General features: G+C 45.4%; 2 protein-coding genes and 1 long non-coding RNA gene across 4 annotated transcripts; 2 read left to right on the top strand and 1 right to left on the bottom strand.

Annotated features, from left to right (window-relative positions):
- The first annotated feature begins 8,358 nt into the window (after nucleotides 1-8,358).
- On the top strand, nucleotides 8,359-8,930 carry LOC112896269. The gene is made up of 2 exons (XM_025964190.1): nucleotides 8,359-8,571; nucleotides 8,667-8,930. The coding sequence occupies exons 1-2, from the start codon at nucleotides 8,374-8,376 to the stop codon at nucleotides 8,913-8,915; spliced, it is 447 nt and encodes a 148-aa protein (XP_025819975.1). The 5' UTR covers nucleotides 8,359-8,373; the 3' UTR covers nucleotides 8,916-8,930.
- A 4,137-nt stretch (nucleotides 8,931-13,067) lies between these two features.
- Nucleotides 13,068-19,713, bottom strand: LOC112896344 (protein phosphatase 1 regulatory inhibitor subunit PPP1R8 homolog). 2 transcript variants are annotated; one of them, XR_003229429.1, is made up of 4 exons: nucleotides 19,355-19,713; nucleotides 18,469-19,021; nucleotides 15,322-16,235; nucleotides 13,068-13,477 (listed from the first exon to the last, which is right to left on the bottom strand). XR_003229429.1 is itself a non-coding variant. In XM_025964286.1 (3 exons), exons 2-3 carry the CDS (start codon nucleotides 18,933-18,935, stop codon nucleotides 15,437-15,439), a joined length of 1,266 nt encoding a protein of 421 aa, XP_025820071.1. In that variant the 5' UTR covers nucleotides 18,936-19,021; nucleotides 19,355-19,713; the 3' UTR covers nucleotides 13,068-15,436. The 2 variants fall into 2 exon arrangements, 1 of the variants encoding a protein (XP_025820071.1); XM_025964286.1 differs by having other exon boundaries at nucleotides 13,068-16,235.
- A 218-nt stretch (nucleotides 19,714-19,931) lies between these two features.
- Nucleotides 19,932-22,441, top strand: LOC112896345. The gene is made up of 3 exons (XR_003229430.1): nucleotides 19,932-20,260; nucleotides 20,348-20,504; nucleotides 22,234-22,441. It is a non-coding gene; the product is annotated as an uncharacterized LOC112896345 (long non-coding RNA).
- Nucleotides 22,442-65,739: the final 43,298 nt, after the last annotated feature.

Raw genomic sequence — 65,739 nt, 5'->3', positions numbered from 1 at the left:
GGTGTAGAGCACGGCCGCCGTCGTGCTGCCTCTGGGCGGAGCCGGGTCCCCCTCTCCCCAGGTGACGGCGCTGGACAGTTCAGGAGACTGCTGTGGCGGCGACGGGCGACGACGGCGCATGTCCAAGTGGGGTAGCTCGGCTACTCAATCGAGGGGCAGTGGAGCGTCCAGGATGGTTGAGCGCCATTTGGAGCCAAGCTCGATGTGGGAGCTGCAGCCATATCCTCTTGGTAAGGAGACTGGACTCCCCTTGATCCCATGCCCTGACTGTGGGATGGCGAGGGTGATAGAGAGGCGTCAGGGAAGGACACGACCGAGAACTACCTGCGGTGTGTTCTTCAAATGTCCACGGAACTCAGTGAGCATCCACTTGTATGATTTGAGCTGAGAAGTTCTTCATCCCTGTTTATCCAGCTATGGTTAACGAAATTGTTTTGTTATTGTTGTAGTTTCCTAAGCTTTGCGGGTTCTATAATTTCTAAAGGCAGTATTTGGATAAGCTGGAGGAGATGGCATTGTCGCAATCCACAAATTCCCCCTGGCAGTGGACATTGGTGATGAAGCTGAAGAGGTAGCTGATGCATCATCTGGGAGAATGGTCATGAATATGCGGGCTGGTGAACTACAGATTGAGGCCAAGGTGGACAATCTTGCATGCAAGTTCAACCTTTTGATGTCTGTTTTAGTAGTTGGTCTTGGCTGTGTGTTGATGTATGTTGCAGGCAGGCAGTGAAGTCAAGTTTACTGCATAATGTATTTAGTCTTTGTAGGTGATGGTTGCAGTGTAGTATGAACAATGCAATCTGGTGCAGTTGGTCTTCGCTTTTGTAATGTAAGAACAAGGTGGTGCATTTTCTAGCATTGCAATCTGGTCGATGGTCAAGCAATGCAAACTGGTTCTTTTTTCAAGCAATGCATTTTATTCATGTGTGAAACATTATGTGCCAATATTGGATGGGCTTGCATTCAGGCAAGCAAGAAATGAAAAGGAAGGAAATGGAATAGTGTATTTAGCAAATTTGTGCGTGATGAAATATTGGCAGAATGTATGTTACTTCCGGCCAATACATTTTGTGACAAATTATGTACATTCCATGACATGGCCTTGGGGTCATAAAAACCCAGAAATCCATTTTATGACAGATTCTGGGCATGACACATGAAGTCCCCATATATATACACACACATCATGTGAATGAAATCTGGACACTCTACTGTAACTTGCATCACACATGAAGTATACACTAAAAACAGAAACATTGCATATAAGGTCTTGCAATCTCATAATTCAGATACAAATGTAGTAGCATAATTGAAATACAACAAAGTCAATAACAGAAAAGTTCATGCATGGTTCACATATGTCTAGAAATGCAAAGGTCAATCAACATCACTGTCTTCTCCTGAAGTATTGCCTTCTTCTGGGCTATGGTACTCAAGGTAGGTTTCATCTTCATCTTCGCGGTCTGCTTCATCACCTTGAGCAATATGTTTTTGTCGACGGATGCTCTCGACGAGGTCTCTACTAATAGGGCTGCCTGGTTCATTATCCATGTGCAACAAATCCATATCTGGAGGAATGTCTCTCACTGCACCATCTCTAGATGAAATATGCTCCTCTTGGTATGCCTCTTGAGATCTCATTTGTACTTGTTCATGGATTGGTTGGTTTGTGTCGGACTCTTCGACATCAAATATATGTCGGTGGCCAAATTCTTGTAGCACTCGCCAACATGGCCCTAATTTTGTGTCTTCCAAGAAAAATACTTGTGTAGCATCTGTGGCCATAATGAAAGGATCATCCTTATACCATCGGCCTGTGATGTTTATGCTCTTGAAGTAACCATCATCTTTCATCTGGTATGTCCTTCCCCAAGATGGTACCATTCACATCGTAATAAGATAACAGTTCTACTCCCTTTGCTGTTCTTACTGTAACTCAGCTCAATAATGTCTACGATTGTCCCATAGAAGTTCATTGTGTCATCACCGTGAGTACCTGGGCACTTGATGGTGGAGTTCTATGTCTTCCTATGTTCATCACGAGCCGTAGTGTGGTACCGTACCCCATTGATTATACAGGCTGTGTACGAACGCACTCGCGGATCCGGCCCACATGCTAGTGAGTACAAGTCTTCATCAACAAGTGTTGTGCCTTCATATTTCAATTTGGTAATCTACCGGTAAAAAACATACAGAATTAGTGAATTTGAAAATGTATTGGATCATAAATGATGAAGTCATGCTGTAGAAAGTAGAACACACATGATTCTCCAACCATGCAGCGAATTGTGTTGACATATTTTTTTCCAACATTGTTGACCTCTTCTAGTTCTAATTGTGCCCTATACATGCTGCAAAGGAAGAAGGTAGTTAGTTATTTTGTGACACTAATATTGAATAAAGATGGCTGCAATAGCAGGAATTACTCACTCTTTGTATTCGTCAACTTCTTCGCAGTTATTTAGAACAAACCAAACCATGGAGTCTATGTCTTTGTCTTGGTAATGAAGATTTGAAGCACCCAACAGGTTAATACCATGATCAAAAATAGAGTAACCATTGAGTGAGATGTTCTCTTGTCCATCTAAGTTTCTTTCAGGCCTAGTGAACCTACTAATGATGTCACTGAAATATGTTGAGCACTGGGTCATACACTCATAGGCAGTGTATGCCTCCGCAATAGATCCTTCTGGTCTTGCTTGATTGCGAACGAAACGCTTAAAGGTGCCCAACCTTCTCTCAATGGGATACATCCATCCATACTGCACCGGTCCCCTAAGGAGTGCCTCATCAGGTAAGTGTACTGCTAGGTGAACCATAACATCGAAAAATGCTGGAGGATAGATTTTCTCTAGCTTGCAAATGATAAGCACAATATCTTCCTTCATCTGGTGTAGTGCATCAACCTTTATAGTTTTGGAGCAAAGTTGTCTAAAAAACCTACCCAATTCAGCAATTACTTCATATACATCTTTGCGCATCAAACCACGAAGGCCAGCTGGTAAAATATGCTGCAGCATTATATGACAGTCATGTGTTTTCAGCCCATGGATTGATCCTCCTCCCTCCATATTGACACATCTTGATATATTGGAGGCATAGCCATCTGGAGACTTAACATTGCTCAAAAATTGCAAGAACTTCTTCTTGTCTTCTGGTTTTAGAACGTAACAAGCTCTTGGCTTTGATGATGAACTACCACTGTCATCTAGCAAATGAAGCTCTTTTCTTATACCTCTATCCTCCAAATCTAGTCTAGTAGCGATGGTGTCCTTTGTCTTATTTGGGATATTAAGCAGAGTTGACAAAATGGCTTCACATATGTTTTTCTCTATGTGCATAACATCAAGGTTGTGCTGTAGCTTCAATTTTGACCAGTATGGTAAATCATACAAGCTAACCTTCAGATGCCATACTGGTTCATCTACATTACGGCATCGTTTTCTTGGTTTTGGCTTATCTGGATTCTTTCCTGGAACATAGCAAACTGAATCCAACCTTGCCATAACCTCATCTTTAGTAAATTTCCTTGGCTGCTCTCTTTTTCATGCTTGCCATTGAAAGATTTGTTTGTCCTCCAAGCATGGTCGTTAGGGAGGAAACATCTATGGTTTATGAAACCAATTTTGTTTCTAAGATATTCGGAGCATGGATTCTCATCACAGTATACACATGCAAAGTAACCCTTAGTGGTTCTGCCTGACATGGTGCCCAATGCAGGGTAGTCATGGATTCCAAACAGAATCGCTGCACGCAGGCTAAAGTCTTTGCCTTCAACTGCATCATAAGTTTTTACACCCTTCCAAAGCTCCATCAGGTCTGCTATCAAAGGCTGCATAAACACATGGAAATCTTTGCCTGGTGATTTTTTGCCTGGAATTAGTAAAGCAAGCATATAATTGGATTGGTCCATGCACATCCAGGGTGGAAAATTGTATGGTACCACTAACACTGGCCATATGCTATATGAATTGCTCATCTGACCAAATGGGTTAAATCCATCAGTAGCAATGGCTAACCTCAAATTGCGGGGATCATCTACAAAAGACTTGAAAGTCTCATCAAAATCTTTCCAAGCTTCCCCATCAGCAGGATGTCTCATTTCATTTTCAACGGGTACCCTCTTTTCCTTGTGCCATCTTGCATATTGTGCCCGCTGCTTTGACATGAAAAGCCTTTGAAGGCGTGGAATTATTGGAAAGTAACGGAGGACCTTGTGAGGAACTTTCTTTCTGCCCTCCTTGTTCACTTTCCATCTTGTGAAGCCACAAACTGGGCAATGATCATCGCCTTCATGGTCCTTCCAAAACAAGGCACAATCATACTTGCACGCATCAATAGAAACATAACCAAAACCAAGCTTCCGAAGCACAGCTTTCATCTCGTTATATGACTTAGGAATTCCGGGCACATTCTTCAAAGTTGAAGAAAGCAACTCAAGGAATGCATCGAACCCAGATGTTGTTATCCGATTGTACACTTTTATATGCAGCAGTTTAATCATGAAAGATAGCCTACTCTCCTCGGTGCAACCTGGATAAAGTTCACGCTTTGCCTCTTCCATGAGTTGTTTATATAAGTTACCACCGAGGCCATGGCTTGCTGCGTCGCGCAAATCTTGAATCAACCCCTGAACTCCCCTTGCACCATCATCTATGACATCTTCAGCTTGTCCTTCCTCATCAAGTGGTGCCTGGCCTTGGTCAGTTCCATCACATGACATATCTTCAGGTACAACAGCGAGTTCTCCATCATCATCTTGTCCAACATCATCTTCTTCCTCTCCATGATGAGCCCACCTAATATAGCACCTAGACATACCATTGAGCTCGATATCCTCGTGTACATCATCTAGGCTTTTCTCTTTCTGGTTCAAGCATTTTCGGCATGGGCACTTGATTTTCTCATCTGCACTACTACATCTAGCTCTGACATATTCCATGAAGTGTTGAACACCAGACAAAAAGGCTGGCGAAAATGGTGCACTTGTATAAATCCAACTTCTATCCATCTCGACCTGGATAAATTAGGTGCAAAGAGTAACAAATCCATCTTAAATCCCTGGACTAAAGTTAAAACAGTACAAGAAAAAATGGTAAATTGACAGAGGTACACATCACTGAACTCACCTTGTGGGGGTGGTTGCCGCGCGTGGATTCTGGTGGGGGTGGAGCAGCTCGTTTTGCTGGTGAAGATCCACCGTGGGTTGGACCCCTGGGCTCCACGTACCACAGTGCAGGTGAGGGGACGGCCGGTGGCTGCTGGAGCTGAGGGGGTGGGCGCCAGATGCACGTGAGAGGAGGGCGGCGGCTGCTGGAGGTGAGGGGGTGGGCACCAGATGCAGCTGAGGGGAGGGGCGGCGGCTGCTGGAGCTGAGGGGGTGGGCGCCAGATGCAGGTGAGGGGACGGGCGGCGGCTGCTGGAGGTGAGGGGCGGCGAGGCCGGTGAGTGCAGGTGCTGGTCGCCGGCAAGCCTGCAGGGTGAGGGGAGGGGCGGCAAGGCAGCAGGCCAGTTGGGCCGGCCTGATGCCTACAGGCAGTGGCCAAGCGGCAACACAATGAGCAGTGGCCAAGCGGGCACACAGTGGCCAGGTTGTCCAACGTATCAATGACATGTGGGCCCAGATGTTCATGTCTAAATCTTGTAACAAAATTTTCTCCTACATACCATCTCGAAATCTGATGCTTTTTTTTCTAAAAATTTGTAAAATCATGATCATTCAAATTTTTTTGTTGATTTTGATCATATTTTCATGTTCCAAAGTTTGAACGATTTACAAGTCGAGGGAACAATCTTTCATATAGGCTCATGAAACTATTAGTGAGACATGTAATTTTTATGAACAAACTTACTGCCACTTTCTCGAATGAACTAACTACCAAAACAAAAAGTGTTCATTTTGATGAGATGTGCAATCTTTGTGTTCATCACTTTTTATTTTGAAAGTATTTAGTACACCAATTTTTAGTCTATAGACCGTCAAATTTGAAATTCAAATTTGAAACTGTCAAAAAAGTTCAAATGAAAAAATAGCCAAAACCAAAAATGTAGAACTGGACGAGTTGAACATTTTTGTTTTATACGTTCATTTCATTTTCAATTGTTTACTAGGCCTAAAAATCGGTTTGAAATCCTAATAGAACTCAAAGGGTCACTGACAATCCGGGCCCACCCGCCAGGGCCAAATTTTCGCTGCCGCACCTGGCTCTCTCCCGCGCTATCCCGCTCGCCGACACACGGGACCCACCCCACCTCCCGCTCAAGCCATCCAAATCCCCCCTCGCCTTATCCTCTTGCCCGGCTAGGGATAGGGGAAAAATCCCCAATCCTTGGTCCCCTCTCCTCGCCGACACACCACCCCCGCCGTCCCTCCAGCCTCGGCCCGCTGCCGCGCCGACCCACCACCCCCGTTGTCCCTCAAGCCCCTGCTGCCGCGCCGACCCACCACCCCCGCTGTCCCTCAAGCCCCTGCTACCGCGCCGACCCATCACCCCCGCTGCCGCGCCGACCCACCACCCCCGGCCCGCTGTCACTCAACCCCGCAACATCAACGAGCATGGCCTCCTCCTACCTCCCCGCCACTTAGCGGCGCCCAGCGCGGACGACATCCACGTCAACGCCAGAGGCCGGAGAGCCCCGTCGACATCCTGAACTTTGCTCGGACAGAGGCGCACCGAAGGCATCCACGTGCACTCCTCAACACCGGCTATAGTCTGCTTCCTCCTCCTCCAAAGGTAGTCTGCTTCCCCCTTCTCCTCCATTGCTTGGTAATTGCAGGTCTAGAAATGTTCAGAAAAGTTACAGTCTGAATACTGAAGCTGTTGCCTGCAAATGAGTTAATGAATCATGAAGGCAGGTTCTGCCAAGGACCTGGTTTTGTCTTACATTCTGTTAATTGTTATTTTTTCTTCTTCCTAACATTTTAAAGAATACTGATTTGTTAGTTCTTTTGCATTTCTTTTACAGAAACTGAATCCAGTTTCTTCTCTCTGTGCGTTTCATGAAACTAAGTAAGAAATGAAAAAAACTCAGTACGAGCTGGAAAGGGATGAAAGGGTAAGGGAGGTCCAGGAAATTTTTGCGTCTCTGGGTATTCCAATACTAGCTCAGGATGTTAGAGATGTTTTTTCGAAAAAGGAAAAGTGCATGGGGAAGACACTAGAGTCTAACAATGAATATGACCCATCCTCTGACATTGATAACCAATGTGACAGTGATGATGACTATGATGATGACCTAAATAATGAGGATAATACTGAGGTGAGATGCATTACTAGGCCAATTAACAAGTATGTAGTTAGTCTTTTTCAATCATGTACTTCATTGTAGTCATTTAATGTACATCACTCATTATCCTTAATCGATAAGATGCATGTTTCTCTTGGTAGGTACGAGCGATGGTTCCAGGAACTCGCACTAAGAAGCAAAAGACGGCACAAATGGCGGCTGCAAACCAGCTGCCACCGTGCTCGCCTACCAAATTTACTAGGAAACAGGCAGCCAGGCCTACTCGAGGCCGTCCACCACCTAGGGATGCAAACCAGCTGCCACCGTGCACGCCTACCAGATTGACTAGGCAACAGGCAGCCATGGCATTGCCTGCAGGCCGTCCACCACCTAGGGATGCAAACCAGCTGCCACCGTGCACGCCTACCAGATTGACTAGGCAACAGGCAGCCATGGCATTGCCTGTAGGCCGTCCACCACCTAGGGATGCAAACCAGCTACCACCGTGCATGCCTACCAGATTGACTAGGCAACAGGCAGCCATGGCATCGCCTGGAGGCCGTCCACCACCTAAGGATGCAAACCAGCTACCACCGTGCACGCCTACCAGATTGACTAGGCAACAGGCAGCCATGGCATCGCTAGGAGGCCGTCCACCACCTAGGGAAAGATTGCGCTTGCCTGCTAAGACTGCTTCGAAAGCCAACCCTAAAACTAATCCCATTTCTAGTGCTTCTAGATTACCCAGCACCAGTCCACCCATATCTACGCCTAGTGGAAACACTGAGCATAGTACTCCTACTCCTACACCCATCCTTGCCGTGTTTCCACAAGTTACTCCCACGACTAGTGTTAACCAATCAGTTCCTATAGAAACCTCGCCAGGTGTACAGAGCTCTAGGCAAAGCAATGACATCAATGACGCAAATGACCAAGTTGATGCCGATTCAGAGGGTCATACAATTGAAGGAGAACCAGTTGGTGACTTTGTTCCTGGTAATCAATATGTGTTTCCAACCACTATTATCTACATTCAATATCTACATTTGTGGCTGCTATAATAACCCATTTTGCATGTTATTTGCCAATGCAGCGCCCTGAAAGGAAGTCCGCAAGAAAACCATAGGGCTTGGCTTAGAGAAGATGATAAAGAGAGGAAACAAGCTGCCTATCCAAGTGGCTGAAGGGAAGAAAATACCTGATGTCCCACTTCAAGCAGCGAAGCTGGCATCAGAAACTGGTGTAGCTCTTAGAGACAAGCTGCCTATCTACACATCTTGGAAGCTTTATGAAAAAGATGGGGGGCCAGTAGAAGTACAAAAAGTGCTTGATAAAGTGGCGGTGAGACACCTAATTCACTTCAACTACTTTCTTTCATTACTAGCTCTACTCCCATGTAAGAAATTTTGTCAAATAAATGATTTGTGTGACTGCAGAATAGGTTGGATGTGGATGTTAAGAATGATGGACCAAGCAAATCTGCATGCACTGATATCATTAAGAAGGGAGTAAAGCAGCAGAGGTATCACCTAAAAAGGAAGTACTTCGACGAGTCCCTCACAATGGAACAGCTGTTGGCCAAAGAACCTCCACCTAAAATGAAGACAGAGGAGTGGATCGAGCTCGTAAAGTACTGGTGTGACCCAAAGAATCAGGTCCATGGCCTGCATCACTGCTTTTGTTAACATGCAATCAAACTATGCCTGTCAATTAGAAGTTTGTATTGCATTTGTGGTGCAGGAGAAATCTGCGAAGAATAAAATAAACCGATCCAAGGTGCAGCTTCACCAAAAAACTGGTTCTAGGTCCTACATAGCCTATCGATACAGCCTGGTAATACTATTGCTTTCACTTTGGGGCACTTTTGGGGTGCTTTTCGGTTGTATGTTCAACATCTTTAAGCTCCTGTTATGTTGCAAAGAAAAATGTAGTTCATGGCTATTTGTAGTGTTTTTCCTCTATTGAATAGCTATTTGTAGTGTTTTTCCTTTTGGAATTTATTTGCACAGGGAAACTGAGAAAGATGGATGAAAAGGGCAAGGCTCTTTCTGATACTAAACATTTTGCTTCTTGTATTGTATGTGATTATTTTGTTCTGTATGCACACTGATTGCCTGGTTTTCGGCTGGATCCTTTTGTTACTATGCAATGCAAACTGAAATGTGTGCTTCAAAGTCATCCACGGCTTTTACATGCTGCAGAGGCCTAAGTACAACAACAGCGATCCAGATGCTGTAGAGTTCTTTGGGGAATGTATGAAAAGTTCCAAAAATGGTCGCACTCCTCTTGCCAATGAAATATATGTAAGTTCCAAAATGATTTGATACATCTATTGTACTCAAGTACGTGCCTGGCCTTGTTATTAACTGCATTCTCTTTATGTAGGAACGGATGGTGGCAGAGAAGGATAGAGAGCCAGAAGAAGGAGAAGAAAAAAAATCTCCCACCAAGATTGTTGATGAAACTCTTAGCGAGATCAGCCGCTCATCCACATTTCTTCCTAACATTGGTGCCCCTCGACCATCAAAGAATGCTCAGTCCTCATCGATAGCAGCACAAGCACGCATCCAAGCTGAGTTTGAGGCAAGCCTCCAAGCTGAAAGAGAGGAAGCTGCTAGGAAGCGGGAAGAGTTGCAGGCACAACTTCAAGCTCAACAGGACGCACTTGAAGAAAACCAAAATTTGCTGCGGCAGACCCAAGAGGAAGTGAGGGGGATGACTAGCAGGTTTGAGGAGACTAATGCGCTGTTGCGAGCTGTCCTGAGACTTCAGAAAGATTGAGGTATGACTGCAGTTTCTGAGGATGAGGCCTTTGTCTAAGCTTTTGCTACATTGCTTTAACTTAGTCTGTGCTGCGAACTTTGTGGTTGGAACATGTGTGGTTGAACCTGGAACTATGTGGTTGAACAAGTATGCTGCAAGTTTGTGGTTGGAACATGTGTATCCATGATGGCTTCAGTGAATTGTGTTGACCTGTGAATTCTGAATGATTTGAGAATTGTGGTGTCAATCCTGTGGATGATGGCTGATATATGTGTATTAATTATGCTTTTGTATGCTGTGATGAAAGACCAGTGGGGCGACACCGTCATGAATGGAATGCCAATTTGTGACGCCACAGACTCGTCTGCAAATGTGTGTAAATAGCATACGAACCAGTACAAAACATGACAAAATATAAGTGTCACATAATCTACAAAAACTGTACATGACGACATTGCGATGTCACAAAAAACCATCGAAACTTGTTCTTCGTCTTAGCATTTGTGACGACTCATACATAATGTGATGCGTTGACTAGCTAATATATGACAGAAGTACTCGTCATAAAAGGAAACAATATGTGACGCTACAAACCCTCCGTCACAAAAGATACAGACATTTTGTGACCGTGGACCATAAAACCGTCACGAGGTACTTTATGTGACGGTCGTTTTGTGACGACACTGTGACGCGGGGATTTTGGTCATAACTTACTTTTTATGACCAATTTCGTACTTTACATGACAGATTCGATTTGTCATAAAAGCTAAGATTTCTTGTAGTGCACTGAACAACCTTGCTCTGATTACCAACTGATGTGAACCCGTTAGGGTTTATTCCCGATCTTTCAGTGAGAGGGGATGGATAACTCGATTGGTGGATGGAGACGACGTTCACGGCCCGACTACAGCCTTCCAAGGATGCTGCGCCTTAGCAATCGATACACCACCTCCAATGGCTGCTACGATCTTGTGGAGCGCAACACCCGGCCACTAGGGCACTCGTCCTGCAAGCAATCGAAGAACAAGTAAGAACAAGTAGAACAAGTAACTCAATTGCAAATATGGAGATAAGAGCCAATCTGAAATCATAAAGGTGGGGTTCTGAATCGAGTAGAACAGATGGTCTAGCCAACACATGCGTCTACAAGCAAGTAGCAATGGCTAAACTTTCAACAAAACAAAACTCAATCTGTTTGTGGTGGCTATGGAGGTATATGAAAGGGTAGAGGATGATCAGGACGTGGTGGAGGTCGTCCCTAAACCCTAGGACGCGCCCCTGTTGGGCCCTACTTCATACACACCCCATCGGGCCAAAATTAGGTGACGCAGCACCGTGGACAGAAAAGATCTTTGTAGTAAATCAACGATTGCAGCCGCCTCGGAGAAGATATGGACATGAGTCTAGATCCATATGAAAGTAGACTTTATAAGCTTTCCGTAAAGTCCAAGAACTCCCGAATCGGAGCCCGTATGAAGTCGTGGCAGCTGTTACAACTTGGTTCTGTCCTGCAGTCTGAATCCAACATCCAAAGGCAGTCCGAATCCAACATCCAAAACGTGTTGGATTTGGACTCTTCCTTTCCTCGCACCAAAAGTGATGTGGTGGCCTGGTGGACAACATTGGGAAGACTTGGCTCGGTCCCCAATCTATTTCTTTGGTCCTCCATATTTTTCATGTAATTTCCACACACGGCTTTATCCAGTCAAGTAATTCTAAAAACGAGAATGCACAGAAATCATAGTGCAGCATTAATTGTTCAAATATGGAGATGGAGTTGATTCACCTTTGGACAAGAAGGCACTAATATGATCGTATCCATGCTAGTGATGTCCTCATCATTAAAGGAGGATATGGAGGCGGTTTTCCAAAGATTTTGCATCGTCCGTCATAATTACCGTCTTGCCATGAGTTGAGAAAAGCTCATGGACAACTGACCAAAATTGCTTTGTTGGATTTATGACTTTGTGTGCTAAGATACTTAAGGGGGCAATCATCTTAGCCACTACTGACTCCACTTGGACCAGTGGCCCAACAAATTGTTGCTCTATCATAGCTATTGCATTCTTCTTGGATCCTCAACTCTTGCATGTAAGTCCAAGAAGCAAGCAATTGTACCTCATTCTAGTACAGAAGCAGAACTTTGAGCAATTGCTATTAGTACTTTAGAGCTTGTATGGCTTCGACGATTGTTGGCTGATTTTGGTATTTCTTGTGATGCCCCACACCTTTCCTTTGTGATAATACAAGAGCCATACATATTGCCAATGATCCTGCCAAGCATGAACTTACAAAGCATTTCAGTGTTGATGCCTTCTTTACTTCTTATTGTTATTGAATTGCACTTTAACTAACTGCAGGTGGCAAATGTTTTCACTAAAGTAAAAAATCAAAGCAGCATCGATGCTCAAATCTTAAGTGCTTTAGATCGTTTTTTAACTTCTACCTTGAGTTTGAAGACGGAGGGGAGGTTTTAAGTGTGACAAAGTTCATATACCATAGGCCCATATGGTCCTTGAGGTTCTCGATATATTGTTATCTCCAATACTGGAGCCATCATCTCATCGAATACCGATGGTTAGTAACACCCTCCAGCGTTCTGCAAGTCGGTGCCAAAGCCAGCACAACATGATGCCACAGTACAGACACAACGGTACGCGAGCTAGTGTTGTGGCTACAATACCGATCATGCTGGGGTTCCTGGTGAGGACATGGATCATGAGCTTAACATGCCACTTACATGTCCAAGTCATATTAAAATGGAGCCTTGGGCTTCTAGACATGAAGTAGGGGCACTGGCGGCAGTAGCAGCCAGGAAGAAGAGGAGGTAGCGGCAGCAGCCATCACCACCCTTGCACCAGCCCCCCACCAGTTTCGGATGGAAGGGATTCAGATTCAAGTACTACTCTCAACAAATTCGCCATCACCGTGCCCCTCATCCAAACACCCATCAACATATTGGGCAACCAAGGTGAGATCCATTTTATGTATAGCATAAATATCATCAGCTAGCATATGTGCATTAGCATATTGTAAGAGCAGCCTTCTGCAGCATTATCACTGCAAGCAGGATATACCACTAAGCAGCGATTAATCGGACATTCAATTGCATTGAACAAATACAGCTTCTGCACATATTTGTCATGTGCTAATTCAGACAGACTAAAGCTACAAAATATTTCTTGCTACATTTTCCCAGACGAGCATGCATGAACTTCCAGTAATTTTGGAGCTAAGAACTATAGAAGGGTTAGCTTATATCCTACAAAATCTCATGCTCGGTACCTAAGCAAGTTTACCCAAAAATATTTTAAACTATTTCCGTCACATTGCAAAATACTGTTGCACATTTCAAGGGAATTTTACATAATTCAGCAACCATAAGAACTCTGTTTCTTGTTCTCAATCTTGTTACAAAAAGATCAGCAGGCATTCTTGCAAGAAAAAACAAACTCTGACTGCAGGGGGGAAGGATTTCAGATACCTGGAAAGGATTCAAGAATATAGTTTAGAATGGAACAAGATGTTTGGGACGCATCAGAGAGCTATGAAATGTCCAGGTAACGTAACAACAAAGAAAATGCCAGATATTTAAAACTAAACTACAGATGTATGTTCATTCACAGAGCTAAATGGCCCATTAAGAATATCCACAATTTTTACTAAGACTTGATAACAGTAAATCTACTTCCAGACACATTTGTAGTTCGAAATGCTCTTCCATGATCCCCTATAATAATAGTGCCATCTAGATAAATAATTACATTTATATTTTATAATAACCGAAAAGCACATACATAAAAAAAACATTCTGTCAAGTAAATTTAATAATCACATTATGAAAATTGCTAGTGTTAAACCACAATTTTGATAGCAAACTACAATCAGCAACCTCTTTCTATCCAGGGCATATTTTTCTAACCAGCACAGGACTAGAGCAGCTTTATGGCTTAAGCTCTAGTCTTTGCTATACCTGTGATAACCCAAGGAACAAATATGATAAAGGGAATTGTGCATGTTCAAGATGCTTTTACTTTTGAGTGTACTATGCTTCAAGATATGTTCTTTATTTGGAATGAGTAAACATGGAGTGGCACTGCAGGTTACAGTTTGCAAGGTTCATTGTTTACATTTCCGAACGTGAATGATTATATGGAAAACATGAGTCCTATTTTTTGTAGCACCCAATCATATCAGAAATTTAAGTAACCAAGTAATAGTCTCAAATGATTCATTATTTTTTGGAAAAATTCCTCACATGCCATTGGTTAAACTCAAAATCCCTTATATGCCGCGGTCGGTGACAGTGGGGGGACCCACATGTCATAGACACAACGATGGCATATGAAGGACTATGAGTTTTCTCGGTCCATAAAGGCTTCAGTTAATCCGCATGTTGTCAGATCAATGCTTCCTAGTCCACCAGTGATGCATTATTTATTCTTGGTTTTTGAAATGCACTCATCAGATATCCACACTCATATTAATATCAGAATAATTGTTTTTACAAGTTCTTCAATGAGCCTGTCGTAAGGCAGAATATAGCTTTTCCATTCTTACCATTCTTATTTGTTCTTTTCCAAAAAAAATTCTTATTTGTTCTGTTTTACATTTAAAATTATAGGCTCGCTAACTATCACTATGATAATTTCCTCCTGAACTACCTGTATAACATGCTTACAAAATTTTGGTCCAAGCAAACTAGAAAAGTAAAATTTCACCTTATTTTGTATTTTCACGACCTGGATCTGATCATAAAATAAAATTAATCTTACAGAATGAAGCAACCACATGCAGCAAGGGAATTACTTTGCATAAAGATAGGACACTACTAATCAACATGTTTTCCAACCACAAGCCATCACCCAAAGCAAAAAGCATCATAAAATAGAAGGAATGGTTGGGTTGCCATGAAATTTATTATCTAACTGATGGGAATCAGGATCAACGCGAACATGGTCTAACAATGCAGAAATTCTTTCCCCCTCGATGGCTTACAATGCAGGAGAGTTGCATGTCGTATATTAAGAAGAAACAACACAGAAAATCTCCAGGATGCAAACACAAAGCCCCATCTTTTCATTTCCAACTTTAAATTCGTGAAAACCCAAGGAGATCATCACAAGGCAGCGCATTAGAACATTTCAACAAGTAAAATATCATGAACAAGAAAAGGTCTTATAACAGCAGGTTGAGTAAAAGAAACAAGGGAGGTCAAACGTCACCAAGGTGATTAAGAAAATAAAAAGGTAAACAAGGTTAAACTCACCATGAGCATCACCATAAGAAGCATGTCCTAAGCTCCTAACATTAAGCAAAAGAACATACCTTGATTTGCAGCAGGGTATAACCATGTCGAACTGAGAAAAATACCCCTGATAAACAAAACAACTCCTCCATGAATTTCTGAAAATCCATCTGGTTGTTTGTTGAAAATGCTGGATCATGAGTCACCAAACAAGTCATCACTATCATCAGCTGAGTTCATGTTCAAATTCGAGCTATGTGTCTTCTCAACAGCTTTGTCTTTATCTGACTGATGATCTGATTTGTATGCCCAAGAAGAGCCCACTTTTGCTTGAATAGAATCCCCATAAAGGTCATCATAAATTCCACTTCTTGTTGTGCTCTTAACTTTTTTAAGAACCTCTTGTAGCTTATCCGTTACCCCACTTGGGGAGGTACTTCCTTTTGGTGAAATTTGCTCCTTTCCTTTCGGTATGACAGTAACCTTTACAAGAGATTCATACTTCCCAACAAGGGTACCTTCCTTCACACCTATAGGGCCTGGTTCAGTTTCAACATCTGCACCATCTGAAATGCCGACCACTTGGATAAGTTCTCCTCCAACCTGATCTCTAAAGGATACTCTCAACTTTTTACTTCTCTTTAAGGGCCTTTCAACTGTATGGTTATCATCATTTGCACCAGAGGCACCTCCTGATGAATCTTTGGAACTGGACGATAGGTCAGATTTACTACTACCATATCGGTTAAGTATTGTATTGTATGCCACAACAGCATCTTCATCGTTGGGGTCTGGAGGAGATGGTAAACTGACATCTGATGGAAGGCTAGGAGTTGGGAATAGTGCAGCTGTGTTCTTTCGCAGTATATAGATTCTGGTTGATGCAGCAAAGCGAAGTGACTGTCCAACTTCAAGTTCAACAGGATTGTCTTTCGTTAATCTCTCATTTGCAACAAATGTGCCATGAACTGATCCTAAGTCGATAACATAGATGCTGAAATAGAAAAGCACAGATGAGTAGTTAGTAATAAACCTAAAGGCTAGCATAATGGTACAGCAAACAGAAAGTACTTTCCAATTTGAAGGGGTTGTTTCTCTGACAAAATAAATCAGAAAAGTGTTCCTTATGGGTCCATTGGGAGTTCATTTCAAATTTTCAGCCTCTACGTGCATCGAAGGAAATGATTTTTACATTGATGACAAATGGACTTTAAACTTCATTGGATACAGAACAGCAAAGATCATGTGCATATTGGAACAACATAGCTCATTACAGATCGCAGTTAAGAGTCTAGAACATCATATTCTTTCTGTTAGTTAAATTTCTGGGAATGGGTATTGGCTAAAGAAAGCTGATAAAGTGATGTACAAACAAATAATAACTGGAAACAATGTTTCACATAAATGGAAGTATAGAGTAGCCAATAACTATACAGCTAAGAAGGGATGCAGATTGGATTGGATCGGCCCAGCAACCATCACAACTATCACCCACTGATTTGTGGTGTCAAATTGGGTATGACGCTATGGGTCTTTGGGTTACCCTCTAGGTTTTGTATCATCCCCATACGCGTGCCGCTGACCTCAGCTTGTTGCTCTGCCAGAATCCTTATCGTTCTCCTTCCTCCTTCCTGCCTCCTCATTGTCGTGCCCTTAAGGGCCGCTCTCCATCGAGTTCATGCTTTGCGTCCTGTGCTTTGCCCACCTCACCATTGTCTCCACAGATGCAGCCTCCATGGTGAGTCACTGCTGTTCTAGAACTCTAGTGCCCAGGAACCGCTCCATGCTGCACACTCTACCTTGAAATGTAGGTGCCCAGTCCCAGATCTGACCAGAAGGCACTACCGCCTTGGTCGCGAGGCATTCAATCCTTGATTCCTTCCCACACCATGCAAAGTCACGTTTGTGGAGAAGTTGAAACTCACAACTTGATGGGTCCACGGCTGCGATTCCGACCAAGATTCATTCATCACTGCATGCCCCTGCCTCATACATCGGCCTTGGCTCCTGCCTCCTATCGTATTCATTGTCCATGCACTCTTGATTCAGACATGACAATATCTTTCTTCTCCAAGTTGGATTTCGCTCAATTTGCATTGTTGTCCTTGATTGGACAAAATTCTACTAATGCTTCTTGATCCTTGAGCATTGCAAGTTCATCTTCGGTAGCGCAGTGATAGGCTGAGAGCATGCAGCTCTTGCTCATCTCTTCGATGGCATCTATTTCGCTCCAGTAGCTCAATACTGGAGACTAGAGTTTCATCATCATACGCGCTTCCAATATGTCCAGGAATTTCTGCTCTGATTCCAAGTATGGCTGCGTTAGAGAGGGTGGCAGCAGGATGCCCCTGAGGCGGTCAGTTGCTGAGAGGCTAGCAGAGAAGCGGATGGCCAGCGCGACGGCAGTGACAGACAAGACGAGCCACGGCTTGTTAGTGCTTTTGTTCGACCCACAGGGTCCAACCCAAAACCCCAAGCAGGCTTAGTGGATACTCCCTCCATTTCAAATTTTAGTTCACTTTAGTTTTGTCCTAAGTCAAACTGCTCTATGCTCTAACTTCGACCAAGTTTTTAGAAAAAATATGTTAACATCCTTAGTACCAAATAAATACAATCCCAACACATATTTCCTGGTGGATTTAGTGAAACTAATTGGATGTTGTAAATGTTAGGGTGTTTCCCCACAAACTTGGTCAAAGTTAGAGAAGTTTGACTTAGGAAAAAGCCAAAGTGAACTATGTGGAACAGGAGTAGCATGGATTTTGGGACAACCTGTTCCTGACCTATCCTTACATACAAGGCGCAATGGTAAAGGAAAAACAACAGAAGCCATCTTCCAGCTTGACATGCATTTCTTTTGCAGAAAGGTTCTAAAGGGAGCATGCCACTATGCCAGCATGCCTAGGTCTATGAAATAGCTGAAAGAAAGAGAACACAGATACTGACTGTTAAGATGCATTTCAAAATTTTCCATATATGCATTTAGTGGTAGATGATCTTGCCTATGATAACATTGTTGACCTTCATGCTTGGTAAGATGCATGAACGCAAAAGGGCAAGCACATCTATTGTCATGGCATTTCATAAAAGATGTTATTATTCAAATAGCTGCTGGAACATTTAACATTCAGGGAATAAACAGATTCTAGAGGAATGTGCCTCACTAACTATCAGAAACATAAAAACATAAAACGGAATCAGAAGTGATCAAACATGAGGATTCTAACCTTCCATTCCTGTGTGGAATGACAGCAGCATGTTGGCGTGAAACAGACTGATGATCCAACACAAAATCACAAGCAGGCACCTGCCTCCCAAATATATGCCTTCTCTTGTCTAGATTGATCCTATCAATAACCTCCCCATCTTTCAACACATCAAGATAGTAAACCCCAGGGCGCGGCTCAATCGCCCAGTCTGGAGGCTGCCATGTTGATTGCCCTCCACCAACCTGTGTCCCAACATGCCCAGGAGCAACACCATCTTGCCCAGCCACCCTTGAGCTGGCCCCTTGCGGACTTTGGTGGTTCTGACCTGACACGAAATTAGAATTCTGCGGCACTGTCAATGGAGCAGGTGGCGCTTTTGCTGTTCTTGCAGCTGCAGGTGCATTCTTGGTGCCCGACCCAGACTGTACCGAGAAGGGCTCCAAGGTCTGCGCCTTCTTGAAGCGATCAAGACCGCCACGGTACATCTCCGCACACTTCACAGCTAGCACGTCCTGTGGTTCCCGTCCCCGCCAAACAAATCCAGCAGCAGATGCACTTGTCAACGAATCTCCTATAATTGGCCAAATTAGTTTAACCGGAAACAGCAATATTAAAGTAATTTGCAACCTAACTGGAATACTGGATGGTGAATACAAGTGAACTTGACGAGGGGCATAGAGTTTCAGTTGGAGCCCTTTTTTTTAAGGAAAGCAAAGCAGAAGTGTAGAACTACAACTCCACCACGCAGCAGAGAATGCGCGACCAAGTGGTCGGATTGGAGTATTTCACCCAGAAAAAAAAATACTATTCGGACTTAGATTCGATATATACAGACCAAACGGAAAGCAGGAATAGAGTTAGCTCAAGTTAGAGCAATCCATCTAAGAAAGTTAGGGCTCCTTACAATCAAGAGAAGAAATCGATCCAGGCCCTAACGGATCTGCGCTTGACCCCCAGTCCAGCACCTGCACCAGAAGAATTGGTGAGGAGGAATTCGAGGTCCCCGCGTGCGCCCACTAGCTTCTGGAGGAGACCATTCACGCCGTGCTTGGCGAACACCACTGCCGGCAGCTAGATGAGAGATTCGAGGACGCCCCGTCGCCGAGGATTCCTACGCAGCAGCGTGGCACGCTGGCCTGCCGCCGCCACGGCTCTGCTCTCGATTATTTTCGGTGACGCTGGGAATTGATTGGGATTGGGATTTGGGAAAGTGTGGCTGCCATGCCGTGCGGTGTCGTTGCCGTGTGTGAGAGGGGAGGCGGAGGGGCCAAGGACGGGCTGGGTTTCCACAGTGGTGGGCTGGGAGTACAAACACTGGGCCGCGCCGCAACCAAGCCACACCACAGGTCCACAGCTCGGTCAATCGCCGCAAATCCAATCAGGCAGGCGAGCGCTAGCGAGCGAGCTTCCAGCGATCGATCGATCCGGCCGTGTGCAATTACTGCTGATCTCCACGTGCGTGGGCCCCACAGCTGCCTTTTTAACCTTTCGTTTTTCTTTTCCGCGTGAAGCGTCTATTCCCCAGCCGGCGATTCCTCTCCTCTATTCCTCCATCCCGTTTTTTCTCCCCTCGTCAGATCTGAGACGATCGTGGCGGACGGCGGCCATGCCCGCGTGCAGCGGCTTTCGGCGAAGGCCGCGCGGCGGGGCAGCGAGCGTCGCTCAGAAGAGGCACGCTCCCGCTCGCGACGACTCCAGGCGGGGAGGTCCTCACGGTGGGGCACGCGGCGTGCGGAGGCAGCACAGCTCAGCTGCGATAGGGGATATGGGTCAACGGCAGCCTACCCGTGGCGAAACGGCAGCAGCCTAGGTCGCCGGCGGTGGTTCCATTTACATTCCCTTTCTTCGTTCTCAGATCCACTTCACCTTTTTTTTCACCCCTTTCTCTATTTCACAGATCCGGTAGAGGGGAGTGGCAGCACCAGCAAGGGCACACAGCCCCGGTGAAGCGTGGGGTCCGGCGAGGGATCGGCGTGTTCCCGGCGAGTGCTTTGCCCGGCAAAATTTATACCTGCGCGGAGAGGGAAGCTTCAGCAGACGTCTGGTTTGTTTTGGTAATTTCTTTGCCTGGTGTGTTGTGATTAATTACCCATAAATTGAAAAATAGCTGGTTAGCAATTGTATTAAGTCTGTCATTTTTTATATTGTTTATACTACTTAATGAAGTATAGACATAACTGATGGCGTTCAAGTACAATAATTAGCATGGAAACTATCAAGTGATGTGTTAGTCAGAAGAAATCCAAAGTGAAGTATACTACATACAATTATTGATGTAAGCAGAATCTAGTATTGTCCCTGTTTGATTATCGGAGGCATTCAGTATTATATTGGGGTGTTGAAATAAAAATACATACAGTTGCACAAAGATGGGTTTTTGAGAGGTCATCTTTTCAACATTTCAAAATGTGGGGGTTATTTTTTACCAGCTTTCTTTTCGATAAATATTGAGCTGCTACTGATGCTTTTCACATTTTAAGCATGGGTCTTGGATGCTTTATTTATCAGTATTTTTCCCTATGATTTGCTCACCATGATGCATTATCAGTAGTTCAATTCGAATGAATTCCAGTATGGATAACTAAACATTGTTTAAGTTCCATTGTCTACTGTTGTCCCTTGTCCCTGCTATTTTGGGGGGGGAGTAAAGTCTTTTGTATTGCTTCCATGTGAAGTTTTCAATCACAGATGGCACATTTTTGCAAAGAAGAGATGAAGTATGCTGATAAGTACAGTTGCAGACCCTAGCAAAATCTAGGATGCGTATATAAATGTAATGTAAGCCTAATCCTGTTGTAGTATTAAGAGAGATTAGAAAGGGAGCTTATATTTATTATACATGCAGGGCTATCTATCTTTTATAAGTTTGGTGATCTAAAGGGGTGAGGTTAAGGCCCTTTGCTACTCTTATAGTATGCTGAAAATGTAACAGAACTTATCATGATTCCAAACTCATATTGTATTGCTCCTTTTTAGAAAAATCATCAGATAAGTCTTTCTAAATGTTATGTAAACAACTTTTTTATATCAAACTTTTTTATCATAATGCAAAATCTTTTCCTATCAAAAGTTTTGCACAGTGTAAGTCACGCACATAAGGTAGATGCAAAAGTTAGATGTTATAGTCCAGAAGTTATATCCTAGTCATAAATTATGCAAAGAAGTTATATATTTTTCTTAATGCATATTTTTTAAATTCACAAGTTTTGTATGGCATAAGTTACAGCGCAAAAGTTTTGCACAATATATATGTCAATTGCCATGCATATATGTTAGACACAAAAGTTACATCTGTTGTATACCAGTTATAAGTTTATGTGCAAATCCTTTTATGCATGTCAGTAAGTTAGGCATAGAGATTATTGCTTATAGTTTATGTGCATAAGTTATGTAGATAATTTTGTATCATGTCAATAAGTTTGGTTAAAAGATTTTTGGTATTTATATTTGTCACGCATAAGTTATGTAGATAATTTTGGTCAGTCAATAAGTTAAGTCGCGAGATCAACTTTTACATATCTTTTGCACAAGTTATGCGCATAGATTATTGATCATATCTAATTCAGAGATATAACTTCATAGAACAACATTTTTCAGAGCCTTTCTTCATCATAATTTTATCATGCAAATAAGTTGGGCCAGATTGTTTATACATATTTTTTTTTTGCATAAGTTATGTTAACATGCAGATCAATGGAATATAACTTATATAAGTTTGTCCTACAAAATAAGCAACATGCAGACTCACTGAATTTTACTCATAATTTTCTTTTATTTTCCCAGGGCAAGAATGAAATGACAGGCTACGTGGGTAACAGAACCACCTTGCTCCCGTGTTTCAGATCTTTACTATTTTTTATCAGATGTCAACATTAGTTTTGTATTAAATAAAAGAAGGGCACAGTTATATAGGACAACTTATATATATAGACATTTTTGTTAACACTCATGCTCTATAAGTATTTTTCATGAGTAAATTTTTTTAAAATGACGCTGAAAGTAGCTTTTAGTATGAAATGTTCCACCTAATTTTTACTCTCTATTTTTTCCCAACGGTCCCGAATGATTTGAGCGTAAAAGAGAATCTGACAGTAGCGTGTGCGGAAGCAGAACCGCGCGCGCAGCAAATCTGGGGCTGTTGCTAATTCGCGCGGAGGGCAACTAACAATCGATTTCCGACAACTCCGTACTTTCCCTTTCAGGCAACAATGACACTCCCTTTCTGGCTTCCCAGATTTGCTACGTGCGCGGTTCCGCTTCCGCGCGCCAGCGCGTCCCTCGAACATTTCCTTTTCTTTTAGAAAGTGCGTTTAGACTTAAAGTGGATTTTGGTGAATTGTGAGTTTTGGTGAATCGAATGATACCACGATTAAAGAACTAAGTATATGAGCAGGAATTGACTATCATACTTTGTGATAAAGTATATTAAAAATAAAGATAAAAAGCTCATATAACATCTGTGATAAGGCTATAATTAAAGTGATAATATTGACCAAGCAACGAGTATTATATGGATTGAGTCGCGTGTTTAATGATAACTATTTATTCTCATATCCAATTAAAACTTGTTGACAAGACCATTGCACTAGAAGGGAATATTATATGAAAAAATAGATAATCTATGAATAGAAGATATAAGTTGCAAAAAATTGTAAAGAATGGATTCCATTAATTATATGAAGCTCTATTTGATGCAAGAAAGGATGAATGGTTAGAATTCAGGATAGTGTTTTGTGGGACCAAGCTTGGTGAAGGATAATTGCTTTGTACTGATGCACCAACACTGGGATGAAAAAACTTTCTTTAGATTCAACTTGAAAAATCTTAATCATATACAGTGTTTATATTACCAAATATCAATCTTTCTAGCATCTCATTGTGAAGACGGTGATTCGAATTAGAAGTGGATCTCATTCAAAGACGATGGTTCAAGTCACTAGCTTAAGCAAGTTGTGCTCAAGTTATAGAAATCAAGTTGGATGCAAGCATGGCAATATACACTTTTAAGAAGCTAAAATGGTTGAAATATAATCTATCTTTGATCTTAAGTATAGGTATGCTGTACTATCAAGAGGATGCATCACATTGTATTTTGGTTTAGTCTCGGTGTATTTTGGTTTAGTCTCAGTGTTCAAGTAATCTAAGTGAGTTGAGAGAGACACAAAAGCCTTAAAAATGCACGGCAATTGGAACTAACAGGCACAACCTGGAAATTCTGGATTTTCCAACCTAAAAATTTTGGATTTTGCATACGTGGCACTAACAGCTAGTTGGTTTGAAAATATGGTAAGTTTGAGCAGCAGCAGGAGAACTTTGAGGAAGGCAAGTATAACATGAATATCCTATCACTTTTAAATATAATTTCATACTGCATTTTAATTCTGTATGCCTATAAGGACTCCCTAGCCACCTTTTATCCTTTACAAAAAATATCTTAGGTTGCATTTTGGTTAGTTGTGCTAGGTGCTGCGCTCTCACACACCTCGGTCCTTTTTAATTAATTTGATTAATGGTTATATGCAACTTAATTCTGAGAGTGGCTCTCTATGCTGTGTGCTTGAGCGGTTCACGTCTCCTTAAAATATATTTTTATTAGAAACATGGTTCAGGGGGCCAGCACGGTGCTTAGTGCTTGGTTGGCCTCTCTCCATAAGGACCGGTTCATAGAGCGATAACCAGGGACAACCGCGCAACCACAAGACTGGAATGGGACGGTCTTGACTTACTAATTAGGTCATTTTGGTTCGGGAGTAACTTACTTGCGGGGCAAGAGGGGTGGTAAGCTTCAATGGTCCCTGCTCCTCCGGCTTGGTCTGTGCTGTGTGCTTGTACCCCGTGAGGCGGGCCCTGTCGTCGCTGATCCAGAATCCTTAGCGGTTACACCTTACCAACGTGATCCTTTGTAACGGTCTCGTAGTGTGCTTGCTAGCCATCTCACCTAAGGAAGTGGGGTGGACCACTAGCGTTCTTTTTTAAGCTCACGACTTGTGGGTAAAGTTGTGCAACCTCTCGAGAGTGTAAAACTGGTATACTAGCCGTGCTCACGGTCATGAGCGGCCTAGATCCTCCGTCTGATTAGTGGGTTGTACCTTTGGTGGTTTGGCTTGGTTCTCAGTAGTCTTATGCTTAATCTTGATTAATCATTATGTAACTTGGGTTATGGTAATTCATCCACTTGTAGTAATTAGATTTAATAAAATTTGACAAGATTAAAAGCTAATGCAGTTGAGTCAGCTAACCCTAGAGCCTCATAATTCGTGTTATACTTGTTGAGTACAAGTTGTGTACTCACACTTGCCTTCTCTACTCTTCTGTGTCTCTCTGGGACATCTTCGACTGCTGCTCAGTACCAGGCGACGTGGAGGACTACATCAGCGGACTCGACAATTTCTAGGCGGTTGTCTCCCAGCCGACGTCCCTATGGCGCCCTATTTTTCATGTATTTATTTTACGCTTCCGCATTCCTTGAACTGATTCTTGATTCAGTTGTAATAAAGATATTCATTTATAATTTATACGCTTTTATTTCGAGATACGTGTTGTGATATCTTGATAATTCTATTGTATATATGCGTGACTTGATCCTGGCGCATATATGATTGCTCGATTTATGTTCTTATAAATCAGGTGTGACAGAATTGGTATCAGAGCCAGGTCGACTGTAGGATGAAGCCTAGATAGGAATGGTCGAGTTTAGGGATTTCCTTTCGCTTGCCTTGCTTCCGCAAAACTCAAACATTCGTTTCTGCTTCTATTCCTTGAGCTCTTAACCTCGAGTTTGCTAATCCTCTCTGCATTTTTTTTTCGAGAATTAGTCCGATAATTTCAGTAGACGTGGCCTGCAATTTTCTGACTGTCCTCATAAGTCTAGGATGCCTTTGCAAAAATACGCTAGAGCGCCTGTTTGTTTTAGTCGAGTGGAGTGATAAACTCGGCTAACGTTTGAATATTGAATGTTTGTGATTGTGCAAAATGTTTGATTTGGATTTTTGGTTGATTGCAAAGTTTAGAAGTTAAACTTGTTCATGCAAAACGACTTTAATGCAAACCGGAATTAAATAATCAAACTTGAGTTAGAACGTTGGGGGTAAAACCGTACACTCTTTTCTCTCTATTTTATCCTATTAGAGTTTTCTTTCCGGAAGTTGTACAATATCTATCTCTTATGAATTTCGCTATGCTGCAAACAGATGGTGAACACCAGGAGCACCGGCACCGGTTCTGGCTAGCAGGGGTAGAACAACCAGAGTACCAACCAGCCGCTGCCGATGCCCCCACCTCTGACTCCGGAGCAGTTCTTCCAACTCCAGATGCAGATGATGGCCACTCTGAACAACACTGTTCAGACGCTGCAGCAGATCCACACTCAGCCACCACCTCCTCCACCGCAGCAGCCCCGCGACAAGCGCGCGGACTTTCTGAGGGGTCACCCGCCGACGTTCTCTCATGCGGCTTATCCACTTCAGGCTGACGACTGGCTTCGTTCAGTGGAGCGCCAGTTGGATGTTGCTCAGTGCGACGACAGGGAGCGAGTCCTGTACGCAGCAGGGCAGCTGCGAGGCTCAGCTCTCGATTGGTGGGAGTCCTACCCAGCTCGGGACCGTGACGCCCTCACTTGGGTCCAGTTCCGAGAGCGTTTGAGGCACCACCACATCCCTGCTGGAGTGATGAAGATGAAGCACAAGGAGTTTCTTGCGCTTAAGCAGGTAAATTAGAGTAAAATCTTTCCGCAATTTCTTTTTGAGCTCAAACCCACCCTTGTTGTAAGAAATGTTGAGTAAATTTCCATCTTCTTTTCCGGTGATTATCATTTCAGGGAGCTATGACGGTGACCGAGTACCGTGACCGTTTCCTCCAGCTCGCTCGCTACGCCCCCGCTGAGGTCGCCCATGATGGCGATAAGCAGGAGCGCTTCAGGGAGGGACTCGATGACCACCTGGAGTACGCGCTCATGAACCACCGCTTTGACAACTTCAACCAGCTGGTTGACGCTACCCTCAACACCGAGCGCAAGCGCCGGGAGATTGTGGACAAGAAGAGGAAGATGGCTCCTGCTGCGTCTGGCAGCAACACCCGGCCTCGGTACCAGTACCCGCAGCAGCAGTACCAGAGGCAGGTCCAGCAGTACCAGCAGTGCCAGCAGCAGTACCCGCCCCGTCCTCAGCAGCAGCAGCAGGAAGGACAGGGCCAGAGGCTTCCAGCGCCTCCGGCACGCTCTGCTCCACCCGCTCCACCAGCTCAGCGGCAGGGAGTGCCTACTCCTCCTGCCGGGCAGCAGGCCCCAGCACTCCCACGAGTGTGCTTCCACTGTGTCGAGCCGGGACACTACGCCAACGTCTGTCCTCGGAAGGCGCAGTCGGGACAGCAGGGGCGCCCAGCTCAGCCCAAGGCGCCATCCCAGGGCAGGGTGAACCACGTGACGGCCGAGTCAGCGGTCGAGGCTCCCAACGTGGTTATTGGTACGTTCATGGTCAATACTCACCCTGCTACAGTGCTTTTCAATACTGGTGCTACGCATTCCTTCATTACTCGGTCTTTCGTTGAGCATCATGGCATTCATACTAGCACATTAAAGAGGGGCATGTTGGTATCTTCATCGGGAGGGCAGTTGAGGTCTCATATCTTCTGTCCCATAGTTAGTGTTGTCATAAGGGGGGTAGAGTTCAGTGCTAATCTGATGGTGCTAGACACCAAGGGTATCGATGTGATCTTGGGAATGGAGACCCTTGTTAGATAGGGTGTCAAGATTGATTGTGCTCAGAGGACTGTCCACTTGTCAGCACCGGATGGACAGGAAGTCACAGTCAGTGCTTCGGAGCCTTCTGGAATTCTCTATTAGATGGAGGCTAGACCCACGGATGGTATTCGCGTGGTGTCTGAATTTCCGGATGTCTTTCCGGATGATTTGCCAGGTATGCCGCTTGATCGCGACATTGAGTTTTCTATTGATCTCTTGCCTGGCACAGCTCCTATTGCTAAGCGGCCCTATCGTATGGCACCCGTTGAGCATGAGGAAGTTAAGAAGACTGTCGACGAGTTGCTAGCCAAGGGTTATATCCGTTGCAGTTTCTCTCCTTGGGCGTTTCCTGTATTGCTTGTAGAGAAGAAGGATGGCGCGAAGAGGATGTGCGTCGATTATCGGGATCTGAATGCAGTCACCATCAAGAACAAGCATCCATTGCCTCGTATCGAGGATCTCTTTGATCAGCTTCAGGGTGCTTGTGTATTCTCGAAGATTGATCTGCGTTCGGGTTATCACCAGCTGAAGATTCGTCCTGAGGATATTCCGAAGACGGCCTTCACCTGCAAGTATGGGCTATATGAGTATACGGTCATGTCCTTTGGCCTGACCAATGCTCCGGCTTTCTTCATGCATCTGATGAACAAGGTTTTCATGGATTATCTGGACACCTTTGTGGTGATATTCATTGATGATATCCTGGTATATTCCAAGTCAGAGGCAGAGCATGAGAAGCATCTGAGGCTTGTGTTGCAGAGGCTCAGAGAGCACAAGCTGTATGCTAAGCTCAGCAAGTGCGAATTCTGGATTGACGAGGTTCCATTCCTCAGTCATGTCATCTCCAAGGGAGGTATTGCTGTGGACCCTAGAAAGGTGAAGGATGTGCTTGACTGGGTGGTACCGCAGACAGTGAAGGAGGTCCGCTCTTTTCTGGGCTTAGCAGGGTATTATCGGAGGTTCATTGAGAATTTCTCCAAGATTGCGAAGCCTTTGACTTCCTTACTGGAGAAGGGTGTGGATTTCTCTTGGACTGATGAGCGTCAGAATGCCTTCGAGGAGCTGAAGAAGAGGTTGACTACGGCGCCAGTCCTTACTCTTCCAGACCAGAGCAAGAGGTTCACAGTGTATTGTGATGCTTTAAGGGATGGTCTTGGTTGCGTCCTGATGCAGGACGGCAGAGTTATCACTTATGCCTCGCGGCAGTTGCGCCGGCACGAGCTGAATTATCCCACTCATGATCTGGAGTTAGCCGCAGTTGTGCATGCTCTGAAGATATGGAGGCATTACTTGTTTGGGCAGAGGTGTGATATTTACACTGATCACAAGAGCCTCAAGTACATTTTCACTTAGAACGAGCTGAACATGCGGCAGAGGAGATGGCTAGAGTTGGTCAAGGATTATGACCTGGAGATTCACTATCATCCGGGCAAGGCCAATGTTGTAGCAGATGCTCTGAGCAGGAAAACTATGTTAACATGGCCGTGGCTTTTCAGATGCCTCAGGAGTTATGCGAGGAGTTTGAGCAGTTGAGTCTGGGTTTCCTGCATCACACCTCGGTACATCATTCGAGGCAGAACCCACTCTAGAGGTAGAGATCAGGCAGCATCAAAAAAAAGATAAGAAGCTGCAGGAGATCCGTGAACTGCTCAAAGTGGGCAAGGCACCTCATTTCAGAGAGGATGATCAGGGTACCTTGTGGTACAAGGGTCGGATATGTGTGCCGGATGTAGCGGATCTCAGGAAGCTGATCTTGAGTGAGGCTCATGATACGGCATATTCCATTCATCCGGGCAGCACGAAGATGTATTATGATCTCAAGGAACGATTCTGGTGATATGGAATGAAGCGTTCCGTTGCGGAGTACGTGGCTATCTGTGACACTTGTCAGCGTGTCAAGGCAGAGCATCAGAGGCCAGCAGGTCTATTGCAGCCATTGAAGATTCCAGAGTGGAAATGGGAGGAGATCACCATGGACTTCATTGTGGGATTGCCTCGTACTCAGAAAGGGTACAACTCTATATAGGTAGTGGTGGATTGGTTGACGAAGGTTGCCCACTTCATCCCGGTGAACACTACTTACTCTGGTGCCAGACTCGTGGAGTTGTACATCTCCAGGATCGTCTATCTGCATGGAGTTCCGAAGAAGATCATATCTGACCGAGGATCTCAGTTCACTTCACGGTTCTGGGAGCAGTTGCATGATTTGTTGGATACGAAGCTGCGTTTCAGCACTGCTTATCATCCTCAGACAGATGGGCAGATAGAGAGAACCAACCAAGTGTTGGAGGATATGCTTCGAGCCTGCGCTATTCAGTATGGTACCAGCTGGGATAAATGCCTGCAGTATGCAGAGTTTTCATACAACAACAGCTATCAGGCCAGTCTGAAGAAATCTCCTTTCGAGGCCCTGTATGGTCGGAAGTGCAGGACTCCACTGTATTGGGATCAGATTGGCGAGAGGCAGGTGTTTGGTCCGGATATTGTTAAGGAGGCAGAACAGCTGGTACAGCAGGTGCGAGAGAACTTGAGGGTCGCACAGACTCGTCAGAAGAGTTACGCGGATGTTCGTCGTCGAGATCTGACCTTTGCAGTGGGTGATCATGTGTACCTGAAGGTCTCGCCGATGAGAGGAATCCGCAGGTTTAATGTGAGAGGGAAGCTAGCCCCTTGATACATCGGTCCGTTCAGGGTTTTGGAACGGAAAGGAGAGGTGGCATATCGTTTGGAGTTGCCTCCCAACCTCTCGGGAGTGCATGACGTGTTCCACGTGTCTCAGCTGAAGAAGTGCTTGAGGGTGCCAGAAGAGCAAGCACCGTTGGAAGGGTTGGATGTGCAGGAGGATCTGACCTACACCGAGCATCCGGTGAAGATTCTGGAGACATCTGAGAGAGTTACCAGAAACAAGAAGATCAAGATGTGCCGCGTACAGTGGAGTCATCACACGGAGGATGAGGCTACCTGGAAGCGAGAAGATGAGCTGAGGAAGACGTATCCCGATCTCTTTGCTAGCTAGCCTATTCGAATCTCGGGACGAGATTCCTGTAAGGGGGGTAGGTTTGTAACACCCTAATGTAAATTTCCAAGATTTATAATGGATTTAAATTGGCTCCATTAATTTTTCTAAAGATTTATTGAGCTTAGGTTGCATTTAACATAATTAAATTATACAAAGAAATAAAATTTACTTAAGAACAACATGATTGTGCATTCATGCTGGTGCATTTCTTTTGTTTGGTTGGATAGTTGAGTTTGAATTCAAATTCCGTTTGGATTCAATTTGAATTGAGTTAGTCTAGAAAGGGAAAGAAAAGGAGGAAAACAAAACAAAGGAGAACAGCCTAGCTGGCAGCCCAACCTTCCCAACCCGCGGCCCATCTCCCTCTCCCCTCTTCCTCCATTTCCACCCCCCCCCCGCATGGGCCACGCTGGCCCACTTCCTTTCTCTCCCCCAGGCTTCCTCTCTTCACTCTCTCCTTTTTCCTCCCGAGGCTCAGCACGCGCCCAGCCCAGTTCCCCTCTGTTCCCCCAGCCCGAGCGCTCTCTCTCTGACCCGGCGGTCCCACTAGTCAGGCTCATCTCCCTCCTCGCGCCCCTCCCCTGTTTTCTCCCCGCCGGCCCGGCCGCCCTATCCCTGGGCATGGCCCCGCTCTGCCCACCCCTGGGCCCACTCCACCGCACTGCACCCCGCCTAGATTCCTCTGGAAGCTACCCCGAGCTCGGATGGGGTCGAGCCACAACCGCCCGCGGGATGCGCGGCATCCATTGGATCGGCGACCCGCACGCCGAGGCTGCCTAGCCCTCTTCTTATCCACAGGCGCCTCTCGGGCCTATTCCAAGTTGCAGCAGCCTCCCCAAGCGCGCCCGAGCCTCTGCACCGTGCGCCGTTGCTCGGATTGGAAGGCACCACCGCCGTGGAACCGCCCACGGTAAGTGCTCCGCCTTGCGATTCCTCGCCGCCGGTGAGTCTCAGGTGTCCTTAACCCTCGGGCCACCTCCACAGGAGCTTCCCGGACCGATCCCCGCAACCCAGAGGGCCCGGCCACCTTGGCATCGCCTTCCTTCGCGAGCGCCGCCTGTCCTCGTCGCCGGCCACCCACGCTGCAGCTCCGCCCTGTGGCAGAACCAACCTGAATTATACCGACTCAAGTGCGCGAGTCCTTAATGCAGGGCTACCTCGCACTTCAAACGGTATAAAACTATTGGTCTGTCGGGTAACGTCCCGATGAACCACCGAACGCAGGATCTAACAAGGTACCTCACACGAAGGTGAGTCCAGAGATACAATGCCCAAAATAATTTACACCACAGGCAGTTATATTACAAAAATATACAAAATAACATTTGTTCTTACAGAAGAGAGTTTATTACATCACAAGTTCGAGTTTCTGATTAAAGCAGCGGAATTTGAAAAGCGGAGTTATTATACATGGCGTCATTACAGATATTATGCTAGCCCTGGCATAATATCACTCGGCGGGGTCTGTGTTGGCCGGGGACGGATCCCATTCCACGGACCAACCATCAGGCAAAGGGTAAGGCCACGGTGTAATGAACGTGGGCTCCTCAGAAGGATTACCTGGAGTAAATAAATGAAAGCAAGGCTGAGTATACTAATACTCAGCAAGACTTACCCGGAATTGGGTATATCTTAGCCCATAACTAGACTCATGCTGGCTTTTAGCTTTGGGTAGGGTTTTCAGCTGAAAAGCAACAAAGAGTAGATCCTTATTTTCAACTTTTAGCTTTCAGGTTCTAGTTGAATTAACCATTCTAGGTAAGCACCTATAACTATCCAAACATGGTAGAATCTTTACTCATACATCATCTTTAATAATCACATGATTGCTCTTGTTACTCTATGTGATAAAGGGGATAAGCAGTCTCATACATCGTGAGAGGCGGACGATTCCTGAATCGAAATTCAACCCTTGCAAGGTAAACCTAACACACACGCTTGGAACTCCACAGGGTAATTCCGAAGCAACCGTTTGCCTTTCATTCCGACTCATGGATCAGTGCCACCACAAGCGACTGCAGGTCATACGCACTACAAAAGTGCAGGACGTACGTCTGTAGCGCGACTACAAAACCCGTACTCCTGGTTGCCCAGCAACACATATGCCTACACGTCGAACAAAGTAACCAAAAGAAGCAAATACATGTGGTGGGTGGTATGTCCACTCCTCGGGCCGATCGGTTACTAGGCTTACCGCTTACCATATTTCACGGCATGTGGCTAGTACTTTCAAATGCTTAGCCACCGCTACCACACACTGCGACCTTATCAAATTCCACAACCCAGACGGGGTATCATCTCAACCATGATACCTCATAAACTCCCGTCCGGCATCCTTATAATGATAGCAGGAATGTAAACATTACAATTCCTATATCGCGCGAGTGACAGGAAATCACTCGACTTTTACCGGTCCTATAAGCAGAGCAGCTAGTCGAACTCAAGTTCTAGTGTTCAATACATTGGTTCCTAGAATAATGCAACTAAGGTTTCCAAACAACTCCTAAGAACCTAATGCAGAAAGATATATAAATAACATAGGTTGCAGTGTAATAAAGTAAGGGTTATGTCCGGGGCTTGCCTTCGCTAGCAGGGTTGGGGTTAGTCAAACTAGCTTCTTCCGAACCTTGGTTCGGGGCTTCAGAGAAATCCGTAACAAGAATCCCGGGGTCTTCTGAATAAACTTCTTCTTGTTCCGGGATCAGTTGATAATCCCCGTCAGCGAGCGTGGTCGAATCTATATGAGATGCAGAGTTATAACTCATGGAATACATGTATTTTATATTTAATTCACAATAAAGTTGCAGTCCAATTTAAGAAAGATCACATTATGATGATAATCTAACTACCCTGTACTGGGCAGTCATTTATCGAGTACTAATTAAATTAATTAGTCTCGTTAGGCAACCGGGGGGGGTTACCCTAAACATCTAATTTAACTCTACTGGTAGTGTATCTAATTACCTTAAGCAACACTACACACACTTAGCAATTTTTATTTATTTTATTAGCTAAATATTGTAATTAACCTTTGGTTATTACTTAATTATGGCTAACTTGAATTATTTAACCAAATCTTAAATTAAGGTAAATAATTAATATTTATGAAAATTATCATGGTTAGGTTTTATTGAAATTTTACTCTAAAGGTTCTAAGCCACAAAACTAATTAAGGTTAACATGAAAATTTCAAGATATAATTGTAATTGGAATTTTATACTAAAACTAGGGTTTTTATACAACAATTAGGGTTCACAATTTAAGAACATCATCAACTACTTATGTCTAGTATTCTAGAAAAGTTCCATAAATTTTCATGCATTCCAATTATTATTTATGACTTATCTTGCAATCTAAGTTTAAAACTTATAACTTAAGTTATATTAGGTTTCTGCTTCTCAAATTTTTATGTTATATCACACTCATAAAGACCAGACTATAGTAAAAGTTTCATCCTTAAATATGTATAGATACTTCTGAAATTAAATTGTCAAGCTTTTACTAACTTATAACAAAAGTAATCAATTACTTTAGCTAGAGAGCTGATTTAGGCCTCAAAAATTTACACAGAGCTACTTACATTACCTACAATACATGCTCCAAAAACTAACAGCAACAGGGCTAAGGATCACAAGATTCAATTAATGCATCCTTTTACTAGTATTTAAAACACAGAACAAACTATGTACTTTCATGGCATGGTGATAAAATAAAAGTTGCAGAGCTTATCATAAGGTTTCTAACCCAACCAATTTCACATTTTTCTGATTTTTCTACTGTTTTCTATGCATTTTCAAAGTTCACAGCAAAGATCTCAAATAAGATTTACAAAACAGCCCTTAGCTTTAGCACAAAACCCCCTGAAACTTTACTGTCTTCTCCATTGGAGTCCTTGGCCGCAGTCAAAGAGGGGCGGCGCCATTTGACCGGCCAAATCCGTGATGCTCGGGTCGCAATAGTGGGGGAGAGGAGGGGGATTAGTGAGAGGAGATCGGGGGCTACCTCGGGAGGGGCTCGATTAGGCTTCTAGGGGCGTGTAGCGTTCTGCCCGCGGAGAGCAGATGGCCGGCGGAGGGGCAAAGCTCGACGGCGGCGCTCCGGGCAAGTAGGGCGGCACGGGTTTGGTCCAATAGCTTCAGGGGACTAAGGGGCAGCTTCCCGGAGTGGTGGTTCGGGCGGAGGAGGGTTGCAGGAGCGGGTCCGCGGTGGCGCCGAGCTCGCCGGGATTGGGGAAGAACGGCGACGGTGTACCGGCGTCTAGGAGCAAGGAAACAACTAACTAAGGGAAGGAACGGGTTGCGGAGATTCTTGCGGTACTAATGCGCCCACAAGATAGAGCTCCGGGGGTCTCTATTGCTCCCTCCACGCGGCGGGGCGGCGAGCAGGGAAATGCTGGCGCCCAGGTGGTGCTGGCAGTACCAACACGCCGTGGCACACGGTAGAAGTGCCAGCGCCGGGGATCAGGAACGGTGGTAGAGCTGTGAAGCGACGCGTGGGAGCAAATTTAGCAGGAGGTGGTGCTCGGGCTGTTGTGCCGGCGATGAGCGGCGGGAGCAGAGGCAGAACAGAGAGAAACAGAGAGGAAGCATGCGTGACAGAGGAGGAAGAAGGCTGCCAGGGTCAGAAGGACTGATTTGCGAATCTGGAAACTTCCAGGGACTTCTCTGTAAAGGAAAAATTCTCGTTGATACAAAAGCCTAATGAGAAAAGTGCCTAAAGCAAAGTTGTAGAGAATCTCAAATCCTACCAGATTGCTTTAAGGTTCAAGTTCAAAATCCCAATGATTATAGTTTTATTTTAAACTTTACAACACAATTCAAATTATAAACTTTGCCTTGTAATTCAAACAAATTGCTTTAATGCTTAGGGTCTTTTTGCAAGTTTTCCTGCAGTCATCATTACTAGTTCTTTTTACATTTTAGTCCTTAAGTAAAACTGAGTTTTACTTTTACCTTTTAACCATTTCACATGTAAACCCCTTATATTTTGTGTTAATTACACATAGATCCCTAGTTTCCAATAAAGTACCTTTCTCTTATGTTTTATTTAACTTTTGCCCTGTTCTTCTGTATCATGATTTAGTTTTACCACTTAAAAGTACTTTTACACACTTACACTCAAGTAATTACACAATTCTTAAATTACAATTATACCCCTGATGTCTGATACAACTTGTATATATTATAACATGCATACATTATACACCCAAACTTAGTATCTAGTTGTCTTAACTACCTGGATATCACAGCCTTCCCCCCTTAAAAAGAATCTCGTCCCGAGATTCCGAAGCTGAATAGAATTGAATAATTAGATTTGGGGATTGGCTTGAAGGAAGTCTGGAAAATTCCGTTGAAGATAAGACTCAGTTTCCCAAGTCGCTTCTTCTTCGGTGTGATGATCCCATAAGATTTTGTACATCTTAACTGCCCTTCTTCTGGTGAATCTTTCCTTAGTATCCAGAATTCGAAGAGGTTGTTCGATGTACGACAAATCAGGTTCAATCTCAAGGGTACCTGTCTCAACGATTTCTGTGGGTATTTTGACACACTTCTTAAGTTGAGAGATGTGAAAGACATCGTGAATAGCCGCCCATTGAGATGGAAGACGAAGTCTGTAAGCCACTGGGCCACAATCATCAAGAATTTCAAAGGGTCCGACATACCGAGGTGCTAACTTCCCCTTTATGCCAAAGCGTTGGACGCCTTTGGTAGGTGATACTCGGAGATAGACAAAATCTCCTATCTGGAATTGCAGAGGTTTCCTCCTCTTATCTGCATAACTCTTTTGTCTGGACTAAGCGGTTTTAAGATTAGATTGAATAACCTTAACCTTATCTTCGGCTTCAATGACTAGATCTGGTCCGAAGATTTTGCGTTCACCAGTCTCAGACCAACTCAAAGGAGTTCTACATCTGCGACCATATAACGCTTCGAAAGGAGCCATTTGAAGACTAGCTTGGTAACTGTTGTTGTAAGCAAATTCAGCTAGACCAAGACACTTGTCCCAACTTGTACCATAATGAATAATACAAGCTCGGAGCATGTCTTCAAGAATTTGGTTAACTCGCTCAGTCTGCCCATCAGTCTGGGGGTGATATGCAGAGCTTCGAATCAATTTAGTTCCTAGAGCTGATTGTAGCTGCTCCCAGAACCGTGCAATAAATTGGGGTCCACGATCAGATATGATAGTTTTCGGAACCCCATGTAATCGAACAATTTGTTCCAGATAGACTTCGGCATACTTCTTAGCTGAGTAAGTGGTATGCACCGGAAGAAAATGAGCTGTTTTTGTGAGTCTATCGATGATTACCCATATAGAGTCATGTTTTTGAGATGTGTTGGGAAGACCGACAATGAAATCCATACTAATGTCTTCCCATTTCCATGATGGAATGGGTAATGGCTGAAGTGTACCAGAAGCCTTGAGATGACTGGCTTTGACTCTCTGGCATGTATCGCACTCGGACACATATTTGGCAATTTCTCTCTTCATTCTGGTCCACCAAAAATGTTGCCGAAGATCGTGATACATCTTGGTGCTACCAGGATGAATAGAGAATTTGGACAAATGTGCTTCGTCGAGGATTTGCTTACGAAGTTGATGATCCTTAGGGACAACAAGTCGATCGTTGAACCACAGGACTCCTTGACGATCAGTGTGAAAACACCAATACTTAGCTTCTCCCTGGGATAGCTTGGATTTAATAATATTGACACCCTCATCATGTAGCTGCGACATGACGATTTTATCTCGCAAAGTAGACTCAATGGAGATCAAGTTTAAACTACCTTGGGGAATAATCTCCAGATTGAGTCTCCGCATTTGATGGCAAAGAGTGTCATTAAAAGTGGAGATAGTCAAACAGTGACAATGTGACTTGCGGCTAAGTGCATCCGCAACCACATTAGCTTTGCCCGGATGATAGTGTACCTCCAGGTCATAATCTTTGATTAACTCCAACCAACGCCTTTGCCTCATATTTAAATCAGCCTGAGTGAAAATATACTTGAGGCTCTTATGGTCAGTGTAAATGTTACATTTAGCGCCCATAAGATGATGTCTCCAGATCTTGAGAGCATGAATAACTGCTGCCAATTCAAGATCATGTGTTGGATAATTTTGCTCATGAGTCCGAAGTGCTCGGGATGCATAAGCAATAACCCGGTTGTTTTGCATAAGAACGCAACCAAGGCCAATTCCAGAAGCGTCGCAATAGACATCAAAAGGCTGGTTACTATCTGGCTGAGCTAGTACTGGAGCAGTCGTCAGAAGTTTTCTCAAAGTGTGAAATGCTTCCTCACACTTATCATCCCAACGGAACTTAACTTCTTTCTTAAGTAGCTCAGTCATGGGTTTGGCTATCTTGGAGAAGTCTGGAATGAATCGGCGATAATATCCTGCCAATCCAAGGAAACTTCGTATTTGATGGACTGAAGTGGGAGGATTCCAGTCCATAACTTCTTGAACTTTAGTTGGATCAACCGATATGCCTTGACTAGAGATAGTATGTCCCAAAAATTTCACACTATCCAGCCAAAATTCACATTTTGAAAATTTGGCATAAAGGCGATGATCACGTAGTCGTTGAAGAACGACACGCAAATGATTAGCATGGTCTTCTTTGGTTCTGGAGTAGATCAGAATGTCATCGATGAAGACCACGACGAATTTATCAAGCTCCGGCATAAATACAGAATTCATGAGATACATGAAATATGCCGGTGCATTTGTAAGTCCGAATGACATAACCAGATATTCATAAAGCCCATATCTGGTTGAGAAGGCCGTTTTTGGAATGTCAATAGGCCTGATCTTGATCTGATGATAACCGGAGCGTAAATCAATCTTAGAAAAGACCTTTGCTCCAGCTAGTTGATCGAATAAGATATCAATGCGGGGAAGAGGATACTTATTTTTAATAGTAACCGCATTGAGGGGACGGTAGTCGACACATAGTCTCAGACTATCGTCTTTCTTCTTGACAAAGAGAGCAGAACAACCCCAAGGTGAAGCACTTGGACGTATATATCCCTTATCAAGAAGATCTTGAAGTTGAATTTTCAGTTCTGCTAATTCATTTGGAGGCATGCGATATGGCCTCTTGGAAATTGGAGCAGTACCCGGTTGAAGTTCAATGATGAACTCGATGTCTCGATCCGGTGGCATTCCAGGCAGATCGTCGGGAAAGACATCGGGGTATTCACATACTATCGGAATATCCTTGACTTTGATATCTGTGATAGCATATGCGCAAGGGTGTAGACATTCTGGTGGAGGCAGAACAAGAGTAATGGCTCCACAATATGGTGAATCAATTTCGATAACCCGGGAAGATATGTCTAACTGGACTCGATGTTCAGTCATCCAGTTTGTCCCAAGTATGACATCGATACCCTCTAAACTGAGTAAAACCAAATCAGTTTTAATCTCTTTACTACCTAACTGAATTGGCACATATCTACTTATTCGGTTGGAAGTAATATTTCCTCCAGGGGTAGTGATCATATATGACCCCTGGATAGGACAAGATTCAAGTCCTAGTCGGGTTCCACAGTTGTTACTAATAAAACTATGTGTTGCTCCAGAGTCAAATAAAGTAACAACTGGTTTGTGATGTATAAAAAATGTACCCGACATGACAGGAGCTCCATCTGGAAGTTCCGCAAGAGTGGTGAAGTTAATCCGTCCTTGACGGACTTGCATCACCGGCTTCTTTCCCTTATTCTGGTTTCCCTGGGTGGAGCTCTGCCCTTGATTAAGCTTCTTAGGCCGCGGGCAATCTCGGATGAAATGGTCCGCACTTCCGCAATTGTAGCAGCGATAGTTGCTGCCTTTCTGTGGCACTTGCGGAATATTTAGCCGTTGGCCAGATTGTTGTGCTGGTTGCGGGGGCACAGGAGGTCTGAACCTTCCTTGCTGCTGAGGTGGCCTAAAAACCAATCTTCCCGTAGGGGCATTGCGTTGTGGTGCTCTGGGTGGCGTATTGGGAACCACCCGATACCTCGGTGGTTGCACACTCGAGGTTCCAGCAGGGTTCTTCCGCTTCTTCTCGGCAGAATGTGCCACAATACAGTCTTCTTGAGTTAAGGCCATATTAACCAACTCACTGAAAGTATTTGCCTTAACAAGGTTCAGGCGTTCCTTGAGTTTGGTGTTCAGGCCCCGACGGAAGCGGTCTTGTTTCTTGGTATCATTATCTGCATGATACCCTGCATACTGGCACAGATGATTGAAATTCTGTGCATATTGCAAAACTGTGTTGGCACCTTGGGTAAGAGCCAGAAACTCGTTAAGTTTTCGTTCCAATAATCCTGCGGGAATATAATGCGCTCTGAAAGCGACCCGGAATTCATCCCATGTGATGACATGCCCTGCAGGTTGCATGGCATAAAAATTGTCCCACCAGATTCTAGCAGCACCACGAAGTTGTTGAGCAGCAAAGGAAGCTTTGCTAGAATCCGCACATGGTATGGTCAGTAGAGCGAACTTTGATTCAATAATATGGAGCCAGGCATCGGCATCCAATGGTTCCTCGGCCTTACTGAAGAAAGGCGGTTGAGTACTGAGGAAATCCTGGTAGCTAGCCACAGGAGGATTACGATCATCCCGGCCTCCTCGGAATTGTTGCTGCTGATTCAGTTGGGCTTGAACCAACATATTAAGTAATTCCGTTTGCCGAGCCATGACTTCGGCAAGGTTGGGAGGAGGTGGTGGTGGTTGCTGAGAACCACTGGCTTGATCAGCCCTGAAACCCTCCGGGGTTCCTCGTGTAGCTCCAACCATCTGAAATAAAGGAGATGTCCATTATTAACCATATATCTTTACTCCCAATTTCAGAAGACATAATCAATGCATATATTCCGCAAATCATCTCATCTCAAAATTTAAAGATAATGAACAAGATGATGAAACCGGAAATTATATTACATTGCTAACCCAATAGTTCTCACATCACATGTCGAAAGTTTACTACATAGGCCATCTATGTTACATCAAATGGCACGAGGTTTGACTACTTTAATTATTACATTCGCTTAGATTACATCTCGAAGGTTTGACAATTCACTAAAAATCGTCGAAATTTCCTACAGAGGATTGACTGCCTGAAAGAGAGTGATGGGGACTAATAACAGGGTCCCCATGCTCAGAATCAATCTCTGAAATACCCTTAATTTCCTCTGGGTCTTCTTCTTCTTCCTCTTCAGGTACTAGGGGTATAGCAGGAAGTATCGGTTGCTGCTGCAATTCCTCAATGTGAGCTTGGGCATCATCAGCCACAAGTATCAGATCATGAATTTGTGCCTGTAGGAACTCAATAACAGTGTCACGCTGAGTGATAATATGATCACTCTCATTGATCTGATCTTCACGATGGAGGATTGTCTCATCTCTTGCTGCAATAATTTCATCCTTCTGAGTCACCAAAGCTTGCAATTCTTCTATCTGGGTCACTTGGTGATCAGCATTCCGATAGTGGCTTTGAGCCACACCAGTTATCTGACTTACCCCATGACGCAGTAGCTTTTGGTAACGGTATTGCACATCCATAAACCTGGTAACAATACGGACGGTTTCTTCAGCTATATCTCCTAGCAAATGACCAAGATGATTTGTCCGAAAATCCCAGTCCGAATTACTCGGGTCTATGGTAGGGAATAACCCAATAGGATATGAAGCAACTTCAATCGGATGTTGATTGCAGAAGAGTTTGATTCCTTCTAAAGCAGCAGTTTCAAGAGTATCCACTAGACGATATCCAACCACTTCCACTTCTATGGGAGGCCATAAGGAGCGGAAAGGGTGCTGAGGAATCATCATCTTAACCCTGCAGCGGGAAACTCCTTCTTCAAGATACTCTACCCCATCATACAGAGGAGGCTCTGTATAATGAAACATACTCAAGGATTCCCACAAAAGACGAGGAAATCCCTCCCAATGTAAACCATTGGTGTGAAAGTGCCCCTCCTGATCCCAAAAGGTATTAGCAGGAGCAGCCATCTGCGACAACAATGCAAATGGTAAGATATTTTTACCCTGTTGAGAAAATTTACAAGGTAAAATTGGATTAAGATAGCTGATTCTGATAACAGCAAAGGCTGGAAATCAGATGGATGCCTGAGATACCCAACTAAGATTCTTACTTACCCAACTAAGAAAAACCAACATGTTGCCCATTTTCTTTAGGAAGCATTAAACAAGCATTCAATTTAGTTGATTAATGGATTATGCATGCACGTACTAACCGATCTCACAAACAAAAATTAACTGCCAAGTAATCTTGGTCTTACGTGGTTAGTTACGGTGGCATAACATAAATACGTCTCTCACTATTAACTAGTCGATAAATCCTATCCGTCCTAGTTTCGGAATCATGGTTAGTGTACCTGCAGAAAACCACAATGCATATATATCCAATGAACCTTTCATGCCAGCATGTCATGAAAGCGTCCCCATTCATTACTGCTCACTATAGAAACAGTATCTGTACAATTACCGCCGTACAGACAACGTTAACATACGTTATTGAATAACGTATTCACGGGGATACCGCAAAAATGCGGGGGTATGAACAGCGATCGCCATACCCTGCGCCGAACCATATACTCCCAATGTAGTCAACCGAGGTTGGTACATTGGCAGCATCTCAAGTAGGCCACTGCTTGAGAATCAGCGTTCGGTTCGCATCACCGACAGGAAGGCCAAGCTCCCTCAGTTGGCTGAGGATTCTTACCTTCTTACCTCCCGATCGAAGATGTCGTTACAGAAAGTAAGGTTGGGTTGTGCATAAATTTAAGTTTCAACAGAAAAGTAATGCTGGAAGTCAGAATTATATATATATATATTACAGCCACCTGTAATTCCCCTAATAACATTACCCTAGGGCTTACGTACTATACATAATCCTTAACGAACCACCGTAGTTCGCAAATACTTGATTAATCAATTTTTATATTAAAAATTACTTTTTAAGGCTAATTATATCTCCAGAGTACTCTTGTTAGCTCTGATACCAGCTGTGGCAGAACCAACCTGAATTATACCGACTCAAGTGCGCGAGTCCTTAATGCAGGGCTACCTCGCACTTCAAACGGTATAAAACTATTGGTCTGTCGGGTAACGTCCCGATGAACCACCGAACGCAGGATCTAACAAGGTACCTCACACGAAGGTGAGTCCAGAGATACAATGCCCAAAATAATTTACACCACAGGCAGTTATATTACAAAAATATACAAAATAACATTTGTTCTTACAGAAGAGAGTTTATTACATCACAAGTTCGAGTTTCTGATTAAAGCAGCGGAATTTGAAAAGCGGAGTTATTATACATGGCGTCATTACAGATATTATGCTAGCCCTGGCATAATATCACTCGGCGGGGTCTGTGTTGGCCGGGGACGGATCCCATTCCACGGACCAACCATCAGGCAAAGGGTAAGGCCACGGTGTAATGAACGCGGGCTCCTCAGAAGGATTACCTGGAGTAAATAAATGAAAGCAAGGCTGAGTATACTAATACTCAGCAAGACTTACCCGGAATTGGGTATATCTTAGCCCATAACTAGACTCATGCTGGCTTTTAGCTTTGGGTAGGGTTTTCAGCTGAAAAGCAACAAAGAGTAGATCCTTATTTTCAACTTTTAGCTTTCAGGTTCTAGTTGAATTAACCATTCTAGGTAAGCACCTATAACTATCCAAACATGGTAGAATCTTTACTCATACATCACATGATTGCTCTTGTTACTCTATGTGATAAAGGGGATAAGCAGTCTCATACATCGTGAGAGGCGGACGATTCCTGAATCGAAATTCAACCCTTGCAAGGTAAACCTAACACACACGCTTGGAACTCCACAGGGTAATTCCGAAGCAACCGTTTGCCTTTCATTCCGACTCGTGGATCAGTGCCACCACAAGCGACTGCAGGTCATACGCACTACAAAAGTGCAGGACGTACGTCTGTAGCGCGACTACAAAACCCGTACTCCTGGTTGCCCAGCAACACATATGCCTACACGTCGAACAAAGTAACCAAAAGAAGCAAATACATGTGGTGGGTGGTATGTCCACTCCTCGGGCCGATCGGTTACTAGGCTTACCGCTTACCATATTTCACGGCATGTGGCTAGTACTTTCAAATGTTTAGCCACCGCTACCACACACTGCGACCTTATCAAATTCCACAACCCAGACGGGGTATCATCTCAACCATGATACCTCATAAACTCCCGTCCGGCATCCTTATAATGATAGCAGGAATGTAAACATTACAATTCCTATATCGCGCGAGTGACAGGAAATCACTCGACTTTTACCGGTCCTATAAGCAGAGCAGCTAGTCGAACTCAAGTTCTAGTGTTCAATACATTGGTTCCTAGAATAATGCAACTAAGGTTTCCAAACAACTCCTAAGAACCTAATGCAGAAAGATATATAAATAACATAGGTTGCAGTGTAATAAAGTAGGGGTTATGTCCGGGGCTTGCCTTCGCTAGCAGGGTTGGGGTTAGTCAAACTAGCTTCTTCCGAACCTTGGTTCGGGGCTTCAGAGAAATCCGTAACAAGAATCCCGGGGTCTTCTGAATAAACTTCTTCTTGTTCCGGGATCAGTTGATAATCCCCGTCAGCGAGCGTGGTCGAATCTATATGAGATGCAGAGTTATAACTCATGGAATACATGTATTTTATATTTAATTCACAATAAAGTTGCAGTCCAATTTAAGAAAGATCACATTATGATGATAATCTAACTACCCTGTACTGGGCAGTCATTTATCGAGTACTAATTAAATTAATTAGTCTCGTTAGGCAACCGGGGGGTTACCCTAAACATCTAATTTAACTCTACTGGTAGTGTATCTAATTACCTTAAGCAACACTACACACACTTAGCAATTTTTATTTATTTTATTAGCTAAATATTGTAATTAACCTTTGGTTATTACTTAATTATGGCTAACTTGAATTATTTAACCAAATCTTAAATTAAGGTAAATAATTAATATTTATGAAAATTATCATGGTTAGGTTTTATTGAAATTTTACTCTAAAGGTTCTAAGCCACAAAACTAATTAAGGTTAACATTAAAATTTCAAGATATAATTGTAATTGGAATTTTATACTAAAACTAGGGTTTTTATACAACAATTAGGGTTCACAATTTAAGAACATCATCAACTACTTATGTCTAGTATTCTAGAAAAGTTCCATAAATTTTCATGCATTCCAATTATTATTTATGACTTATCTTGCAATCTAAGTTTAAAACTTATAACTTAAGTTATATTAGGTTTCTGCTTCTCAAATTTTTATGTTATATCACACTCATAAAGACCAGACTATAGTAAAAGTTTCATCCTTAAATATGTATAGATACTTCTGAAATTAAATTGTCAAGCTTTTACTAACTTATAACAAAAGTAATCAATTACTTTAGCTAGAGAGCTGATTTAGGCCTCAAAAATTTACACAGAGCTACTTACATTACCTACAATACATGCTCCAAAAACTAACAGCAACAGGGCTAAGGATCACAAGATTCAATTAATGCATCCTTTTACTAGTATTTAAAACACAGGACAAACTATGTACTTTCATGGCATGGTGATAAAATAAAAGTTGCAGAGCTTATCATAAGGTTTCTAACCCAACCAATTTCACATTTTTCTGATTTTTCTACTGTTTTCTATGCATTTTCAAAGTTCACAGCAAAGATCTCAAATAAGATTTACAAAACAGCCCTTAGCTTTAGCACAAAACCCCCTGAAACTTTACTGTCTTCTCCATTGGAGTCCTTGGCCGCAGTCAAAGAGGGGCGGCGCCATTTGACCGGCCAAATCCGTGATGCTCGGGTCGCAATAGTGGGGGAGAGGAGGGGGATTAGTGAGAGGAGATCGGGGGCTACCTCGGGAGGGGCTCGATTAGGCTTCTAGGGGCGTGTAGCGTTCTGCCCGCGGAGAGCAGATGGCCGGCGGAGGGGCAAAGCTCGACGGCGGCGCTCCGGGCAAGTAGGGCGGCACGGGTTTGGTCCAATAGCTTCAGGGGACTAAGGGGCAGCTTCCCGGAGTGGTGGTTCGGGCGGAGGAGGGTTGCAGGAGCGGGTCCGCGGTGGCGCCGAGCTCGCCGGGATTGGGGAAGAACGGCGACGGTGTACCGGCGTCTAGGAGCAAGGAAACAACTAACTAAGGGAAGGAACGGGTTGCGGAGATTCTTGCGGTACTAATGCGCCCACAAGATAGAGCTCCGGGGGTCTCTATTGCTCCCTCCACGCGGCGGGGCGGCGAGCAGGGAAATGCTGGCGCCCAGGTGGTGCTGGCAGTACCAACACGCCGTGGCACACGGTAGAAGTGCCAGCGCCGGGGATCAGGAACGGTGGTAGAGCTGTGAAGCGACGCGTGGGAGCAAATTTAGCAGGAGGTGGTGCTCGGGCTGTTGTGCCGGCGATGAGCGGCGGGAGCAGAGGCAGAACAGAGAGAAACAGAGAGGAAGCATGCGTGACAGAGGAGGAAGAAGGCTGCCAGGGTCAGAAGGACTGATTTGCGAATCTGGAAACTTCCAGGGACTTCTCTGTAAAGGAAAAATTCCCGTTGATACAAAAGCCTAATGAGAAAAGTGCCTAAAGCAAAGTTGTAGAGAATCTCAAATCCTACCAGATTGCTTTAAGGTTCAAGTTCAAAATCCCAATGATTATAGTTTTATTTTAAACTTTACAACACAATTCAAATTATAAACTTTGCCTTGTAATTCAAACAAATTGCTTTAATGCTTAGGGTCTTTTTGCAAGTTTTCCTGCAGTCATCATTACTAGTTCTTTTTACATTTTAGTCCTTAAGTAAAACTGAGTTTTACTTTTACCTTTTAACCATTTCACATGTAAACCCCTTATATTTTGTGTTAATTACACATAGATCCCTAGTTTCCAATAAAGTACCTTTCTCTTATGTTTTATTTAACTTTTGCCCTGTTCTTCTGTATCATGATTTAGTTTTACCACTTAAAAGTACTTTTACACACTTACACTCAAGTAATTACACAATTCTTAAATTACAATTATACCCCTGATGTCTGATACAACTTGTATATATTATAACATGCATACATTATACACCCAAACTTAGTATCTAGTTGTCTTAACTACCTGGATATCACACGCCCGACCCGAGACCTCGGTGAGCATCGTATCCTTCCCGGGAGTATTTTCGCACTAGATGTAGGGGTCCCTAGCTTCCCGCAGCGACCGGACCGCCGCTCACCCGTGACCGCCGCCGCACCGACCCGCCTCCGCCGCCGAGTGTGCCGTCTCAGCCGCTGTAGACTCGTGCCAACCGCCCAGATGGGTTGCGCACACCGCGAGCTTTCTTCTGGACTAGGTCTCGTCCAAAACCGAGCCCGGATGGCCGGGATCGGCCTACGCCGGCGAGGCGCCGCCGCGGAGACCGGGCTCCGGTGACCACCCCGCCGCTCCGAGCGCCCGTTGACCCGAGCCATGGATCAGGGCCGCTCGATCGTGATCTAACGCTCCTAGTTAGAACATACCGCTTCAGCCCAAACCTTTTGCTAAGGAGTCCATGCCCTTTTGAGAAAACAACCTACAGTCCACCCGTAGTTCAAAAATATTTGCAGATAGGTCCTGTTTTTATCTTTTAGGCCCCTGAGCTTCCTGGAATTAGTGCCCGCCATCCTAGCCTTGAGTTTTGGCAAGTTAGCCCCTGTGTCTATAGTTTAATTAGGTTTAGGCCCTTGGTTTTTGCACAGAACCCCCTAGTTTTCCTATTTTCTTACAGAAAAGCCCCTAGACCATGTTTTAACCCTAGATTTCGCGTCTTAGCTCCGTTTTAGATGGTTTTTGCGCTCACGCGATCGTTGTAACGCGTAGAATAGTTCTATCATAGTTTTGTGTGCTATTTTTATGTAATGTTGTACTGTTTCTTATCTTTTGTCTTTGTTTGTATGTATGTGTATGTGCTGGACCATGTTTTGGCGTTGCGATCGTGAGAAGACGCTGAGCCTTTGGACGAGTACCAGGAGCCCCTTTTGGCAGTGCAGTTTGAGTAGCAGCAGGAGAACTTTGAGGAAGGCAAGTATAACATGAATATCCTATCACTTTTAAATACAATTTCATACTGCATTTTAATTCTGTATGCCTATAAGGACTTCCTAGCCACCTTTTATCTTTTACAAAAAATACCTTGGGTTGCATTTTGGTTAGTTGTGCTAGGTGCTGCGCTCTCACACACCTCGGTCCTTTTTAATTAATTTGATTAATGGTTATATGCAACTTAATTCTGAGAGTGGCCCTCTGTGCTGTGTGCTTGAGCGGCTCACGTCTCCATAAAATATGTTTTTATTAGAAACATGGTTTAGGGGGGCTAGCACGGTGCTTAGTGCTTGGTTGGCCACTCTCCATAAGGACCGGTTCATAGAGCGACACCTGGGACAACCGCGCAACCACAAGACTGGAATGGGATGGTCTTGACTTACTAATTAGGTCATTTTGGTTCGGGAGTAACTTACCTGCGGGGCAAGAGGGGTGGTAAGCTTCAATGGTCCTTGCTCCTCCGGCTTGGTCTGTGCTGTGTGCTTGTACCCCCGTGAGGTGGGCCCCGTCGTCGCTGATCCAGAATCCTTAGCGGTTATACCTTACCAACGTGATCCTTTGTAATGGTCTCGTAGTGTGCTTGCTAGCCATCTCACCTGAGAAAGTGGGGTGGACCACTAGCGTAGCTCACGACTTGTGGGTAAAGTTGTGCAACCTCTCGAGAGTGTAAAACTGGTATACTAGCCGTGCTCACGGTCATGAGCGGCCCAGATCCTCCGTCTGATTAGTGGGTTGTACCTTTGGTGGTTTGGCTTGGTTCTCAGTAGTCTTATGCTTAATCTTGATTAATCATTATGTAACTTGGGTTATGGTAATTCATCCACTTGTAGTAATTAGCTTTAATAAAATTTGACAAGATTAAAAGCTAATGCAGTTGAGTCAGCTAACCCTAGAGCCTCATAATTCGTGTTATACTTGTTGAGTACAAGTTGTGTACTCACACTTGCCTTCTCTACTCTTCTGTGTCTCTCTGGGACATCTTCGACTGCTGCTCAGTACCAGGCGACGTGGAGGACTACATCAGCGGACTCAACAATTTCTAGGCGGTTGTCTCCCAGCCGACGTCCCTGTGGCGCCCTATTTTTCATGTATTTATTTTACGTTTCCGCATTCCTTGAACTGATTCTTGATTCAGTTGTAATAAAGATATTCATTTATAATTTATACGCTTTTATTTCGAGATACGTGTTGTGATATCTTAATGATTCTGTTGTATATATGCGTGACTTGATCCTGGCGCATATATGATTGCTCGATTTATGTTCTTATAAATCAGGTGTGACATAGGACCGGATAGAAAGCTTATTTATGGCCTGTCAGCTCGCTCGACTCAGTGCAAGCTCAGCTCGGCTCAACTCGTTAGCTTTTATTAACGAGTTGAGCTCATATTTTAGCTCGTTAAAATAACAAGCCGGCTCGAGCCAGTCTGCGAGCGGCTTGTGAGCCAGTCAACCAGAGCAGACAGGCACGTAAAAATATCTCCCCTCCGCGGCTCCGCGTCCTCAGCCCCTTCTCTCTCGTTTATCCTCTCATATCGCCGTCCCTATCTCGATCCGTCGACCGTCACCCCCTCAGATCCCATCCGCCGATGCCCAAGCACTGCCTTGCAATCGGGCTCCGCCTCCTTGCGACGGCTCAATCAGCGCTACGACGACAATGAGTTCCTCCTCTTCTCATGGTCAGAGTTTCTGCCTTCCTTAGTTCCTTGGTTCTTGTGCATTGCCGTGCTTCATCTATGAAAAAATAATTTATCCAGGATGGATTTCTTTAATTTGAACTACAAAGTCTCCTCCTTCCAGGAACTACCAAGCGCTTCCAAAATCTCCAGCCTTGTTGGATCCATTCATTCAATGGACTGCCACCAGTGATTGTGGAGGCCACGCTGGATCCATCGTGGCTCTTCCCCGCTGGTGCCATTGAGGAGGAGAAGCGGGGCCTCGGCTTGTCCCCGACCTCAAGTTGGTGAGCTTCTTCCTGCTGCCGCAAAGGAAGGGAACCGCACGTCCCGAGGCTAGCGAGTCCCAGCCCATGGATGCCGCCCACATCATTGTAGAGTACCACGGTGCCGTCTGCAAGAAGGCCTTTGAGCTCGACGTTGAGGACGCCATGGGATACAGCGCCGCCAAGCCGTGGAGGTCAGGGCCGCTCGCGAGAAAGCCCTGAAAGGTTGAAGCCACGCCTACTATGCCAAGCTCGTGAGCCAAATGAGCTGGCTCGAGCTATGGACGAGCCGAGCCGAGCTGCGTTTTCTGCTCGTCAATATACCTGCAAGTCGGGTCGTGACAGGCTGGCATGGCCCGGGCCCGGCCGTGCTCGTGCCGATTTAAATGGGCCGCGGCCCGGCATGGCTGTCAGAACGGACCGTGCCGTGCCCACCCGCGGGCCGGGGGGTCAGGCCCGGGCACGGCACGCGTCCAGATAACCGTGCCGGGCCGGCCCGTCATGCCGGGCCGTGCTACGGTGCCGGGCTAGGCCCGCGGCCCACCCGTCCCACAGTTAACAGGCAGTCAGGCACACAGCAACAAAGTTAATTTTTTCCACATAATATGATTCTATAAATGGTTGTTTGCACCACAGGCCGTGCCGGGCCGTGCCTGAAGCATCCTCTCATCAGAGGTGACTAAATGTGATACAAATATCAGTCTCAGGAGGTTGATAACACATTTATTACATCAGATGGTTCATTACCGTACAAACCATCGAGGTAACGGGCACAGAAGCGCCACTATCAAGAGGGACAATATAAGGACTACAAGCCAAACTAAAGTGCCAACAAAATTTAAGATAACATCAGAGTCTTGTGTCATGGTAAGCTTCCTGTGGAGACCCTGAACTTGGGTGCAGGATGGCGACCTACTCGACGTCTTCAGGAACGAAGTTCGGATCCTCCTCTGTAAAAACTAGGTAAGAGTGAGTACATACATACTCAACAAGTCCAACCACACCCACGGAGGGGAATAATAAAGATCATGCATAGGATATATCAAGGATAAGTCTAGGGTTCGTTTGCAATAAAGCGAGATTTTACACATGCAAGGGTCATTTAATAAAAGAGTTCTCTCAAAACATTTCTGTAGTGATCGAATAATAAGTGGGGTTGATCCTACACAAAGGATCCAAGTTTTAATGCTACTACACTCCACATCCACAGTAGCTCACGGCACAACCACCGAACACTTTCAAAACAACTCATGCCACAAAACCAAGCATCCCAAAATATCTATTGAAGTGACTATGCCATAACTCGTCCAATACCGTGGACACGGCTATTCGAATAGATTTTACACTCTCCAAAGATTGTACACTTTACCCACAAGTAGGGTACCGCACTACGAACACCTTAGTGTCACTGCGGATCCTAACAAAGCCATTACCCACCTTAGCTGAATCTAACTAGCCAACATGGAAGCAACCATGGGGTAATGACCTATCAATAAAGTCATAACCGGGACATAACTCACACAGATCGTATTCCTTTTCCATGATCTCCCGTTGCTCACCAGCTCTCCTTTTGGCTAGCAGAACAACTAGTGGGGTTTATGCTAAGCCGTTACCCACACAACGGTCGAGTGGTTGTACGATAAGTGGGTTAGGCAAGACGACACCTCATTTCATCCTTACATTGACAAGACGGACATCTCCCAACCATGCTCAACCACAAAGGTACAAGCTCACCAGTGGCATTTCACACAGGAAACACCGTCCATCTCGTCAAGTTATATCTTTCTTTTATTTTCCTAAAATCCCGTTTTATCTTTTAAAACACTCACACCTTTATTTTCGATAAAGCGCATTGTGGTCATGGTTAAAATATAATAAAGGGAATAAAAGGTCCTAAGCATCTCTAGCTGTAGTTAACGTCCAACAGAGCAAATCCTATATAGACATTAAACTAGGTCATCATGGAATAGTCATAGCAATCAAGGAGTGGCTATCCAACCATGTCTTGCAATAAAACAATGCATTTTATAAAACAGGCCAATAGGTTGTGTTTATAAAACTGGGATAAATTTGCATCAAAGGATGGGATTGGACTTGCCGTCCTCAAAGCCTTCCGGAAGCTCCTCCTCGAGGTACGGGTCTTCGGGCTCCGGCTCGTGGTCCTGCTCCTCCTCGGTCACACCGTCGGGTACGACACACAAACAATCACACAATAAAAATAAAGTTCGCCGACGAGCTTAAAAAAAAGAGAGGGAAATAGAGAGCTTTGATAAAAAAAAATAGAGAAGACTATTTTATTTGTCGGATGTGGATCCTGAGACTTGGAGAAAATATTTGATGCGTGGTGGAGTTTGGAATCGATTCGGAACAAAATGTCACATGAACTGATGAGTTAAAGGTCATTTAGGGAGTAGTTTAAAAGGACGTGGACCTATTTGTAATGAAATAAAGAGATAGAAGGAGCTCTGGTTAAATATTTGGGAGAGGGAGGTGGAGGGTTTGTAACGTTCGCGTTTTTATCTTATTTAAATTGCATTACCAATCAGTCGCTTAAAAATCTTTTAAACCTTTTCCGCCGCTTGAGCTCCTGAAGCCCACCTCCCGATTTTCCGCCGTTCCGACATCGCGCAGTCTCTTCCTCTTTTTCCACGGAGCCGCCCGTCCCTTTTCCTTTTCCACTGGCCCCGCCATCCCGTCACATCACCATCGTGTCGCAGTCGGCTGCGTGCGCCTGCCCTGCCGCGATCGTCGGTGCCGCGCGCGTGTCCCCTCTTTTCTTTTCACATATTTTGTTCAAATCCATTTTATTTCTCTCTTCTAAATTTTTTCCTAGACTCTTTTTTTTTGCGCTGGCTTCCTCTTTCTTTTTCTCCCCTGTGCTGCCTACTGCCTGCTCCAGCTGTAGCCCGCTCCTTGCGCGCATGCGCGGGCCAGCGCACGACCCGCCGCTGCCCCCGTTGCTGGCCGTGCATGCGCATCACGCCGCCCGCGTCATGCCACGGCCGCCGCGGCCGCTGCTACTCGTTGTGCCGCTGCGTGCCTGCTGCCCGTGCACGCCAAGCTGGCGTGCGGCCCGCTGCTGCGCCGGCCCATCTCTGTCCCATCCCCTCACCCTCGCAGCTTGCGCCTTGTTCCCGAGCATCCCGGCCGCCATTAATGGCGAGGCTCCTGTACTGCCCGTGACCCTCCCATGCCGGCCATCTCCCCTCTTCCTCTCGGCCTATAAATCAGACCCCAAGCTGCCCCTCACTCCGCCCACACCGCCCCAGCACCTCCCCCCTCTACCTCACGCTGCAGCTCGCCGCCACCGCTCACCATTGCCGGCCACCACCCATCTCTGTGGACAGCCCTCCGTAGACCGTCTCCGCACGAGGTGAGGGCCGGAATCGGACCCCCTCGGCCTCCTCTCCGTTTTCCCCTCCTCCCCGGGCGTTGCCATGCACTAGGGGGGCCGGCGCCCATGGCCTGGCCGCGCCCCCCTCCTACCGTTTCCCCCCTCCTGTTCTGTCTCAAGGAAGAAGAAAGGCAGACTTGTGCATAACCCCCTCCACCTTTCCTCCTTATGCAGTCCGCAGCCCTCCATTTCATGCGACATTATGTTCCGAATCGATTCCAAACTCCACCACACATCAAATATTCTCTCCAAGTCTCGGGATCCACATCCGACAAATATAATAGTCTTCTCTATCTTTTTTAATCGAACCTCTCTATTTCCTTTTTTTAAGCTCGTCGGCGAACTTTGTTTTTATTATGTGATTGTTTGTGTGTTGTAGCCGATGGTGTGACCGAGGAGGAGCAGGATCGCGAGCCGGAGCCCAAAGACCCGTACCTCGAGGAGGAGCTTCCGGAAGGCTTTGAGGACGTCAAGTCCAATCCCATCCTTTGATGCATATTTATCCCAGTTTTATAAAACACAACCTATTGGCCTATTTTATAAAATGCATTGTTGCAAGATATGGTTGGATAGCCACCCCTTGATTGCTATCACGATTCCTTGATGACCTAGATTAATGTCTATATAGGGTGTGCTCTGCTGGAGATGTTTAGGACCTTTTATTCCCTTTATTATATTTTAATCATGACCACAACGCGCTTTATCGAAAATAAAGGTGTGAGTGTTATAAAAGGTAAAATGGGATTTCGGGAAAATTAAAGAAGGATATAATTTGATGAGATGGACGGTGTTTCCTATATGAAATGCCACGGGTGAGCTTGTACCTTTGTGGTTGAGCATGGTTGGGAGATGTCCGTCTTGTCAATGTAAGGATGAACTGAGGTGTCGTCTTGCCTAACCCACTTATCGTACAACCACTCGACCGTTGTGTGGGCAACGGCTTAGCATAAACCCCACTAGTTGTTCTGCTAGCCAAAAGGAGAGCTGGTGAGCAACGGGAGATCATGGAAAAGGAATACGATCTGTGTAAGTTATGTCCCGGTTATGACTTTGTTGATAGCTTATTAACCCCATGGTTGCTTCCGTGTTGGCTAGTTACATTCAGCTAAGGTGGGTAATGGCTTTGTTAGGATCCATAGCGACACTAAGGTGTTCGTAGTGCGGTATCCTACTTGTGGGTAAAGTGTACAACCTCTGCAGAGTGTAAAATCTATTCGAATAGCCGTGTCCACGGTATTGGATGAGTTACGGCATGGTCACTTCAATAGATATTTTGGGATGATTGGTTTTGTGGCGTGAGATGTTTTGAAAGTGTCCAGCAGTTGTGCCGTGAGCTACTGGGGATTTGGAGTCCGGTAGCATTAAAACTTGGATCCTTTATGTAGGATCAACCCCACTTATTATTCGAATACTACAGAAATGTTTTGAGAAAACTCTTTTGTTAAATGAACCTTTGCATGTGTAAAACCTCGCTTTATCGCAAATGAACCTAGCCTTACCCTTGATATATCCTGTGCATGATCTTTATTATCTCCCCTGTGGGTGTGGTTGGATTTGTTGAGTACGTATGTACTCACTCTTGCCTAGTTTCTACAGAGGAGGATCTGAACTTCGTTCCTGAAGACGTCGAGTAGGTCGCCGTCCTGCACCCAACCTTGCCTGTGGTTCAGGGTCTCCACAGGAAGCTTACCATGGCGCAAGACTCTGATGTTATCTTAGATTTCATTGGCACTTTAGTTTGGCTTGTAGTCCTTATGTTGTCCCTCTTGATAGTGGCGCTTCAGTGCCCGCTACCTCGACGGTTTTTACGGTAATGAACCATCTGATGTAATAAATATGTTATCGGCCTCCTGGGACTGATATTTGTATCACATTTAGTCACCTCAGATGAGGGGACGCTTCAGGTGGTATCAGAGCCATAGGTTGGCCGTAGGACGTGACCCTTAGGACCGAGGATATTTTCTAAGCTATTTCTCACTAGATCGTTCCCCACTTAACTCACCTTTCTACACGGCACTCACCTTTGACCCTTGTCTGATTCCAGATAGCTGACAATGGATGGAGTGATGGAATCTGCCCCGCAGAGCCTGACCTCCCGAAGTTATTGCTACTCAGCCTAGAACGCGTCGGAGTTGTGGACCCACCGGAGTACACCTACCGGGAGTACAACTTCAGAGGCACCCTTCGGTGTGACCTGATGATCTTCGTGGGAAAAAGCACACTTTACCCCGACGTGGATCCCTGGTTCATCTCCACCACTGGCTTTGGGTTCCCAGACACCTATAGAAAGGCTGCCCGAAAAGCCCTGCGACGCCTATGCGTGGTCTATAAGCATCATCTTCAGCGAACTCCTATGGGATTTTCCCACCTGCTGGAGGAAGAGGATGCTCATGGATTGCCCGGATGAGAGGATTGGGAAGGGAAGAAGAAGAACTAGAAGATACGGTTTCCCACCTATCCATTTACCTCACCGACCTAGACCGACTTTACAGCGAACAGACAAAACAACTGAAGCACCAAATCCGCAGGGCAGAAAAGGCAGAACAAGAGTTGTAAATACAATGGAGGAGAACAATAGAAGCTGAGGCACAAGCTGAGAGTTCCCTAGCCTCTCTCCAAGACATATGGCAAAGCAACGCTCAAGAAAGGGAACGTATCAAGGCACACAGTAGAGAAGCTGGATTACTGGAAGGAGAACCCGAAGAAACCCATTGGGATAAGGGCACTCAGACCGAAGATGAGGTATTGGAGCAATGTCTTCCACCAAAGAAGCGCCCTAACCGGATCGGGAAGAATCCCCTTGCGAAGAGTAGAGTACCTACGCTAGAGCTATCATCCTAGTAATAATGTATCCTTGGGAGATGTACCCGACCCTAATAAAAAATAAAGACCGTCTATCCTTCTTGTACCCTACCATGTGTGCAAGGCTTGTTCACTCTACCTTTGTTTTCAGATGGCCGAGAATGGTTGGACCCAGGGCGTTTGCCAAGAAGAGCCTGGTTTCCCCCACCTTTTGATCAACTCCCTGGAGCTCCTCGGTGTTACTGAGCGCCCAAGGTACTACAGCAGAGAGTACGAACACCTCGGCACTCTTCGCTGTAGGGTGGTTTCTTTCCATCGCCAGAAGCACCTGCTACCCCCGACATCGAGCCGTGGCGAGTGACTGCCACAAGATTTCAGCATCGGGATGCCTATCCCTTGGCCATCAGAAAGGCTCTCCGCTACCTGTGCCGGATCTTCGAGGAACACCTCATTCCCACACCGATGAAGCTTTTTCCCCCGGCCATCAGGACGCAAGTCTAGCAGGCCCGCATGAGGAACCTGGAACGGCGCCGCCATCAAGAAGATGTCTTGTACCATGTGGTCACCTACCTCGTCTCCTTGGACAAGCTCTTCGATGAGCACGCCCGATTCCTAAGGGAGCAAAGCCACCGGGCCGAGCAAGCAGAGCTTGCAGTGAGGATGCACCAAATCCGGGTGGCTCAAGCCGAAGCAAGAACCGCGGCTGCTATAAGTAGCGAAGCTGTCACTCATGAGAACCTCAGGCAGATCCAGGATCGGCGTATGCAAGAATGGACCAGCAGTGGAACGCCCGTCCCGGCAATCGGGGAGACCCAAGTCCTAATTGGAACACCCATCATAGGATGGGGAGGACTTTTTGGGACCCCGCAAGCTCCACCTGAAGGTGCCGAAAGGTCAGCTGCAGCCGCAGAAGAAGGAGCTGTCGAACAGCCCCAAGAAAATGGGATCCTCGAGGACGACGAGGCAGAGCTACTCATCCCACTGGAAGTGCACTCCGCCCGGAAGACGGCTCGCCCCGCGAGTAGCATGCCTCAAAGATGCCCCCAGGAATGAAGCCGTCCCGGCCCCAAGCTTAGAGTTGTGCCTCTCCCATCTGTTGTGCCCATTGTACCCGACCGTGTAGTGCGTGTTTTGGCTGTACCCTCCCCAGTATTGTACCCCCAGCTTAATAAATAAAACCGTTTGTGCTTGATGCTTGTTAGTCTATGTGCTTGTCGGCAGGAGGTGGATTCTGCCTTTTCGAAAATACAAAAATAAATAACTTAAACATCACTTAATTCCAAATCTAAGTCTCATAAAAGTTTTACCCAATCTACAGATGGGCCCCAGGCGTAACACCAGGACCTTCCAAAGTTAGGCACGTACTACTCCAAGTGCGGAGAGGCAGCAGGGTGTGCAAGGACAAGCCCTCGGCCATGAAGATCAGGAAGTAAGCCAACAGGGAGGAGAAAGCCAAGTAGGAGCACGTCAGGCCCCACCCCCACCGGCCATTGACCTGGTGCAAGTGTTGAACAACCAGAACCTCCTACTGGAAGCATTGACCAATGTCATCACCAACCCAAGGCCCCGTGAGCAGAGTACAAATGACAAACTGACAGCTTTTCTAAGAACCAAGCCACCCACCTTTGCAGGATCCCACAACCCCTTGGATGCAGATGACTGGCTACGTGTTATCAAGAGAAAACTCGAACCATTTGAGCATGGAGACCGTGACAAGGTCCGTTTGGCTGCTCACCAGCTCACTGGAACTGCTTTGGCTTGGTGGGAGAACTACTGTGCAGCTGCTCAGGATGCCTCCACTATCACTTGGAAGGAATTTGTGGATGAGTTTTGTTGCTATCACACCCCAGCAGCCACCATGAAGCACAAGGCAGATGAGTTCCGTGAGCTGCAACAAGGCAACAAGTCCATTGAGGAGTACACATATCAGTTCATAGAACTAGCTCGCTATGCACCAGAGGAAGTAGACAAGGACGAAAAGAAGCAGGATATGTTCAGAAAGGGTTTGAATGCAGAACTTAAGAAGCTGCTTTCCCCATGCATCTACCCAGACTTCAACACACTGATGAACATGGCTATCATCACTGAGAGAGCCATGGCAGAGGAAAAGAGAGACAATAAGCGTAAGTTCCTGGAAACCAAGGCTCACCAGCAGGACCGTTTCCAGAAGCTGAGGCACTTCGGCCCTCCAGTGCCTAGGTCCCAAGCCCCTATGCAGTACAGGGCCCAGTCACAAGCTACTGGCTCTCAGGCCCCCAACACCCAGTTTAGACAGTTCAAGAGCCAGAACTCCATGAAGGCCCCACAGAGCAATGTAAGCCAAGTTACTGCCAGCAACAATGCTAGAGCATGCTTCAACTGCCATGAGATAGGGCACTTCATTGCCAACTGTCCATATGCCAACAACAAGCCGGCAGCATCAGCCTTCTCCAACTCGGTGAATGGACCAAGGCCAGCTCTATCAGGAGCCAATCGTGTACCCATCCGCAGCAACAACACCGGCAACAACAACCAGCAGATGGGGCCGCCCCAGCAGTCCTTTGGACGAGCCCGCGTCAACCACATCAACGCGCAAGAGGCTCAGGATGCTCAGGACGTAGTGCTCGGTGAGTTTCTAGTCAGCTCAGTTTTGGCAACAATATTATTTGATTCTGGAGCCTCACATTCATTCATATCCTCAAGTTTTGTGGAAAAGCACAATATACCTACAGTACTACTAAAAACACCCCTATTAACCCGAACGCCTGGAGGTGACATTAAGTGCCGACTGGGTTGTTCTCGGGTAAGGATCATTTTAAGTGGGGTAGAGTTCCTAGCAGACCTAGTATTACTTAAGTCCAAAGGTATAGATGTGATCCTTGGAATGGACTGGCTAAGCCTGCAGAATGGCCTTATAAGTTGTGCTGACAAGGTGGTACACCTAACCAACCCAGAAGGAGTACAAGTAACCTGCCATACTCGAGGAAGTGGACCGGACCCAATGGTTTTTAGTATGGGAGCTAAATCCTTGGAAGAAGTTCCAGTAGTAAATGAATACCTAGATGTTTTCCCTGAAGAACTCCCGTGGATGCCGCCAGATAGGGATATAGAGTTTGTCATTGACCTTGTCCCTAGAACCTCCCCTATAGCTAAGAGACCCTATAGGATGGCAGCCTCCGAATTGGCAGAACTAAAGAAACAACTAGAAGAGTTACAACAAAGTGGTTTCATTAGACTGAGCTCATCGGCATGGGGAGCTCTGGTCTTGTTCGTCAAGAAGAAGGATGGAAGCATAAGGATGTGCGTGGATTACCGTGCACTAAATGAAGTCACCATCAAGAACAAATACCCCCTTCCTATAATTGATGATCTCTTTGATCAGCTGAAGGGAGCCAAGTATTTCTCCAAGATAGACTTAAGGTCAGTATATCATCAGCTCAAGATTAAGGAAAGTGATATTCCGAAGACGGCCTTCGTCACCCGCTATGGGCAATATGAGTTTACGGTGATGTCCTTTGGACTCACCAATGCACCTGCTTATTTCATGAACCTCATGAATAAGGTGTTTATGGAAGAGTTAGATAAGTTTGTCGTAGTTTTCATTGACGACATACTTATTTACTCTACGAGTGTCGAAGAACACGAGCAGCACCTACGAGTGGTTTTGGAAAAGTTGAGAGCGCACAAGCTCTACGCCAAGTTCAGCAAGTGTAAATTTTGGCTTGAGGAAGTAGCATTCCTTGGTCATATCTTGACCGCAGAAGGAGTAGCAGTGGATCCCGAAAAAGTCGAAGCAGTCTCCAATTGGCTGCAACCAACCAATGTTAGTGAAATCAGGAGCTTTCTCGGTTTAGCCGGATATTACCGTAGATTTATTGAAGGATTCTCCAAGATAGCCCGACCTATGATAGAACTACTCAAGAAAGAGAAGAAGTTCACCTGGACTGAGTCATGTGAGAGAAGCTTCCAGGAGTTAAAGAGAAGACTGACAACCGCCCCGGTATTAACCTTGCTAGATATTCAACAGAACTTTGTCATTTATTGTGATGCATCCCGTCAAGGATTAGGATGCGTCCTTATGCAAGATGGGAAAGTAGTGGCATATGCTTCCCGACAACTCAAGCCTCATGAGCAGAATTACCCAACCCATGATTTGGAGTTTGCAGCCGTAGTACATGCCCTCAAGATTTGGAGACACTATCTGATTGGGAATAAGTGTGAGATCTACACAGACCATAAGAGCTTGAAGTACATCTTCACCCAGCCAGATTTGAACTTAAGGCAAAGAAGGTGGTTAGAACTAGTTAAGGATTATAATGTGGTAATTCATTACCATCCTGGTAAAGCAAACATGGTAGCAGATGCCTTAAGCGGGAAATCTTATGGACCTAAGGATGCCCACCTACAAGAAGAAATGGCACGATTAAATGTGCACATCGCCGCCCATGGTTCCAGTCGCAAGTTGAGTGTTCAACCCACTTTGGAGGATAAGATCAGAAAGGCCCAAGGTTCAGACAAGGACTTGATGAAAATCTGCATGCATACTGGAGAAAACAAGGCACTAGATTTTAGAGTGGATGACAAATGAACCTTATGGTACAAAGATAGAATTTGCGTACCCAAGGAAGGAGACTTTCGGCAGACTATTATGGATGAGGCTCACAACTCGGCATATTCCATCCACCAAGGATCCACCAAGATGTATGTGGATATAAGACAAAAGTATTGGTGGAGTGGAATGAAGGCGGACATTGCACGGTTCGTCGCCCATTGTGATACTTGTCAAAGAATCAAGGCCGAACATCAGAAGCCAGCAGGATTGCTGCAACCCTTACCCGTCCCGGTTTGGAAATGGGATGAGATAGGAATGGATTTTGTAGTGGGTTTACCCAGGACACAGAAAGGACATGACTCCATATGGGTAATAGTGGACCGGCTCACAAAAGTCGCTCACTTCCTACCTATGCGGACCAATTATGGTGGAGAAAAGCTAACCCGGCTCTATGTGGATAACATAGTGAAGCTGCATGGTGTGCCTAGCAGAATTGTTTCGGATAGAGGAACCCAATTCACCTCTAGGTTTTGGAAAAGTTTGCATAAGGCCATGGGCACCAAGTTGGATTTTAGTTCGGCTTATCACCCGCAGACCGATGGGCAAACAGAAAGGGTGAACCAGATTATGGAAGATATGCTAAGAGCATGTGTCCTTACTTATGGCAAGGATTGGGAACAAAGTTTACCCTATGCTGAGTTTTCGTACAACAACAGTTATCAAGCAAGCTTGGGCATGTCACCATTTGAAGCTCTCTATGGAAGAAAGTGCAGAACCCCCTGATGTGGTCAGAAGTTGGAGAGCGTGCCCTAGTTGGACCCGTGCTCATAAAGGAAGCGGAAGAAAGAGTGGCTAAAATTAGAGAAAAACTGAAGGCAGCCCAATCTCGACAGAAGAGTTACTCAGACAAGAAGAGACGAGAAGTAAGCTTCAATCCAGGAGATGTCGTCTATCTCAAGGTTTCACCTATTCGAGGGACTCGAAGATTTCAGGTACATGGGAAACTAGCCCCTCGATACATTGGACCGTATCGAGTATAGAAGAAAATTGGAGCCGTAGCACACCGTCTAGAGCTACCAGAAAGAATGGTTGACATACACCCAGTATTCCATGTATCCCAACTGAGAAGATGTCTGAGGGTACCCGAGAAAGAGCGTGTGCCGGAAGAAGAATAGCTTTACAGACAGATCTTCGGTACCAGAAAGTACCTGTCAAGATTCTGGAAACTGTCACAAAAAGGACAAGAAACTCCGAAGTACGGATTTGCAGAGTTCAGTGGAGCAGACATGGAGTGGAAGAAGCTACATGGGAACGTGAAGATGCCATTAAGAAAGAGTTTCCCCATCTATTTAGGAGCCAGCCGAATCTCGAGGACGAGATTCATTTTAAGTGGGGTAGGTTTGTAACGCCCGCATTTTTATCTTATTTAAATTGCATTACCAATCACTCGCTTAAAAATCTTTTAAACCTTTTCCGCCGCTTGAGCTCCCGAAGCCCACCTCCCGATTTTCCGCCGTTCCGACATCGCATAGTCTCTTCCTCTTTTCCCACAGAGCCGCCCGTCCCTTTTCCTTTTCCACTGGCCCCGCCGTCCCGTCACATCACCATCGTGTCGCAGTCGGCTACGTGCGCCTGCCCGGCCGCGATCGTCGGTGCCGCGCGTGTGTCCCCTCTTTTCTTTTCTCATATTTTATTCAAATCCATTTTATTTCTCTCTTCTAAATGCCCAGACTCTTTTTTTTTGCGCTAGCTTCCTCTTTCTTTTTCTCCCCTGTGCTGCCTATTGCCTGCTCGAGCTGTAGCCCACTCCTTGCGCGCACGCGCGGGCCAGCGCACGACCCGCCGCTGCCCCTGTTGCTGGCTGTGCACGCGCATCACGCCACCCGCGTCACGCCACGACCGCCGCGGCCGCTACTACTCGCTGTGCTGCTGCGTGCCTGCTGCCCGTGCACGCCAAGCTGGCATGCGGCCCGCTGCTGCGCCGGCCTGTCTTCGTCCCGTCCCCTCGCCCTCGCAGCTTGCGCCTTGTTCCCGAGCATCCCGGCCGCCATTAATGGCGAGGCTCCTGTACTGCCCGTGACCCTCCCATGCCGGCCATCTCCCCTCTTCCTCTCGGCCTATAAATCAGACCCCAAGCCGCCCCTCACTCCGCCCACACCGCCCAAGCACCTCCCCTCCTCTACCTCACGCTGCAGCTCGCCGCCGCCGCTCACTATTGCCGGCGACCACCCATCTCCGTGGACAGCCCTCCGTAGACCATCTCTGTGACACTCAGGTAAATAGTATGGTCACACTCTAGATTTTTAGTGTGTTGTTGTGTATATTTGTAGCCAAAGTGTGTTTAAAAATGTTAATGATAAGGAAAAGTAATTGTTTATATAATTGTATTTAAATCAGGGTCCTTTTGTGCTAAATGGGTGAGCATGGGGGGTAGATTTCAAAAGTATGAGGGTTGCTTTGCAAAAGTTCCAAATTTGTGTTTAAATCGCAAAAGTAGGTGAAACTACCTTTTGGATATATGTGTAGTGTAGTTTTATATATAGGATTTACATAAAGTTTGAAAATTTAACTAAGTTTCATATTATTGTCAAAATTGTTGCTCTTCTGTGGATGAACCTTAAAGCAAAGTTGTGCATTTTGAAAAACTACACACTTTTGCTTTTGGGTCCATCTCTATTTGAGCATTTGTGTGAAAGTTATCCAAGCTTTACAGTGAGACCCCTGAGCTTTCTGCTTTTTACAACGGGGTCCTCTTCATCTTCCCCAATCCCGGGCTTCTCTCTGTTTCCTCCTCTGCCGCACGCCGCCGCCCCCGCCGGTCCTGAGCGCCGCCCTGCTGCTCTGCGCCCCTCTGCACCTTGCTCCACGCGTCGCTCTGCTCCTCCTTCCACCGCCCGCGTCGCCTGCGCTGGCCGCCCCTCGTTCCTCCACGTCGGGCAGACGCCCCGAGCGGCCGCCATGCCGCCCCGTCAGGCACACCGGCGCCGCCCGCCGCTCTGCACCTGGCCGCGTGCTCTCCCTTCTCTTCTCCTTCTCTTCTACACACTGGGCACTGCTACACATCGATCCAACTCTCTCTCTTTCTCTTCCGCTGCTAGCTCCTTTCTTCCTCCTCGTAACACCGAACCGCCGCCGCTGATTCCCCACCAGAATCCTCCTCAACCAAAACCTCCCGACCAAATTCCCTGAGCCCTGAGCTTCCTCACCTCCTTCCCTAGCTCCCCAGCCTGATCCGGTCCAGTCCCGGCCACCCCCTCGCCGGATTTGCCCCCACCCCGAGCCGCCCCTCATCGGCGCCGCCCGAGCTCGGCCTCGTCGTCGACAGCACCCTTCGTCACCTCTTCGATCGATCCAAGTATGGGAACCACACCACCATCGCCCCCTGGTGCTCGTGCGCGCGATAGCCCCTCCTGTTCGCCGGCCCTTCGCCGGGAACGGCCGCCGCACCTCCCCGTTGCTAGCTCTGTTCCCCTGTTGCCCATCGTGTGCTTCCACCTCCACAACACTCCCTAGGTCTCGTAGGTTCTGCCCCACCAGCCCCTCCCCGCCGGCGACCTCGCCGCCGGCGAGAACACGCCGGGACCGAGCGGCCGGGTGATGTCGAGGCTGGGCAGGGACTTGTCTGTGAGAAGAAGACTCTTTCCAGGGGTCCGAGCGCAAAAAGACCGAGACACACCCCCCCCTAGTGGTCTGTTATTTCATGTGTGTATGCTGCTGCCTTGCAAAATTCTTAGAAAATCACAGAAAAATCCAAAAATTGCAAAATTAGTTTTGTTGGAAACTAGATTCCAAACCCTACAACTTTTGTTTATGAAGTTTGATATGAAACTAAATACTTTTGCATCTATTTTAAATCTAAGGTTAAAGGGTATTTTGTACATAACTTCTACTTTTTTAGCTTTGTTTCTTATAATTTTTGGCATGTAACTTCTATAAGCTATGTGTAATCTTGTATTAGAATTTCAAATCTAGCTTTGTTTTGTAGCTTAACTTCTTTTGAATTTAGGTAATTCAAATTTGAAATGTTAGCTAAGCATGTTCTTTAAACCTAATTAGTTAAGATCTTTGTATCATCCTCTAATGTGTTAATGATTAGTGTATAATTAAATTTCCAAAACTTTATGATCCTATTTACTTAAAGTTTTGAAGTTAAACTTGGAATTAAAAATTCAAATTCAAATGTTCTAGTTCCTGTTTGCAATAGATTTAGTATTATAGGGCCTGTTTGGTTTGGCGCCTACGGCGCCGCGACGTGCCTAAGGTGCGGCGGCCGATTTGGCCGCCACACCTGCGGCGCGGAAAGTGCGGCGCGGTGTGGCGCAATAGGCGCCAAACCAAACACGCCTATAATCATGACTCAATTATGAATGATAATTCAAGTCTAAACCCTTTTGTTTCATGAACTCCTGTATGTTGACTTTATTGGTTTGCAGCTTTGTTGTAACATAAGATCTTAAATATAAATATCGTCTCATTTATATTGTTGCATATCATATAGAATCAACAACGCTTGACGACGGAGATTACGAGTTGGTCTTAGGACAAGACCAAGGGTTTTCTGAAGACCCAACACAAGCCGTCGAGGAACTAACTGAAGCCCCAAACCAAAGTTCGGAAGCCTTTGACACTCCTGCCCCCAACCCCACTCAAGAAGGCAAGCCCCGATGCATACCCCAGTAATTCAATGTATTACAATTCTATTATTATATTATATATCTTGCATTACGTCTAGGAGTTAAGATGAAACACTAGTTGCATACGATCTTAGGAATCCAATGTATTGTACCCGAGTCCTTATCGCTTAGATGCTCTGCTAAATAGGACCGGTAAAAGTCGGGTGATTTCCTATCACTCGCGCGATATAGGAGTTGCTTGTTTACAATTCTGCAACCACTATAAGGATGATGGACAGGGTCATGTACTATATCATGACCTGGAATTGTACCCTGTCTGTTTTGAATAAAGTTGATAAGGTCGCAGCATGTGGTAGTGGTGGCTAAGCGTTTGAAAGTACTAGCCACATGCCGCGAAATATGGTAAGCGGTAAGCCTAGTACCCGAATGGCCCGACAAATGGAACACGTCTCCACCACTCGACTTTTATTTTATGTTTACACGCACCGATGTGTGGGAGTACGTTCTGCATGGCAGACAGGAATACGGGTTTTGTAGTCGCCCTACAGACGTATGTCCTGCACAATTGGTGTGCGTACGGTCCTGCAGTCGCTTGTGGTGGCCCTGATCCATAACCCGGAATATGAGGGAAACGGTTGCTTCGGAACGATCTTTGGATGTTCCAAGCGTGTGTGTTAGGTTTACCTTGCAAGGTTAAATTCGATTCAGAATCGTCCGCCTCTCACGAGGATTGAGACTGCTTATCCCTTTTACCACATAGAGTAAAAAGTGTAATTGTTGATGGAATAATCATGATGGATGATAAGCTCTATATTGCTTGTTTAGTATAGGTGCTTACCTAGACTGGTAAATCAAGCTAGAATCTGAAAGCTAAAACTTGAAAGTAGGTTATAGTCTTAGTTGCTTTTCAGCTGAAAATAAACCCAGAACCTTTGTAATGCCTTCATGAGTCTAGTTACGGGCTAAAGTATACCCAAACTCGGGTAAGACTTGCTGAGTATTAGAATGCTCAGCCTTGCTAGTATCTGTTTCAGGTATAACTTTCGAGAATTCCATGGACAACCCTGCATGGCCAACTTCTATACCTTTTGGCTGGTCCGTGGAATGGGACCCGTCCCCGATTGGCAGTGAC

The sequence above is a fragment of the Panicum hallii genome, chromosome 6 (assembly GCF_002211085.1).
Source record: "Panicum hallii strain FIL2 chromosome 6, PHallii_v3.1, whole genome shotgun sequence".
NCBI lineage: Eukaryota > Viridiplantae > Streptophyta > Magnoliopsida > Poales > Poaceae > Panicum > Panicum hallii.
This window is presented reverse-complemented; position numbering and strand designations above follow the sequence as displayed.

Bases quoted from the DNA above. Each gene is read 5' to 3' on its own strand.
- LOC112896269 (XM_025964190.1), top strand. From the start codon at position 8,374: ATGATAAAGAGAGGAAACAAGCTGCCTATCCAAGTGGCTGAAGGGAAG. The intron at 8,572-8,666 runs GTGAGACACCTA...GTGTGACTGCAG, and splicing joins AAGTGCTTGATAAAGTGGCG to AATAGGTTGGATGTGGATGT.
- LOC112896344 (XM_025964286.1), bottom strand. From the start codon at position 18,935: ATGTACCGTGGCGGTCTTGATCGCTTCAAGAAGGCGCAGACCTTGGAG. The intron at 16,236-18,468 runs GTTAGAATCCTC...TTTCTATTTCAG, and splicing joins ATTCCACACAGGAATGGAAG to CATCTATGTTATCGACTTAG.